Raw genomic sequence first — 69532 nt, 5'->3', positions numbered from 1 at the left:
TAATCATTTATTATAATTTAATGATCTTAATTTATGTATTATATTTTACATTAATTAAATTATGATTATATTTGTAATTATATGTATATATGTATATATAACTACATTATAATTATATGATATTTTATATATTTTATATTTATATAATATTTTATATATTTTATAATTATATAATATAAAATGAGGCCCCAAATCAAGCTCAATAAGAATTAACACTGTGATAAGGAAAATGTGATAAAGCTGCTTTAAGACAGGGCAGCTAGGTGACTCAGTAAAAAGAGTGCTGGCCCTGGAGTCAGGAGGACCTGAGTTCAAATCGGACCTTAGACACTAGCTGTATGACCATGGGCAAGTCACTTATCCCTGTTTGTCTCAGTTTCCTCATCAAATGATCTGGAGAAGGAATTGGCAAACCACTTCAGTTTCTTTGCCAAGAAAACCCCATATGGGGTCATGGAGAGTTGGGCACAACTGAAATGACTCGACAACAGCACTTAAGATAGACCTAGTACTCAGAATCAGGGAGGTGATAATCCTCACTTACTTTGTCCTGGTCATGCCACACCTGGAGTTCAGTTTGAGTGGTACGTTTTATGAGGAACATTGATAAGAGGTTGAGTATTCGGGAATTGTCCCCATAGGGGAAAGGTACAGAATTCATAGCACGCTGTAGGTAGATTGGTTAAAGGAACTGAGAATCTTTAACTAGAGAAGAGAAAACTTGGGGTGGAAGGTAAGGGGGCAGGGGTGAAGAATGGGGTATGATTGCTGTCTTCAGGTCTATAAAGGTTTGTCGTGTGGAAGATTAGCTTTGTTCTGTTTGGAACAATAGATAAAAGTTACAAAGAGGCGAAATAAGACTTGATATAAGGGAAAACTTCCTAACATAAAGCCATCTCAAAATGAAATGGGTTGCCTTGGGAGTTCCTCTCCAGTGAGTCTTAAATTAAAGGATGGATCACTCAGGAAGAGAGAGTGAGGCAGCTAACTTTGCTTCATTTAAATCCATTTCATCTGAGAAGTTGCTGGTCCTCTTCAAAAACTCAGCAGCAGCAGCAGCAGTAATAGTAATAGTAGCAGCAGCAGACTAGCCTAGCCTAGCTGACCAGGGCAACTACGTAGCACTGTGAGTAGAATGCAGGGCTTGAAATTAGGAAGGCCTGGGTTCAAATCCTGACTCAGAAATTAGCTATGTGACCCTGGGCAAGTCTTTTAACCTTTACTTGATACAGTTTCCTCATCTGTAAAATGGGGATAATAATAGCAGCACCTGCCCCCAGAGTTGTGAAAAATCAAACACATGTTGCGACCCTTAAAGCTCTATATAAATACTAATTATTATTTTTATAGGAGATCCTTGTTAGGGAATGGCTTAATCCAGATAGACTCTGAGGTCTGTGCTAAGATCCCATGAGTTTTAGTAATTAATAATAATAGGAGCATATCACCTTTCAAAATTTGCAGTCCTTTATATACATGATTTCATGTGAACTTCACAACAACCCTGTGAGATATACTGGAAATATCATTATCCTCCATTTGACAGATGAGAAAACTGAGGCTTCAAGAAGTATAGTGACTTGTCCATGGCCATACAGCTAGGAAGTGATGAGGCTGAATTTGAACCTAGGTTTTCCAGACTACAGGTCCGCCTCTATCCATTACCCCACACTGCCTTTAATAAGGATGGGAACGCTGAGCTGGGTCATATAACCATAGGCTGTCTAGCTGGACGGGGCTTTAGAGATCTTCTTGCTCTACTCCCTTTACTTTGGTCCCTTTCCTTCTCCCCAAGAGGGTTGATTCTGAGCCTCTCCTGTCCCTGTCCCAGGCACGAGAAAGCTGGCTGCTGAAGATGGAGGGGTTTGAAAGGAGAGAGGTGGGGTTGGTGAGAAGAGTGGCTCTCTTGGTATTTATTTGGCAGGAGTTGGAGGCAATGCAGGAAAACCTACCAAGTTACCTTCGGGACCTGTGCAGTGAAAATTCCAATGTGCTTATATGGAATGCGATGCTCCTCCCGGTGAGTCCCAGATGTGGCACTTCCCAGGAGTGTGATCCTGACCAAGTGGCTCTATTTCCCTCAGCCTCAGTTTCCTTATCTGTAAGATGGAGATACTCATGCTTGTACAACCCGCCTTACAGGCTTGTTATGAGGAAAGTATTCAGTAAAACTTCAGGTGGGTGGTACCAACTTCAGCTACTATTCTTATTCCCACAAACCCCTATTATAGTGTATTAACCAATAATTATTTCCTGAATTCAAATGGACCTGAGATTGGTTATCCCAGATGCACAAGAGGGTGGGTTTGGGTTTCAACTCCTCCCTGTCCCCCAACCTGGTGCAGTGGAAAGATCACTGAATCTGTGAACCTGGGTTTCAGTCCTGGCTGTGCTACTTACCACCTATTTGACTTTGGACCAATCATTCTATGTCCCTTGACCTCAGTTTCCTCATCTGTAAGATGAGGAGGTTAGATTAGATGACTCCTAAATTCTGATTCTCTAAACCTGAACACACTCGGTTACATAGCGTTAATTCCCCAGGAGAGCTATGACCTCTCTCTTCTCTTTTCTCCCAGGACCAAGAGCCCTATAACCTTAGGGCTTTCAAGTTCAGAATCACCTTCCCACGTAACTACCCCTTCAGCCCTCCCCAGCTGACTTTCATAACCAAGATATATCACCCCAATGTGTCTGAGAATGGAGAGGTGTGCCTGCCCATCCTCAATAAGAACTGGACAGCCTGTACCAAAATCTACCAAGGTGGGCTCCAGGACCTGTTTGAACTGTCAAGGACTGAGCTTTCTTTGGGAAGTGACCCACAGGGTAGGATGGGCTTATAGACCATAGGGAGGAGATTGATTAGAACTGGTGGAACTTGAGAAGGCAAGAATCAAACTAGGTATGTTCTAGGGGAAGCCACATTTAGGTTAAAAAAGAATCACAAGATATAGGTCCTGAACTGGGCTGAACTGACCAGTCCGCAAGGATTCCTGGTTAATTCTGGGCTAGTTTTCTTTTTATTTAAAGAAATGTTTCATTGACTTTTTTTGTTTGATTTTCATACTACTACCCTTTTCCAATACTGTCCCACCTCCCACAGTATCCTCTACTACGAGAAAGAAGAACAGTTAACCAAAACAGGCAAACATTGTGGCTGTGACTAACAGCGTACCAAGATTCTGGAACAGTAGTCCACCACCTCTTGATGAAAAGGAGGGAAGGGTGTTTCATTATCAAGCAGTTGGAACCAAATGAGATGCCATATACAATCTTAATTCAGCTCCCTTTTTATGTTGTTTTCAGTATCATTATTGTCATCACTGTGTGAATTGATCTCATGGTTCTGCTTTCTTCACTTGGAATTAGCAGATAAAGTTTTCCCATGTTTCCCCAAGTCCCTCATACTCATTGTTTCTTATGGCACCATTATATATATATATGTATATATATATATACCACAGTTTGTTCAACCATCTCTGCCAGTTGGTGGGTAGCCATTTTGTTCCTAGCTCTTTGCAACTACAGAGAGCTAATTTTTAGTGGGAGGTGTTAAGGACAAGAGTGGCAAGGAAAGTAATTAGGACTTTGGGCGTTGTGATCAAAGAAGCTAGTCTGTGCTGGGATTCAGTGGGTTTGGAGGCACCATATAAGACTGGACTTCTTGGGAGGCATCACTAACTCTACAGCTGGGAGGATGCTCTGGATTTAGAGAGTGCAGTATGGTGGTCTGGTTGCCCCAAGTACTGGGTGGCTAGTGGTTATCCCTTTGCCAATGTCTCTTTCCTCAGCTTTGACTCCTGGCTCTTTCTCAGAGCAAAACATTTCCTCTACCCTCACTTCCCCACATGTATGTCTCCTCCATTAGAATGAAAACTCCTTGAGGGCAGGAACTGTGGAGGTTTTGTATTTGTATCCCCAAGACTTAGCACAGTTAGCACATGGTAAGCATTAATGGACATTTTTTCATTCATTCATTCATTCATTCATTCATTTCTCTCCCCAGTGCTGGAGGCGCTCATCTTACAGTTGAACATACCTAACCAAGAGCTACCGCTCCGGGCAGAGCTTGCTGACATGTTTGTTCAGAACCCAGCACAGTTCATGAAGAATGCCAAGGAATTCACTCTCCAGTTTGGGGAAGATCGGTCTACCAGCCAGTGATCCTGGTTGTCTCCTTACCTTTTCTCTACTTGACTTTTCCACAAAGAACCACTTGTCTGATGAATGGACATGTCCTCCTGGGTAGAGATGGCTCCCTTGATTCTGGTTTCAAGGTCTGGGCCAGCTTAGGAAAATGGCCTACAGGGACCAGAAAGATTTTAAAGGGCAGGCCTGGGTATAATGGGAATAGGGGGAAAGTTTAAAACACTCAGCTGAATTAAGCTATTCTGCTGTTACAGAAGCACTTTTTGGATGCTTCATTTTCTCCCTTTTTTTTTTTTTTTTTACCATTGGGCTAATCAATTCTATAGCTCCAGAAGACTGGCTGATAGTTGAGTTTTCCAATACCACTGCTGCCCTCTTGCCTCCATGTCCTTGCTTATCCCCTGTCTGTAGAGTGGATTCTTCCCATCCCTCTCCTCTTCATCTCTTAAAGTTCTTCCCTTCCTTCGAGGTCCAGCACAGATGGCCTCTCCTCCAGGAAGCCTGCCCTGACTCCTCAGGTGAAAGTGAGCTCTCCTTTCTCCCATTCCTGACAGTGTTTTGTCCATATTTCTGTTCGACTGTCTGTCTGTCTCTCCCTTTTATCACAATGCTTCCTGAATTTGACCCTTCTTCCTCCCCGGGCAGCAGGCTTCAAGAGAACCAGGTACTCCTAGGGTCACAGATTTAGAGATGAAATCAACCTTAGAGGCCATCTTCTTCAAGGCTATCATTTTACAGATGAAGAAATGAAGGCCCGGACAATGTGAAGTGAGCTGCCCACTGTCACACAGATAGGGAGGAAGTGGGAGGAACAAGACTTTTTTGACAGATTTCTGGAAAGACATAGGCGAGAATCACATCAGATAAGAGGGTAGATATAGAGTGGTTGTGAACTCTGGTGGTTGAAGGGAGGAGGCAGAAGGTTCATGAAGCATTAGTCCCACCCCAACCCCCATGTCATATGTATTTTTGTATCACCAGCTCTGGGCCTTGCATCCTGCAGGTGATTAAAACATTTTTTTTTGGAATAAATAACTTCCCTCTGTGTTAAAAGCCCCCTGAGGGCAGGGATGGAAACCTGGCCTTCACCCTGCAAAGTCAGTCTGCTTTAAACTCCCATGGTTCTGTGCTCCTTCTAGGTAAAGGGTCTGTAGAAGGAAGCATTTTGAGCAGACAGGGACCCCAAAGGTAGATCTACAGCTGAGGAAATTGGGATGACCATCTGGGGAAGAGAAGGCTGAAGTTTGAAATATTTATCTTTGAAAATTCTTATTTTCCCACATCACACCTATCAGATTGGCCAACATGACAAAACAGGAAAATGATAAATGTTGGAGGAGATGTGGGAAAATTAGAACACTAATGCATTGTTGGTGGAGTTGTGAAATGATCCAACCATTTTGGAGAGCAATTTGGAACTATGCCCAAAGGGCTATCAAAATGTGCATATCCTTTGGCCCAGCAATAGCACTTCTAGGACTGTATCCCACAGAGATCATACAAATGGGAAAAGGACCCACGTGTACAAAAATATTTATAGCAGTTATTTTTGTTGTGGCAAAGAATTGGAAATTGAGAGGATGCCCATAAATTGGGGAATGGCTGAACAAGCTGTGGTATGTGAATGTAATGGAATACAGTTGTGCTATAAGAAATGATGAACAGGCTGACTTCAGAAAAACCTGGAAAGACTTGAATGGTCTGATGCTGACTGAAGTGAGTAGAACCAAGAGAACATTGTACACAATAACAGCCACATTGTTCGATGACTAATATTGATAGACTTAACCCTTCTCAGCAATGCAAGGATCTAAGACATCTCTAAAGGCCTCATGATGGAAATGCTATCCATAAAGAAGAAAGAACTATGGAGTTTGAATACAGATAGAAGCATACTATTTGCTATTTTTTTCTTCTGCTGTGTTTTGTTTCCTCCTTCTGGGGATTCCTCCTATTGGTTCTAATTCTTACTTACAACATCACTAATGTGAAAATATGTTTAGTAAGAACGTATACGTATAGCCTATATCAGATTTCGAGCCATCTTGGGAAGGGAGGTGGGGAGGGAAGGGGAGAAAAATTTTAAACTGAAAAGCTTATGGAAGTGATTGTTGATAAATCAAAATAAATTGATTTTTAAAAAAAGAAAATACTTATGTTCCTTGAGATATTTTTTCTGACAGGGCTGAGGGGTTAGGCTGAACCAGTTTTGCTTTCCCTCATTCTCCTAACCTAAGTAGGAAGAGAATTCTCACTTAGAGACTTTATTTACATAGTATAAGATGCTCTACGGTAGACAAGGTGTTATCCGTACAGTGTCTTGTGAGGGTCATCTTTCAAGACTCAATTCAAATAAGTGCTATCTTCTCCTCTTCTCCTTTTACAAATAGGGAAATTGAGGCTCAGAGGGGCAAAGTGACTTTTCTAGCTCAATCAGCTAGCATCCAGTGCTGAGAGAGAACTGAAGTCTCCTTCCTCCAAAGTCAGAGCCCTTTTGAGGATACCATTTGACCCCTCTTAATGGGATAGGTGGGACATCCTCTGATGAGAGTGGCAGTGACTTTGGTAGTGCATTTCTCCTAGAACCCAGATCTTAGAGCTGAGAGAGGTTGCAAGACGTTATCTGGCCCAGCTTCTTGCCTTGAAACAAAGAAAAGGTTACTCTCCCCATTTTACAGAGGAGGACACTGAGGCTCTAAGTGGTTAAATGGCTTGGGGTCAGATAGGGAGGAACCTGCAGTTTATCTTTCTCTCTTCCTTTTCTCTCAGGTTCACCCATGACACGCACCTAGACACTCAACTCCAGCGCCTCCCTGTCACCTCTGGGACCACATGCAAATCTTCCGCTTGGCATGCTAAGCCTTTAATAACTCAGTTACAACCTTTCGTAACCCTCACGTCCCCTCAAGCTGCCCGCCCCCTACTTTCTGACACTCCTCAATCCAGTGACACTGACTTCCTGGCTGTTCCATCTCTCTGTGATGGGCATTTTTATTTTTCTGGCTGTCCTCCATGCTTGTAAGGCATCCATTTGTTCCTCCTGGCCTCTTGTCTTTCCTGGCTTCCTTCAAGTACCAACTAAAACCTCACTTTATCCAGGAAGCCTTTCCAAACCCCTCTTAATTCTGGTGCCTTCCCTCTGTTAATTATTTCCTGTTTATCTTGAATAGAGCTCGATTTGTAGCATCCGTTTGCTTCTTGTCTTCCCCGTTAGACTGTGATCACCTCGAAGGCAGGGCCTGTCTTTTGCCTCTTTTTGTATCCCCAGCACTAAGCACAGTGCCTGACACACAGTAAACGTATAGTAAATGCTTGCTGGTTAGCTGACTAGATCTGGTTCCATCACTCCGTTGCTCCGTAATCTTCAGTGGCTTGCTATTGCCCTCCTGGTGAAATCCAAGCTCCTCTGAAGGGTATTTGCAAATTACCCTCCATAAGCAGCTGCCTTCTCTTCCTCTTGTGTTACTCCCTCTTACAGACTCAATGCACCAAGCTAAACAACTCTGGCTCCCGGAAGCATGCTGTAGAGTCCCACTTCTGTGGCCCTGCCTGTGGTCCTTTTCCTTGGGCCTGAAATCCCCTCCCCTTTTCTCTTCTGTTGCCATCTGCCTTTAAAAGCCCTGCTCTGATTGTACCACCTCTGGGGAGCCTTCTGTCTGTAAGACCTTGCCTCCCTCAGACCTCCCATGATGCTGCCCTGCATCTCTCTCATACACTAATCTCTGTAATCTGGGTTATTGTCTTGTCCCTTTCTTTGACTGGAAAGGGCTGTGGCTGTGTCCCTCAGCTTTCTACGTCCCCTAGCACTTAGCGTGATACTTGGCACACGGTAGCACTTAACACATTTTTGGCTGTATTAAGTGACAGAGTCAAATTGACGAGAAGAACCAGATATCTTGCCTCTGAACCTAGTGTCAGAGAATCACGGCTTTGGAGCTGTCCAGGGCCTTGGAAGACGTCTGATCTTACACCTTCATTTTAACTAGGCCATGCTGTTAGGCGGTGAGTGCTGCAGGGCAAATCGGTGGTATAGTGCATAGAGTGCTGGGGCTGGAGTCAGGAACTTCCCAAGTTCAAATCTGGCCTCAGACACTAGCTGCGTGATCCTGGGCAAGTCACTTCACCCTGTTTGCCTCAGTTTCCTCATCTGTAAAATGAGCTGGAGAAGGAAATGGCAAATCATTCCAGTATCTTTGCTAAGAAAACCCCAAATGGGGTCATGGAGAGTCAGAGATGACTGAAGCAGGACTTAACAACAAGCTATAGCAGATAAGTCATTCCACCCTGTAGGATCATAGATTTAGAACTAGAAGAGACCTTAGGTGCTGCTGAGTACAATTCTCTTATTTTACAGATAAAGAAACTGAGGGACAGAGCGGTTAAGAGGCGCAAGTTGAGGTCATCAGTAAGTGGCTGAGGTAGGATTTGCATTCAGGTTCTCCATCATGCTCTCACTATACTATCCTCTCTGCCTCAGTTTCCTGATCTCTAAAATGGGGATACCTAATATCATTGCAAGGTGGTTTAGCAGAAGCATACTGGGCCCATAACTCAGAGGGTGATGGAGTGAAACCATCATCTGCTAGTTAATTATTTTGGAGGCAGCTGATGAGGTGACAGGAGTCCTGGATTTAGAGTCAGAGGACCTGGCTTCTAACGTGGGTTCTTCTACTTCATCTGTATCACTTTGGGCAAGTAACTTAGCCTGTTTAGGCCTCAGTTTCCTCATCTGTTAAAAGAGGGATTTAGATGACTCCCAGCTTTTGACTTTTTATTCTCCTGCGCAAGGTTGCTTTGAAGAATTTTTTTTTGTAACAATTTGGGTGCTAGATTAAAGCGTGAGCTACTATTAGGATTCTGAGTGCCCTGATTGGTAGGTTGAGTGAGAGACCGAAATCCCCTCGGGCACAGCAGCACGGACAGCAGTCCACTGGGTGCTCTAAGTTTTGAGGACGCTGCCAGCAGGATATGGAGAATTTGTACCAATCTTGGAGTTAAGAATCTGGTTTCTAGCCCTGAGATGTCTGGCTGCTGCCTCTTCCCAGGCCTCAGTTTAACCTTCTGGAAAAGAAGAGGGTTGGATCAGATGATCACAAAGGTCCTTTCTACTTCTCAATCCTATGTTAGCTCTGGCTCTGTCCCGTAATTCCCCCCTTTCCAGGCCCCCTGACAAAGATAGGGACAACAGCTGTTCTTGCCCTCGGCCTTCCCAGGGCCTTAGTGAATTCCCCCTCCCAGTCCTGATCGTTTCCTGGAAGAGCCTTTCCCTACCCCTCCCTACCCAGGCCTCCCTTTCAGAAAGGTGGAGGGGGTGGTAGGGGAACTGCACTTGCTGTTGACACTCAGACCTTGGCATTTTCCCCTAGCTACTCCCAGGCTGCCCTCAATGCTCCGGAGATATCCCCTGGGCTCCAGGCACACCCCACCCCAGTATGATGGGGGCTCACTGCTGCACTCCCTCCCCTCCCCCAAGGAATCTCTCCTTGGGTGGAGGCGGCTCAAAGTCACTCCTAATCCCCTCCGAGGAAGGCCTGGGGATCTGTTTTCTCAGCCCCATCCTGTCCCCTTATGGTTACAGAGGAGGCTAAATGGCGATATCTCCCACTGGCATGCCTCTGCCCTTGGGCCCTCTAGAGGCAGCATGATAGAACCATGGAAAGATGGCTGACTTTGAAGTTAGAGGACCTACGATAGAATCCCGGCCCTGTGCCCCGCCCTCCGCAGGACCTCTGTCAGTCATTTCACATCTCTGGGTCTTAGGTTCCTCCTCTCTAAAACGAGAGGGTTTGACTCCATGACCTTGAAATCTTTAAGGCTATGATCTACCTGAGGCTCACCTTCCTGAGTTCAAATTTGGCCTCAGACACTTAGTAGCTAGGTGATCCTGGGCAAGTCACTTCACCCTGTTTACCTCAGTTTCCTCATCTGTCATATGAGCTGGAGAAGGAAATGGCAAACCACTCCAGTATCTTTGCCAAGAAAACCCCAGATGGGGTCATGAAGAGTTGGACATGACTGAAAAACGACTAAACAATAAAAAAAAATCTCCCTACCACCAAAGGCTGGTGAAAGAGATATCAAAGACTATGTCTTAAGATTTCCTCTGATCTCCACAGCACTTAGAATTGTACCCCATTGTACCCTACACTTACTAGACATTCCACAAGGGGCTTGGTTTGATCAGCAAATCTCCCAGGAATAAAAAACTCTTCAACAAAATCAGCTAGGCTTCCGAGAGAGCGGAAGAAGGACCCTGTCTTCTTAACAACCCAGCAAAAGAGGAACTAGTCTGGGTATAGGGCCCTGACAAGGGAGGCATGCTTTAAGAGCAGCCTAGGAAAGCACCAAGATACACAGAATTGAATGGCTCAGTCCTCTGGGAGGAAGGGAGGGCTTCTTGGGTGATAACTCAGTGGGGTCATATCAGAGTGAAGACCAAGGAAACAATACCTGGAGACTTGGACTTGAATACTGCCCCAGCTACTTAGCAGCTGTGCAACACTGACCAAGTCACTGAACATCTCTGGGCTTCCTATTCGTCATCTAGAAAATTAAGGGGTTGCAATAAATTACCTCGAGGGTCACTGGATCTGGAACCAGGAAGACTGGAGTCTAATCAGGCTTCAGACACTTACTAGCTGTGTTTGCCTGAGCTTAACTGCTGTCGGCCTCAGTTTCCTTGCCTGTAAAATGGAGATGATAACAACACATGCCACCCAGGGTTGTTGTGAGGATCCATGTTTGATGATTGTAAATCACTTTGCAAACCTTCAAAGTTAAAGCCCTATACAAGTGGTAGCTATTATTATTGTCTCAGGGTTTTTGTAATTCGAAATCCTTACCACAGGGAGGCCTGGGATGGTCCCCACAGAGATAGGGCTGACTGGGTGAGGAAGGAAGATTTTCTCACCAGGAGAACGGAGACAAAGAAGTTTCTGCCAAGGGCAAGCAGAGAGGAATCTAGAACCTGGAATGTGTCTCTCCGACTCCTGTGTTCTTTCTACCTTGGGAAATGCAGTTTCTGACAACCCAGTGTTGCTGTTGGATACGCCCTTTTTTCTCATAAATATATAACTTTAAAAGTTGAAAGCATGGATGACATTCTTAGATTTGAAAGGAACCTCATAGGCCACATAGCCTAGCCCACATCAAAACAGAAATTTCCTCTACAATCTCTCTCCCAGCTCTCCCCAAATGTTCATCTGCTCTCTCCTTGAAAACCTTCAGGGGGGATAATTACTTCTTCCCCAAAGAGTTCCCAACTTTGGTATAGTTCTAGACATGAGAAATTTTTTTTTCCTTGTATCCAGTGAAATTCTGCCCCTTTTGCCACAATCCACTCCTGATTGTGCCCTCTGAGGCCAAGCAGAAAAAGTCTAAACCTTTTCCTACATATGTGTATGTTTAGCTGCTTTTCAGTCATGCCTGACTCTTTGTGACCCCATTTGGGGTTTTCTTGGCAAAGATACTAGAGTGATTTGCCATTTTCTTCTCCAGTTCTTTTGGCAGATGAGGAAACTGAGGCAGAGTTAAGTGACTTGCCCAGGTTCACACAGCTAGTAATGTCCAAGGTCAGATTTGGATTCAGCTCTTCCCGACCCCAGGCTCAGTGCTCTATCCACTGCACCACCCACCTGCCCCTTTTCCTTCATAAGAGCCCTTTGAATACTTGAAGAGAGATATTAGGTCCCTTATAAGTCTTCTCTTCCCCACATTAACCTCCCCCATTTCCTTCAGCAGATCCTTTCATAAAATGGTCTTCTCCCCACCCTGAGGCCCTCTTCTGGATCCAAGCCAGCTTGTCAATGGCCTTCCCCCAACAGGGTAGCTAAAACTGAGCACAATAGTCCAGCTGTAGGCCGACTAGAGTAGAATACAGGGCGACTGCTGTCTCCCACATTCAGGACCATGTGCTCCCATCACTCCAACATCACATTAGTTTTCTTTGCTGACGAAAAAAACCATGGTTTCATATTGAGTTTGCATTCAGTGGGAACCCTCCATCTTTTCCAGATGACTAGTGAATGAATGGATGATTGGTTGAATGAATGATGAATGAATGAATGGCCAAACTGCCCCAGAAGACATTTGTTAGTGGCCAGAGATATAGCATAAGTTTCAGCATGATGGAAAAGCAGTCATTTTACATCCCACTACTTTTGAAGGGGTTAAGTGACTTGCCCAGGGTCATATAGCTAGTAAGTGTGTGTTTGATTGAACTCAGGTCCTCCTAACTCCAAGACCAGTGCACCCCTACCACACTTCTAACCCCGATCCTCTTGTGAGCATGTGTGGTTTGTTAGCAGTGCCCCGAAGTCTAGCCCCAGCCTGGTTTGTAATGAACATACCGGTGTCTTGTGGCCAAAGTATTGAATATAGAATCACAGGGAATGGGCTCAAACTTCAGCCTTGCTGCTTACTACTCTTGGGCATTACTCGGCTTCTCTGGGGTTGCTCCCCTGGAAAACAGATACTACCTAATACTAAACCAGATTTCTATGCCCCTATCAGGTACGATCCCTATGAGTTCTAACTTCTATGATCTAGGATTCTGTGAAAGAGCAGAAGACCTGGGTTCTTGTTCCAACCCTGCCCCCAAAATGAGCTGCGTGATCTTGGTCAAGTCATTTGAAATGCCCCTTAGGGATGTCCGGTTCCTCCTCTGTAAATTGGGGATAACAATATCCGTCCCACAGACCTCCCATGATTTGTGTAGGATGGACTAGGCTAGAGAGGCGCTTTAAGAAGTTCAGAAGCAGACAGGAAGGAGTGTTCTCAGGAAAGTTTGTTTGGCCTGTTCTGGGGTGGGGGTGGGGTGGGGTGTGCTCGGAGGCTGGGGCATGGACTCTGAGAGGCCCAGGCTGTGGCTCTGCTGCCCCTTCTGCCTCTCTCCTCCCCAATAGCTCAGGGATGCTGAAGAGCCAGAGGAAACCCTCAGCATCAACCAAGGTGTCCTTCTGGGCTGCTCCTGCTGGGGGCGCTCGTGCTCCTTATTTCTTCTTGGTTTTCACCAGTCCCTTTTGCACAAGGCTGCGGTACAGCTCCTGGATGTAGGTGTAGACACATTTGGAGTCAGGGACGCTCAGCCGGACCATGTCATCTACTTCCAGCAGCTGGGCACAGTCAGCCAGATTCCTGAGGACGGGAAGGGGGTGAGGATCAACGGCACGGCGGACGAGAGCTGCCACACAGAAGGCACTGGTCACCGGAGGACTCAGGCTCCGATGCCAGTGCCCCTCCTCATGTGCTGTGTGGCCTTGGGGCTCCTTCTCTGGACCTCAGCCGTCTCCGCTGGAAAATGAGGAGGTTGCACTGAATGGTCTCCGGGTCCTTTCTAGGGCTGAGTCCTATGATAAGGCACTATGCACCATTCAGACTACCTACAGAGTATGTGTGAGGAAGGGAGAGAGAAAAAGAGAGAGAGACAGAGAAAGAGACAGAGACAGAGACAGAGATACAGAGAGACAGACAGACAGACAGAGACAGACAGACACACGCGCGCACACACACACACGCACACACACACACACACACACACACACACACACACACACACACACAGAAGCTCCAAGTATGTTTCCTGTCTTTAAGAGAGTTCAGTTCCTCAGGGTTGTATAACACCTTATTCAATCTCTGGGATATAGATGGGACTCACCAGATGTCAGAGGTGGGAGAGTTGTTCATCCAGCAATTTTAATTATATTTGCCTTCTGAGCAAAATCTAATCAACAAAGTAGTGCTACAAGTCTAAGGGGTTATGTAGGACCTTAGGGAAGGTAGTGCTCATGGGAAAGGGAGGAGAATTGTATTTTTTAATGGACTGCTGGGAGTCCTTCATATGTTTTCTGTGGGGCAAAATACATTGACACATTGTTGACTTGAATGCTTGTACAGGAGCTTTTACCTACATCTATAGAAAGAGAGACAAAAGTTATATTTGAGTTATATTCTGCGATTTCCCAGAGGTAACTGGATTAAGACAATATATTCTGAAGAGAATTTGACTTAGGGTGAGGCAGGTAGCCTCCAAATCCATGTAAGCCCCATTTTGATGTCCTGATGTCTCTTTCATACCCGTTACTCTCAGCAAGTTCTCTCCTTGACTTTCATGCAAAGCCCTTTGGTTACTGTTCCAGAACATTTTGCCCTTGTGACACCATTTGGTGATGAAACAGCACAGTGGGGCGGCCAATTTGGAGCCGGAAGATCACAGTTCAAGTCAGAGCTTTGATACTTTTGAGCTATATGACTTTTCACAAACATTTTACCTCTTTTACCCTCAGCCTTCCCATATGACAATAACTATGACAAAGCTTGTACTATTAATCTTAAGTGGGTGTTGAGCAGATTAAACAAGATAGTGTATATAAGAGGCTTTGTAAAATGGAATGTCTATAGGTATATTTAATCAAATATATGTATACACACATATGATACTATTGTTTTCCCCTCTAAGGAAACTCACCTCTAAGGTCTAAGGGTGTACCTAGGAATGTGACCCAGAGGTTCTGAATCAGGATCCCACATGCCCCAGTGCAGAAGTGAAGAGGAGCACAGCTCGGACATCTTGTCCCGTGGTGTCTAGGTACAGCTCATGGTAATAATGCTAGCTAGTATTTATACAGTGGGACATTCTACTTAGGCTTCAAAGTTTGCAAAGTGCTTTGCATGCATTTTCTCATTTGACCCTTACAACAACCCTGTGAAGTAGCTGCTGTTATAACTGCTCTTAAACAGATGACGAAGCTGAGACTGAAAAATAAAGTGACTTGTCCAGGGTCTCCTAAATATCTGAGGAAGGATCTGAATTCAGACAATTCCTTATCTCTTGGGAGCAGAGATTTCCCAAAGAATCCATCACGCTGTGGAGGGCACCAGACAACATCTCAGTCTTGCCCAAGTGTGGGAGTGGGTAGGACTGATGCCGGGGAGGCAGTGCCTGAACTTTTGTGATTCTTCTAAGGTCATCAGAACTAGCTTGGGAAACTTTTGTATACTTGAGTCAGCACTGGTCTTCTGGCCTTTTCGGGAAAAGGCTTCCGGAAACATATACTATTAGAACTGGAAGGGGCTCTGAGCACATGAATGTTAGAAGTGGAAAGGACCCTGGAACATAGAACACAGAATGTTAGAACTGGAAGAGGCATTAGAACGTGGGGGTCAGCCCTGGAAGGGCCATCATTACACAGAATACTAGGGCTGCAAGGGACCTTAGAACCCAGAATGCAGAATGTTAGAGGTGCAGAGGACCCCGGAACATAGAACACAGAATGTTTGAGTTAGAAGGGATCTTAGCACACAATGCTACAGCTGGCTAAGTCTTGACATACCCCAGTACAGTGACCTCATCGCACAGGGCCCTACGATAACTGATATTTATAGAGTACTTTCCGTAGTACACACACTTCTCATCTGAGCCTCACAGTAAGCCTGCTGCATGGGCATCACAGATATTGTTACCCCCATTTTACAAAAAAGGAAACTAAGCTTCAGAAAGGTTGACTCCCTTACCCAAGGTCACCCAGCTAGTAACTCTCAGAGGTGTGACTTGAATCCAGTTCTTTCTGGGTCCAAATCCTACACTCTGTCCACTGAACCATGCTTTCCTCAGACGAGGAAACTGAGGTCCGGGGGTGCCCGTCAGGCGTTGCCTTAGCATTCCCCCCACCCTCCCTGTGCAGTTCTCTGACTCACTCAGCCGTAGAGAAAGCCAGGGTGAAGTTCTCCCGGCGCTTCTTGGGATCAAGTGAAGCATAATCGAAGCGTCGGGGAAGAATTTGTGGATGAGAGCACAGAAGGCCATTCCGCTGCTCCAGCTGGAGGAGAAGTTCTGAATGTCCACGTGCTGAGGAACGGAAGAGTGGGCTCACGGTGCACCTCTTGTTCGAGGCCCTTCGTCCCGCTCGGAGGGGAAGGGCTGGACAAAGACTGCTTCTGGGCTGCCCTGCCCTCCTCTGCTAGGTCGTTCTCCCAGCCTTTGGCTTTCCACTGCACGTGCAGAAGCCATCCTGGAGCAGGGGCTCCCTGGTCCTCCCCCCAGGAGCCGCAGGCCCCCCCCTCTCCCCTGTACCTGCTGCAGCTCCCACCTCATACTTCCGGGTCATGGCTCGACACCACTCAAGCAGCATGTTCCTGACGCCGCCCACGGCTGCCCCTGCTGCCTTGGCGTTCCGGAACAGGGGGGCAGGGCCAGTTGCTGCCCTGTTTGGAAGAGAGGAGAATTGAGGGCAAAGAAGGGATTAAAGAACGGAGACCCGTCAAACTGGAAGGGACCTTAGACACCATCCTAGGCACACAGGACCACAGGCTTTAGAAGCGTCCCTAGGGAGGCAGCTAGGTGGCGCTGCAGGGCACAGAGTGCCAGGCCTGGAGTCAGGAAGACTCATCTCGTGGAGTTCGAAGCTGGCCTCAGATACAAAGATGGTGCTGAGACCTAAACCGGGAGGAGTCAGAACAGAGAAAGAAAAGTGTAGACCATTTCCCCTACTGAATATAGATGCAAAAATTTTAAATAAACAAAGCCGCCCTTGGAACTTCTTAGCTGTGTAACTCTAGGCAGGCCACTTAACCCAATTGGCCTCAGTTTCTCATCTGTAAAATGTATTTTTGCCAAGAAAACCCCAAAATGGGGTCGTGGAGAGTCGGACACAATGGAACAACAATAACTAGGGAGGCCACCCACTCGTTCCCATTTTACAGATGAACAAAAAGAGGCCCAGAGAAGTAACATGATTTCCCCAAGATTCCACAGGGAGTAATAATAATACCAATTACATAAGTACTTTGAGGTTTGCAAAAGGACTTTATGTATGTTATCTCATTTGAGCTTCACAATAACCCTATCTCCATTTTATACCCGAAGAAACTGAGGCTGAGAGGTTAAGGGACTTTCCCGTGGTCACACAGCTACCAAATAGCTGAGGCAAGATTTGAACTCGGATCCTGACTCCAACCTCAACATTCTTTTCACTGTGTTAGTAACACAGCTGCCCGAGCAGGCGTGGAACTGGGATTCCAGAGCACGGTTTCTGATTCCAAATCATGGCTATTTTTCTTTTAACACGTTGTTTTTATAGAGGAGGAAACTGAGGCATAGGGAAAGAGGATAGCTTGCCCCAGATCTCACAGTGGTGGAGTGGGGACCAGAACCCATCTCTCTCCATTATTTGTATCAGGGAGCTTCCAGCTGTCAGTCTTTCAGCCTGGACCCCATTTTCCCTTTCATCAGTCCAATTCTGGCCCAGCTTTTGGAGGCCCCTGAAAGGAGATGTTCTGGAAGGCTCACTCTTTACCTTGGCCTCACCCAGCCTCAATGCCTCCTGTAAGCCAGCTTCTTACCCCCCAAACTTGTCCATGATGGCTTTTCGGTTCTGAGCCCTGGGACCTCGGGGTCGGGTTGGAGCAGAGACTCTGCGTTCTGACGGCTTCTCAGTCCTCTCCTCTGAGGGAGCGGGGCCTGTGGGACTCTGGGGCACATCACTGGGGGACGAGTCACTACAGACAGAAGGAAGTCAAGAGAGAGGTCCAGAGGGACCCTGCAAGCTGGGGGGATGCAACAGGTCTCTGAGGTTAGAACATAGGCTCTGGGTGGGTTTGAAGGGAGAGGTGCCTTAAAAATCAATCAATCAACAAACATTTCTTAAACACCTCCTATGTGCCAGGCATGGTGCTTGGTCCTGGGGATACAAAGACAGATGTGAAACAGCACCTGGACTCAGGGAGCTTGGATTCTAGTGGAACACCCTTGACACTCTATCAAGCTGTCCCTGCTGTTCCCTAAACTCCACATTGCATACTCTGCCTCAAGGAGAGGGACTATCTTTGCCTCCTTTGGCATTCCCAGCACTTAGCACGATGCCTGCTGCATACTAGGTGCCTAATAAATGTTGATCGATTAATTGATTGCTCCCTTCCAGTCTCCTGCAGTGGGAATGCTCTCCCTTCTAATCTTTGTCTCTTAGAATCCCTGCTTCCCTTCAAGACTCAACTCAAAGTTCAGATGCTCTCTCAACTCCTCCTCCTTAAACTATCATATCTTAGCATATCTTAGCATAAACTTCTCTGTTCCCTCAGTTTTGCTCCCCCACCCCCACCCCAATAGAATGCAAGCTCATTGAAGGCAGGGACTAGCTTGGGTTTATCTTTGTATCCTCAAGGGCCCAGAAGAAAATACTTGAGGAACAATGAGTATCAGAGGAATGGTTGTTGGATTTGACTGGGACTTCAGAGCCTCCTTTAAAAGATGCCTTTGTATCTAAGTGGAGTGGAGTCTAAGTTGTACTCTAAAAAAGGGCAGAAGGGTTATGCGTCACCAGGGATTCAGGAATGTTATATGATTGTCAGTGGAGGAACACCGAGGCACGCAGCCTTGGCGTGGAGGATGTGTGACTGAAGAGGCACCGTGGACTTAGACCAGAGGAGATGGAAAGCCCACTTATAAAAGGTGAAAGTGAGCTGGAGCTTGGGGATTGGAGCCCCAAGACCCATCTTACCTGGTTGTTGGGCTCTCTGGACCAGTAGTATCTGAAGAGAAATGAAAGGAGGCATCTGTGGCTGCTGGTGCTCTCTTTCCCTCTTCTTTCTATCATTACATTCCCTCCCCCAACTTTGCCCTCCTCTACAGCTACACTTACCTGGGCTGAGGTGCTGTCCTTCTCCTGTGGGACTCTCTGGCCACTCCTCTGGTGAGCTAGGAGTTGCTTCTGAGCTTCCTCTTTGCTCCTTCTCAGCTCCATTGCCTGGCTCTCCATCTGTACCACTTACCTCCTGGGAGGACACAGGCCCCTGTGGGTCCTGGGCATGCACATGCATGGGTGTAGCCAATTCCCAGGAGCCCACCTACTGCATTGTCCTGTAGCCCCTTGGACCAGATCACACCTCTCTCTTTGCTGCTTTGAGTATGTGTGGAGGGAGGAGATACTGAGAGACCCCCAACAGGGGAAAACTGGGCTTCCCTACCTGGGTGACCTGAGTGTCAGAAATGGTTTCTGCCTCCAACTCTGAGCAGGAAGTCTCATTATTTTCTTTCTCTGACTCCTTTGTCGCCTCCTCTGTTGAGTCACATTTGATTTCTTCTCTATCATCCCCTTTTTTGGGTTCAGACTTGGCCTCTTCTTTCCCATCAGCCTCTTCTTTGGCTTCAGACTTGGCCTCCTGTTTCTCATCAGCCTCTTCTTTGGCTTCAGACTTGGCCTCCTCTTTCCCATGAGCCTCTTCTTTGGCTTCGGACTTGGCCTCTTCTTTCCCATGAGCCTCTTCTTTGGCTTCAGACTTGGCCTTCTCTTTCCCATGAGCCTCTTCTTTGGCTTCGGACTTGGCCTCTTCTTTCCCATGAGCCTCTTCTTTGGCTTCAGACTTGGCCTCCTCTTTTCCATCAGACTCTTTTTTGGGTTCGGACTTGGCCTCCTTTTTCCCCTTAGCCTCTTTTTTCAATTCAGACTCAGCCTCTTTTCCCCCCTCTGCCTCTCCTTGGGGTACAGGTTTGCTCTCCTCTTTTTCATCAACCTCCTTCTTGGGATCAGATTTGGCTTCCTCATCATTCTCTGTCTTGGCCTTGGACTGGGCCTCCTCTACTCTATTTTCATTGTCAGCCCCTCCCACTTCTTCAGATTCCTTGTCACACATCTTCTGGGCCATGTCTTTGGCTAACTCTTCCTCGTTGGCACATCCATTCGCCACAGTCCCAGAAGTGTCTGCTGTCTGGGTTGGGACAGAGGGAGTGGTCCCTTCCTGAAGGGGCTTCTCATTTTCCTGTTCCATCTCTAGAAGGAAACAACACACATCAGGATTTGGCTACCCCTGCCACAGAGCAAGGAGAACAAATATCTATTCTTTTTTTTTTCCCCTAAGACAGTTGGGGTTAAGTGACTTGCCCAGGGTCACACAGCTAGTAGGTGTCAAGTGTTTGGTCTGAGGCCGTATTTGAACTCAGGTCCTCCTGACTTCAGGGCTGGTGCTCTATCCAGGCAGAAAGGGAGAGGGAAGTGGGGTAGTGAGAAGAAGGCTAGATCTAGAGTCCCAGGTCCTGAGTTTGAGTGTTGGCTGTCTACTTGCTGTCCAGAGCAAGTCACTCGACCCCTATGGGGCTCAGTTTTCTCTTCTATAACAGGAAGCGATTGGATCAGGAGGTTGACCTTTGAGGTACCTTTCAGTACAAGATCTGTGAATCTATGAAGACATTCCAGCCATAGAGAACAGTTTGAGCAGAGGCCCTGGGAGTGGCAGGAAAGCACAGAGGGTAGTCAGGGGATCAAAGGATTTGAAGCTGGAAGGGACGTCAAAGACCATCTAATCCCAGCCTCTAAATTGTGTAGATGAGGAAATGCTGTGTGCGGCTTGGTGTATTGGGAGGGAGGAGGACATGAGATCCACTGGAAAGGCAGGCTAGTGCCTAGGTGTTTGCACAGGTCATGTAGGCCAGGTGTGACTGGGGCTTGGAACTGAAGCACATGTGAACCTATGGCCCACTGTGTCATGCATCTATGTTGGAGTTAAGGTTAAAAGGTTTCGTTTCTTCCGTTTCTTTGTGGAGTAAAAAATAATGTCCTTTACAAAGAGATTTCCAGCAAATGGCCCCCTTGAATTTGAAGGTTGCCAAGAGCTTTACATAACAATTTTTGTTGTTCTGCCGTTTCATTCATGTCTGACTCTTTGTGACTCTGTTTGGGGTTTTCTTGGAGAAGATACTGGAGTGAGTTGCCATTTTCTTCTCCAGCTCATTTTACAGATGAGGAAACTGAGGCAGACAGGGTTAAATGACTTTGCCCAAGTTCACAAAGTTAGTAAGTGTCTGAGGTGGGATCTGAATGTAGGTTTTCCTGATTCTAGGTCTGGTGTTCTATCCATATAGTAAGCTCTATATAACTGTTTATTACCTTCTCTTCCCTTGTGAGAATCAAGTGGCATAATATATATAAAGTGTTGGATAAACCTTAAAGTTATATACAATAATCCCCTCTACATCTTGACTTTCCTCAGAGAGGTTTTGGTACATCAAAGGTTGGCAAAAGAAATTAAATGGGAATTTGGGGGGAGTTTTGTGGTAGCTGCAGGTGACACAGAAAAAGTTTAGAAACTCAGAAATGTGTAAAGCATATGTATAGTATCATATAACATCAACATATTTTATCTTTTAAGACCTAATAATTCAGACTCCTTCTCTGGTATGAATGGAGGACCAAAAAATTTTACAAGGATTTTCCAGATCGATGGGACGCCCCGCCCTGACTCCCTCGATGTGAAAGGGATAACTGCATAATGATGACACTAATTAACATTTGCGTGGCACTTACCATGTGCTAGGCGCTGTGCTAAGCACCTCACAATAATTAAATCCTCACAATGACCCTGGGAGGTAGGAGCAACTATTATCCCCATTTTACAGTTGAGGAAACTGAGACAAATGGGTTTAGTGACTTGCCCAGAGTCATATAGCTAGTGTTAGAGGCCAGATTTGAACTCAAAATACATATACATATATATATACTTACATGTATATATGTGTATGTGTGTATATGTATATACATGTGTACACACATACACATGCATACATACCTATTATTCTAGCTCTGTCCAGCTTCCAGTGTGCTGACCAGTGCTAATGAAAATCCCTTAATTAGACTTGCTGGATGCAGTGGGTTGGGGGAATCGGATTTCCTGTGAGAAAGACACAAGTTTTCTTCCCTCAAGGTCTCCAGGCCTCACCCTTGCTGTGGGGTTAGGACAGAACATGACAAGGTAAGGAATGCATACAATTAAGCTCTATCCTATTTACTCATGATGCCCTTAACATATACTTACTGTGCTATCTATGCCTGGATGGATGCCGGGGACAGTTTCTCCATTCCCTTGCCCCTCTCGGGGGTCATGTTTCAAAGAAAACAACTCTCAAATAGGGTCCCTAGTGGTGACTCAGGCAGAAGGAGGGGCAGGCTATCTGTCACTGTTTAAAAATACTCCTTGACCTTTGCAAAGCTATCTTCTGAGCTGACAGCATGCTGGGCACCTGGATGTATGTGTGGGCATGGGAAACAGGAGAGAGGCAGACAGGGGACCAAGGAATAGTCTCCACTGACTACTCTGGTCCTTGTTGCATGGAGAATCACAGGAGCAAAGACGTAGGGCTGGAAAGGCCTTTAGAGGCCAGCTAGCTGAACCCTCTAATTTTACAGATGAGAAAACAGACTCAGGAAGATGATTTTTTTTTTTTTTGCATTTAGGTGAGGCAATGGGGGTTAAGTGTCTTGCCCAGGGTCACACAGCTAGTGAGTGTCAAGTGTCTGAGGTTGGATCTGAACTCAGGTCTTCCTGACTGCTAGGCCAGAGCTCTGTCCACTGCGCCACCTAGCCGCCCCGACATGAATTAATTTGCCAAGGTCATCTAATGGGAGAACTGGGATTTGAAACCAGGTCTTCTCTTCTGAATCCAGCCCTGTTCCTGCTTACCTCTCTCCCACGTAAGGATGAGACCCATTACTTTTAGTACCTTAGTAGCCAGAGGTGTTTCCAATCTTCTTGAAGGAGGCTCTGTGGGCCAGGTTGTGTTCTGTCTCTCTCTAGGTGATATACCTTGTCCCTCTGCTCTCTAGACCTCTATGGTTTACTCCACACTCCTTGCTCATAGCCTACTGCCTGCTTCTTCCTCCTTTTCTGAGATGGGGGTTGCCCAATCTAGAAAGAGCACTGAATGGGAGTGAGGAAATCTGAACACCAGATCCATCATTGGTATTAGTTAGTGATGAAGCATTGGCCAGTTCATTTCCCCTACCTGAGCCTCTTTTTTCTCATCTGTAAAATGACAAGTTGAACTTGATTACTTCTAACTCCAGAGTTTTTAACCTTGGATTCATGGTCCCTTATCTCCCAAAGGGGACCATGGATAGATTTCACAGATCTGTGAAATTGAATGGGAAAAAAAATTACGTCTTTATTTTACTAATCCTTGAACCAAAACAAGCATTTCCTTGAATTGTAAATGTAACCAAGAAATCATTATCCTGAGAAAAGGTCCCTAGGCTTCTCCAGACTGACAAAAGGGTCCATGATGCAAAAAATGTAGTTAAGAATCCCTGTTCTAACCCCCTTATCCAGGGATAATATGTTCTCATGGCTCACCTAGCTCTGATATTCTATATTTAAAGTTCCCTCCAGCTGTGCCATTCTATGTTCTAAACTCTCTCAAGGCTCAGCCATTCTCTCTTCTTAGGGTTCTCCTAGCTCTGACATTCTATGTTCTAAGGTTCCTTCCAGGTATGGAATGCTAAGCTTTTACTTAGGGAGACACTACTATGTTCTAGGCATCACAGGGGCATATAGAAAAATGTATGACAGGTTCTGCCCTCAAGGAGCTCACAGTCCAGGTGGAAGATAAGATATATATATATATATATATATATATATATATATATATATATATATATATATATATATATATATATATATACATACATATATATATATATGTATATATATATATATATATACATACATATATATATATATGTATATATATATATATATATGTATATGAAGCATTAAAGATAACATTCATTGATAAGAATAATTGCATGCCATCAGTAAGAAATCCGTGGCTGGCATTTTTCCAGGGTACACCTGTTTGGTGCATTTGCTCTTTTCTAATCCATCCATCTGTTCAACTCAGCCACACTTGCCCTTCCAATCACTACATGCGTGCCTACGTATTCACTGCATACTCACATATACTCATCCATTTCCACCAATGATCTTCTGGAATGTCTCTGATGGAGGATACCCTGGGTTCTCTAAGCCTCTGCCAGTGGACCTCTCAAGCTCTAGTAGGTTCACAGAACTATAGAATCTAAGTGTTAGAAAGGAGCAGCCCATACCTGGTCAGGAATCCCCTTCTGCAATATCCCCAAGGTTTTCTTGAAGACCTCCAGTGGTAGGAAACTCACCACATGCCCTTTTCCTTTGAGACAGCTCTAAATGGCAGGAGGTTTTTTTGTACATGAAGCCAAAGTCTGCTTTTCCATGATTTCTACCCACTGAACTATTTCTGCTCTACCAGGACCAAGCAGAGCAAGTTGAATCCTTCTTCCATGGGACAGCCCTTCCAATACTTAAAGATGGCAATTATGTCCCTATTGAACCGTCTCTTCTCTAAGCCAAACCTGCCCGTCCTTGTTGATATGTTGCAATCTTCAATGGCCAGATCTCCAGTTCCCTCACCATCCTGGTGGCCCTTCTCTGGAGGCACTACAGCTGGTCAATTACTTCTTAAAATGTGGTACCCACAATTGAACACACCATTCTATATGTGGTTGAACTGGGGTAGATGACGACAGGAGTTCCGTGTTCTGGACATTAGGTCTCTCTTAATGCAGCCTAAGATTGCATTATCTATTCTTGGCCGCCATATTGCAGTGTTGACTCATATTTAGTCTGAATGTATCGTCTATTTTGTATTAACCCCTGACCAGCCACACCTCCCCCATCTTCAACAGATGGAGCTAATCTTTAAAATCCGAGTGTAGAACTTGGTACTTATCTCAATTAAATTTTATCTTATTAAATTCAGCTCATTATTCTAGTTCATCAAGGCGTTTATTTTTCATCTTGACCCCATCATCCAATATAGTGGTTTGGACCTGGTAATAAATCGGTCAATCCACAAATATTTATTAAGCACTTACTATACGCTAGGCATTTTACTAGACACTGCAGATATAAGTTCAAAGAATGAAGCAATCTTGACTTACAAAAGGCTTACATTCTGATGAAGGTGATAAAAAGTCCATATATGAATGTATATGGCATAAATATAAAGTTAATAAATATAAATATCAACAAAGTAATTGAATACGAGGTAATTAGAGAGGGGCAGCTAAGCAATGCAATGGGTAGCGTGTTGGGCCTAGACTCATTTTCATGAGTTCAAATCTAGCCTCAGACACTTACTAGCTATGTGATCCCGGGCAAGTCACTTAACTCTGTTTGCCTCAGTTTCCTCATCTGTCAAAAGAGCTGGAGAAAGAAATGGCAAATCATTCTAGTATCTTTGCCAAGAAGACCCCAAGCGGGGTGACAAAGAGTCGGACACAACTGAAACAAGTCAACAACAAAATCATCCATTAGAGAGGGAGAGGCTCTGTATGTCTGCTCTCTGGGGACCATTCTAGCTAAGAATAAAGAGGATCATCACCAGATTGGCTATAGGTTAATTGATTTTTGACCACTAAAATTCTCAAAGATCACCTTGCCAGTCATGGAAGGCCACAAGCTAAGCTCCTCTAGAGAAGGGAGTATTCACAGGGATGAAACTGGAAATCCTTGGAGGCGCTGAAGTAGTACACACACATGATGAGATACAGTACACCAACACCCATACATCCTTCTCCATGCACATTCACAGGCCCACATTTAGTGAACTTCCTTCCTCTTCCTTCCCAGCTCTGCCCACAGACTGACAACAGATTATGAGGTAGCCCAAGACTGCAGGACGTACTGGGGATACCTGGACAAAGCAGTGACAGGCAATGGTGAGGATCTAATGCCCCCTTGTGCTCCCCCCTTCCCTGTAACCTCAATCCCCTGAACCCCTTCCACCTCCCCAGCCTAGGATAAGATATGGGGTTGGCATCTGGGCCTAGATTTAGGAATAAAGGGCTAGAGATGACTTCCTATCTTCTTTCCTTCCCTGGGTCCTTTGTACTCCAGCTAAACACATCCTCTCATTCCATCTTAGCTTCCTTGGAAGAACACAGGAGGAATGAAAGAATTGCAAGGATGTCTGGCTTTCCCAATTCAAAGTAGAACAGGCCATCCCTAAGGACGCCAAACATCTGGTTGGGGTGCAAACTCTCCATTCAACTGATGACGCCTTCCAGCTGGAGGCTATCTTGGCCATAGATACTCTTCTTGACTGACCCACAGATGAGTTCTCTTCATGGATTTTCAATGGGCCTTTGAGTGGGACTTAGGGGCTTTCTGCTTAACTGCTAGGTCCTCTAGATGGCTAGCCCTTAGGGAACACCACTGTCTCTAGACCACTGAATCTAGAGCCTGATGGAAGGGGTATTGCTAGTCCCAGCCCTGTCAATGATTAGGCAAGTGACTTTGGGACATTCACTTCCTCTCCATAGCCCTCAGTCTCCCCTGCTGTAAAATGGGAGACTCAGACTAGATGATCTCTGAGGTCCTTTCCATGAATCTATGATCCTATGACTAAGTCTGCTCTGTTCCCAGATTGAACCTCTGGACCTTGGAAGATGAAAAGAGATTGGAGTGGAGGAAGCAGGAAGAGAAGGGTAGAGTTGGGGGGTGGGGTGCCTCCTACCTGCTGCTGCCCTAGTATGTGCCTCTGTCTGCTTCTTCCTTTCTCCTGCTGTACTGCCTCATGCCCTTCTCTTTAAGTCCATGCTGTCTCTTGCTCTTAACTGTGGCCGAGGAGCCCACCTCCTTACTCCTCTGTCATCCTACCCCCAGGACTCCAGCCAGCCAGTGCTCATTGTTTATGGCTCGGTTGGTACAACACCCGTCTGGGCTTAGAGGCTCATATTTCCAACGAGAGACTGACAGGTGGCATCTCTCAATCTCCCCTCCCCCTTCTTCAGGCAGCCCCTGCCCTCAACTCACCTTTCCACCAGTTCCTCTAGCCTAGCGCCTCTTACTCCATCCCACCCCCTGGGATGTCAAACCCTGACCCATCCCTCCAGTAGGTAAACAGAACCAGAGGGGCAGCTGCTTTGGATTCTGCAGGGAAGCCGTTCTGTAGGATCTCGCCCATCCGGAGAGACTCCTGGCATCTCTTCCCTTTCCAGACACTTTCCAAGTTTCCCCAATCTATCCATTTCTCCTCTCCAGAGAGAGGCAGCTGCACGAGGGTAGATTAGGGAAGGGAGTGAGAAGCAGGAACATTGCTGCCAGCTTCAGGGATCACGTTCTGGGAAATGATGGATGATATTAATAATAGTAACTGACATTTACATAATGTTTGTGCCTTATGAAATTACATATACATATAATTATATATATATATATATATATTATATATATATATATTCCCTGATTTGATCCTCACAATCATCCTTTTAGGTAGGTATAACAGGGATTGGTATCCTCACTTTACAGATGGGGAAACTGAGGTTCAGTAAGGTATAAATAACTTCATAAAAACACAGAAGCTCAGAATTGAAAGGGACATTAGAAGGCCTTCTTGTACAATCCATACCTGGTCCCATTGCCATTAGGGTTAGGGCTCCTAATTGTCAGATTCCTAACAATTCTTTTGTTTGGCATGTAAAGTCCTTTACAATCTGGGTCCAGTCTATCCAGAATTATTACATATTACTCTCTCTCATACACTCTACACTCCAGCCAGACTGGCCTGCTTTAATGTTCATCTCTTACCTCTGTGCCTTTGTATAGGTTATTACCCCTGCCTGGAATGCCCTTCCTTTTCATTTTTTACCTCTTAGATCAAGTGCCCTTCAAGGCTCAGCTCAAGTGCCATCCCCATCAGGAGACCATTCCAGGACACCCCTGCCAAGCGTTATCATCATTTATTTTTAATATGTCCTGTATTTACTTATCAGTGAAACTGTAATCTCCTTAAGGTCAGGGACTATCTTGATTTTGTCTACATATTCTCAATGCCTCTCACAATGCCTGCCTGGCACATAGTAGGTGCTGAAGAAATTATTGATTGATTGGCTGTATGAAAGTCCTTTCTAAAACATCCCTAATAATTGTTCTTCCAGTCTCTTCTTCTTCTTCTTTTTTTTTTTTTAACTTTTAGGCAATTGGGGTTAAGTGATTTGCCCAGGGTCACACAGCTAGTAAGTGTCAAGCGTTTGGTCTGAGGCCGCATTTGAACTCAGGTCCTCCTGACTTCAGGGCCAGTGCTCTATCCACTGCACCACCTAGCTGCCCCTCTTCCAGTCTCTTCTTGACTATCTCCAGTGATGAGGAGCTCACTATTTCATGGGGCTTCCCAATCCACTTCTAGACAAATCTTTTATTAGAAAGTTTTTCCTTATTTTTAGCTGAAACTTCTGTTTCACCTTCGACTCCTCTTCCCAGCTCTGCCCTCTGTGGGTCAATCAGAACAAATCTAACCTCTATATTAGCCATTCAGTATACTCAAAGAAAGCTTTCATGTCCCTCCTAAGTCTTTTCTTTTTCAAGTTGTTGTTTAATTGTTTTTTCAGCCATGCCCTACTCTTCAAGATCTCATTTGCGGTTTTCTTGGTAAAGATACTGGAGTGATTTGCCGTTTCCTTCTCCAGCTCATTGTACAGATGAGGAATTGAGGCTATAACAGGGTTAAATGACTTGCCCAGGGTCACACAGCTAGTAAGTATCTAAGGCAGGATTTGAACTCAGAAATCAGTCTTCTTGACTCCAAGCCCCACCTTCTACCCACTTTACCACCTACCTGCCCTAACTAACCTAGCTTTTTCAGGTTAAATCTCCCCAGTCCTTTTAATGGACATGCTTTATGCCTCCAGAAGAAAGTTAGCTCTTTGGGGGCAGATTCTCCTTTTTATGTTGTTGTATCTGCATTGCCTAACACAATGCCTTGCACACAGTAGGTACTTTAAAATTCCTGTGAAATGGAATTGTTGAAAGCCATCTTAGCATCTTGGTCATCCTCCAACTTGGAAAAAATCCTCCCTAAAATGGCCCTTGCCCAAGGCTACATAGCTAGGGAATGGGGGAGCCAAGATCCAAGCTCAGGTCTTCTTTGTGAAGAAATCCAGTAGGCTCCCTCCTGCTGCATCAGAGAGGGGAAAAAGGATGGGGGAGGAAGAGAAGGCAAGTTGTTAGCTTGTAAGTTGACTTCCCCTTGCCAGCTCGGCTGACGTCCAGCTCTACAATTCAAGAAGACTAGATATTTATCCATGCCCTTGTCCCCACTACAAAGATCATCATTTGCATTTTATAGAGGAGGAAGAGAGGTGTTACGGCAGAGTAAGTCACGTGTTGGACTAGGAGTCAAAAGCCTTGGTTCAAACCCTGCTTCTGACATTCATCCGCTGGACGACCAGGTAAATGCCATTCCACCTCTCCACCTCAAGTTAACTCTCCCACATGGTGAATTACAGATGAGTTGTAATCTGGGTAGGTGGAGGGCATTCCCACAGTTCTGTGGTATATTGACAGCTGAGGAAACTGAGGCTCCGAGAGGTTAAGCAATTTGCCTGGGGTCACACAATTGATAAGTGTCTGAGCTGGGGTTTGCAGTGAAGCCTCCTGCTCCCAAGTCCTTGTTCTCTCGATTCTGCCTCGCTCCCAGACAGAAAGCTCTTCTATATGTCCCAAACTCACCTGCTGCCATTTAATCCCATTCCCTCTTGTTCTGTCCTCATTGGAGAGGGAAAGCATCTGGTCACCATCTTCCCTTCTAAACACTAATGATATCCACTTATTAAATCTGCCATGTGCTTTCTCATCTTCTGGCTAAATACAACAGTTCCTTTTGAGTCTGATTCCTCAATCTTTTCATCACCTTAGTGGAGCTTTTTCTAAATCTTCTTCAATTTCGCCCTATGCTCTATAAAATCCAGGGAGCCTGTGAGGGTTGGATAAATGTCTTGGGGAGTGCTCTTAACAGTGTTCCTTGGATCTTGGATGGCTGTGTCCAGGCTCCTTTTCTATCTTGTGCCTGGGTTTTCTCCATCTAGGAGAGAACAATACTGACCCCTGGTGAAATACAATGATAAAACTCCCTTCCATGAAGGAAGGAGAGAAGATGGGAGAAACTTCGGCATGGCCAGCTTGGGAAAATGGGGTGGGTAGAATCTGGACAAAGCACAGGAGCCTAGGGGGAGTGTCTGGGGTTGGAAACTGGAGAATGAGGAGGGAAGAGCATGGGGTTCATAACTGGAGGACATTAGTTTTTCGACCTCTGTCTGGCAAGTCTCCTACTGTCTCTGAGTATTGATTTCCTCCTCTGTAAAATTAGGGGATTGGGCTAAATCATTTCCGAGGTCTCCTCTTTCCCCTCCTCCTCCCCCTCCTCTATGAATTCCATCAGTGAAATAAGAGCTGCTGGGGGACAATACGTTCCCACTTAAAAAAGACAGGAGAGAGATGGAAGGAGGATGTTTGGGGAAAACATATCATTTCCTCTGTGAGCCTTTCAGCAGCAGGACAGGGTCAGTAAGCCTAGCCTGATTCTATGAATTCAGTCTTCTAAGACATCCAAACTGGCTATTAGCCTACTGGAACTGTGGGATTTTAAACTTGAAGGGACCTGAAGTGATTGTCTGGTCCAACCTGTTGATTTTACATGTGATGAAACTGAGGCCTAAAGAGGTAAAATGATTTGTCCAAGACCACACTACAGATCGATAGCTGAACTAGAACAAGAACTCAGGTGTAACCTTGTGGCTGAGAGTCAACAAGAAAGCCATGGTGGGGAGGAAGTAATGGCTTTAAAATAGCTTCCCTATGTACTGGGAGAAGGGGAAAAGGAGAGGTGGAAGGGGGCAAACTATCTCACATAAAAGGCAAGAAAAAGCTTCCACAGGGGAGAGGAAGAGGGGGAGGTGAAGGGGAGTGAGTAAACCTTACTCTCATCAGACAGAATTGGCTCAAAGTTGGAATAATCTACACACTCAATTGGGTATAGGAAGCTATCTTACCTTACAGGAAAGTAGGAAGGGAAAGAAATAAGAGGTGGGGGACAAACAGAAGGGAGGGCAGATTGGGGGAGTGGTTAATCAGAAGCAAAACACTTTTGAGGAGGGACAGGGTGAAGGAAAAGAGAAAATAAACGAGGAGGGAATAGGATGGAGGGAAATATAGTTAGTCTTTCACAACACGACTGTTATGGAAGTATTTTGCATGACTACACCTGTATAACCTATATCGAATTGCTTGCCTTCTCAATGAGGGGGGTGGAGTGGGGAGGGAGGAAGGGAGAGAATTTGGAACTTAAAGTTTTACAAATAAATGTTAAAATTATTTTTTACATATAATTGGGAAAATTAAAATACTAAACAAAAAATAAAAAAAACCTCTAAAAAATTAGCTTCCCTTCCCTCCCTTTCTTCCCTTCCCCCATTTATCCATCCACCAAAAAGCATTTATGAAGGACCTACTGAGTACCAAGAACTGTGCTAGGTCCCAGAAAGACGAAGGCAACAGTTCCTGCGCTCAAGGAGCTTCCATCGTATCAGGGAAGACACTTTCCACATGCACACATCCAAGTGTAGAATTCTAGCCCTCTGCCTCCTCTTTGGGGAAACTAACACATGGACTGCCTTCTTTATTAGGTGGCTGTAAGTAAGGCACGTGCGGTGCTATGGTTAGCAGCTCTTAATGTTCACCATCTCACAGTCGGTTTAGTGAGTCAGTTTCCCCTATGTGGTAAAGTCTATGTAGGGGCAGTAAAATGGCCCTGGAGATAAGGTAGTACGCTCTAATGGACAGAGCAATGGCTTTTGTCAGAGGATCTGGGCTTGAATGCTAGCTGAGAAGTAACACAATTACAGAAACTCAGAGCTGGAGGCCATGCAATCCAACAGGAACCAGATCCTTCTGACAACCTCTCTGAAGAGCGGTCCAGCTTTTGTTTTGTCTGAAGACCTCCTGTGAGGGGAAGCCTCCTATCACCCCAGCCAGTCAGTCAATAAGCATTTATTAAGTACCTACTACGTGCCAGGCTAGATGGCTCAGTGGATAGAGCCCTGGAGTCAGGGATACCTGAGATCAAATCTCACCTCAACTACTCACTAACTGTGTGATCTTGGACAAGTCATTTAACCTCTGTTTGCCTTAATCCACCTGAAGAAGGAAATGGCAAGTGACTCTGGTATCTTTGCCAAGAAAACCTCGAGTCATGAGGAATCAGACAGGACTAAACAAACAAAAAAACCATGCCAGGTGCTGCAATCTATTCCTCTGCTGGTCGGTTGGAACTGATACTAAATGTTTATTTACATTGTTTAAATCTGCTTCTGCAACGGGGGGTCTTCTGCTCCCAGGTTTGTGTTCTGTGGACAAACAGAATAAGCCCAATGCTTTTTGTGCTTCTGGACCTATTTCCTCTTGGGTAAAGTGAGACAGGTGGATACGATGCTTTGGGGGGGGGCATTCTTTTTCCGCTTTTCCCGGAGGGTCTATTTCTATCAATAGTCCAGTCCGCTCCTGCTTGATCGATCTTCTATCTAGCGCTGCAAGGGAACTTGGAGAAGGCCTTTCCCATCGAGGGGTTCCCCTCCCCCATTTTAGAGGTGAGGAAATCCAGATCCAGAGAGAAGCGAACTGTCCAAAGCGACCCAGGGGAGTAGACAATAGGGCTAGGATTTGAACCCGGGGCCACTGCCTCTTTCTTTCTTTTTTTCCTTTTTGATAGGCAATTGGGGTTAAGTGACTTGCCCGGGGTCACACAGGTAGTAAGTGCCAAGTGTTTGGTCTGAGGCCGCATTTGAACTCAGGTCCTCCTGACTTCAGGGCCAGCACTCTATCCAGTGAGCCACCTAGCTGCCCCGCCACGGCCTCTTTCACTGGAGTAAGCCGCCTCTTCATCAAAAGGCAGTGCAGTTCACGTTGCTGACCCTCAACTATACAAAAATGATGGCCAAACGTGGGCACATACCCCCTTGCTTTGGTTGGGCTTGCCCACCGTGCCGTTTCACGGGGGAAGGGGTGGGGGTGGCCGTCGGCCTTTTCTTTCGGGGGTGGTCTGTAATGTCTGGACACCACCCTGGATGGTGTCTGCGTGAGGAGGCCGAGAAGGGCCCTGCATGTGGAGTCCGGAGATGGGAGCTGTGGGCTCTGCCTGCGACCCCAGGCAAGCCTCTTCACCGCCTCCAGCTTCTGCCTCTGTAAAATGGGTCTCAGGACGCGGCGCTTCCCAGCCGACGTTAGCTCTTCAAGGGCTGAGGTTGTCTTCTGCCTTTCCTTGTAAACCCAGCGCTTAGCCTGACACCCAGTAGGAGGTTAATAAATGTTTGTGTGGCAGAGGGAGGGTGGCGACCGCTGCGGCGCGAATGACTGCCCTGGGTCGTGCCCCACCCCGTGCCGGCCTCCTAGCACGGCCGGCTTCTGGGCCCGTGCCCCCCCGCCCACGTGGAGCTTAGCCTGGGCAGAGCAGCGGGAGCCCCGCCCCCGTCAGGCCCTCCGTGACGTCACAAAGGGCTCTGCACCTCGCCTCTCCCGCCTCTGGTCCCCATCTCCTCTCCTTCCGCCCGCCTTCCGTCTCTATGGTCGCGGCCCCTGACTTCCTAGAGCGGACGCGGGCCCCGCCCGCCGCCCGCCCCCCGCCCGGGGCAGGACTTCCGGTTTCCTCGGAAGTGGCCCGAGACTCTGGCCGCCGGGGTCCCACGCTTCGCCTAAGTGAGTCCGTGTTGTTACCGGGGCGCCTGTGGATCCCGGGCCGGGAGTGTATGGGGGTAACCCGAACGTTTGGGTCTCCTGTGTGTGCCCTTCTTCCCCAAACGGCCCCTTCGCTGGGGGGGCGGGTACGGGAGGAGGCAGCAATGTCATGACACCTGCCGTGACCCCTGACCCACTGCCAGCGTAATCTCTGACCCTTGACCCTCCTTCCTCGACCAACCGTTTGGTCAGCACCTCATGGTGAGCCTCCGCTCCGCAAGCAGCTCCTGATCGTAACCCTTGACCTCCGTTCACCTCCGACCCTGCCCCCGAGGCGAAGATCCAAGCGACGCCCCTTCTGAAGTTGTTTGACCTCCCTGTTTGTTCTTAGGATCGCGAGTCTGCGGCCGGAAGGGACCTCAGAGGCCATCGGCTACAGAGGAGGAAACTGAGGCTCACCGAGGCTGAGTGACGTGCCCAAGAACGGCCGAATTTGAATCCAGGACTTCGGCTCGGAGATCCAGCCCTCTGGGCAAGCAGCCTTGATAGCAGGAGAGGGCCAGAGCTGGTAGGGACTCCAGACACTGTCCCGTCCGACCCTTTTCTTTCGCAGGTGAGCAGACTGAGGCCCAGAGAGCGGAAGTGTCTCTACTGGGCCTCAGCAATACAGCTTGTATTGACAGGTATTCTTGACCAGGGGTATACGAATTTGTTTTTCGAAAATGTTTTGATAACTGCCCATTATAATTGATTTCTTTGGTAAACCTGTGTTTACTATGCGTTACTATGCAAACTATGCGTTTGCAAACACTCTGAGCATTGGCTTCACCAAACTGACTCCCCCCGGGGTCCATGATACCAAACAGGTATGGTGAATCCAAAGCTGGCATAGGGACTGGGAAGTCCTGCCTCAGACAAATACTTTGAGACCCTGGGCAAGTCCCTTAATTTTTTAGTGTTCTAGGCCAGTGGTGTCAAACTCAAATAGGGATTGCTGTTTTACACTGATTGACTTAGAAAACTGCAAATTAACATTATCTGTGTTGTATTTTTATTTATCTTGTTAAACATTTCCCCAATTACATTTTAATCTGCTTCAGGGCATAAGTTTGACACCTAAGCTCTAGAAAGTTCTCTAAGATTATATATTATAAAGAAAATGCTGTGGACTGGTAGGGGGTGGGGGTAGGGTCCCTCATGTAGAAATTCCATGTCACAGCAGTAAAATCACTGTTCTTTAACTTGACACTACCTCTCTGCTGCACAGGGTGGTGATGAGGTTCCAATGAGATAATGGGTATGAGATGCATTAGAAATTGAACCCAGTAAGCATTTATGAAGTTCCAGCCCCTGGAAAGCAAGCTTCCCAAATGTCAGCTCTTGCTATTGCTGTCTAAGGTCACACAGCCCTTTAATGGGAAAGTCTGTGTTCCTTGGATTTTTAAGGCACGCAGGGATGGACTCATGGAAGGAAGGAGCTCAGGCCTTTGCTGTGCAGGACCGTCGTGCTAGAGTTCTTCAGGTTTGCAGTCTTGGTCAGAAATGCTAGCACTAAATCATCAAACAGAAAACGGCCAGGTCTCAGCCAGTCAGCAAAGTATTAGAAGTGCAAGGAACCAACACATGTAGTCCAGCCCCTTTATGTTATCGATGAAAAACTGAGGCCTGGAGAGAAGTGAGACTGACTGTTCCACCTAATCCCCAGGATACTTAACAACAACCCCCCACGTCTGTACTCAGTGGCGCTGGTCTTCTTGCTGTGGCTTCTTCACCGTTCTCCATCACCTCCCATTTCTGGGCCTTTTAGTTGCCCATGTCTATAATGCTTCCTCCTCCATCCCCATCCCTACCTCCATCTCCATCCTCTGGTTTCTCTGGCTTCCTTCAAGACTCAGATTCCTGCTTTTTAGAGACCTGTCATGATCCCCCTCACCCCTCCAGCTGCTTCCCTCCGAGATTATCTCCAGTTTATCCCGTAAATACCTCGTCTTCACATAATCGTTTGCGTATTGTCTCCCTCATTAGATGGTGAGGTCCTCAAGAGCCGGAACCATTCTTTTGTTTTTCTCTGTGCACGTAGCACAGTGCCTGGCAGGTAGTAACTGCTTAATAAATGTTTGGTGACTTCACTTGATAGCACCTCTTAGAGCTTGTGCTGTACTGGTACGTCTTTGAGAACTCGAGCGTCTCAGTGCCCAAAGGCACTGAAGGAAGACTTCAGGTCTCCAAGAAATCATTCACCAAGTAGTCGTAGGAACCCAGTGACAGGCTGCCTGGGGAGGACAGGACCGGTCCTGCTAAATGAGAATGGCTTGTTCCTCTGTTGACCGTGGAATGATGGCCTTTTCAGCTATAGCTGAAGATTATCTCCTGTGGCATGAAGGGACTGAATAGAGTTGGTGGAGGGAATTCGTCAGTGAAATACCAAATTCCTTCTTGCTGCTGTGTGGCAGTGGTGTCAGTTACATTGTAATCTGGGTCCTGTGGGAGTTGGGCCCTTGTTTCTCACAGCCCGTGCTAGAGAATTATAGGCTCTGGTGGGTCCCTTCAGTTTGGAACATGGGCTTGTGTCAGTCGGTCTGCTTGTTGATTAACTTGTCAGAAGGCAGCCTCGTTAGGTTGATGATGGTCATCACTGAAGGTTGGCCAGAATTTTTCTAGAGGTGGCACCTTGTGAAGCCATCTACTTAAGGCAAGAAGTTAATCAGATCTGCCTGGTTAGGATAGTACCCATATGGATGAAATTATGGCTCTGTTAACTAATAGTAGTAATAATTACACAATAGCTCCCCTTTTTTGTAGCATTTGACCATTTATAAAGATGTTCCCTTTTTAGAGCCTGGTTACAAGCATGGCCTGAAGAGGTTAAATTATATACCAGGAAGGACCAAGGTCGTGATTAGAACCCAGGGCCTTCGACACTGAGTGAACATACTTTTCATGTTGCATCAATTCCTAGCTGGCTTTAAACTGGGGTAGAAGATGGAGGGAAATGGGTCAAAGATCACCATCAAATCTTGGGGTGAGATCCCCTAAAGGGTAAATGGTTGCTGACAAGTTCTCTTTGCCTTCCTTCCACCACCCCAGGACCAAGGAAGCCAGGCACCACTGTGGTGTGAGGGACTGTGATGGATCCAGTTAGGGCCCAACAGCTGGCAGCTGAGCTGGAGGTAGAGATGATGGCCGACATGTACAACAGGTACTGAGAGAGATTCCCCACCCACCCACCCTGCCCCACCCTGCCCAAACCTGGCTCACCTGGCTCATATTTGCTAGACTGCAGGAACAAACCATGGTATTGCCTTGTGTGCTCCCATAAGGAGAAAGAAGCCTGTCTGTTGTGTGGTCTGAAGAGAGGCAGATGGTTCATTGCATCTCAGTGACCCAGTCTGTGGGGAGGGTCCCCTTCTCCCTTCTACTTCTGTATCTGCTTACGGGCTGTTTTAACTTCAGTGTGAATAAAGCCAATCCTAGTTGGAATAAACACACAAAATCTGAATGAAATCCCCCAAAATACAATTGGAAATTTATTCAGAATAAAAGCTTTGCAAATCAGTAGAAGTATACACAATTGGGTATATATGCAGGTGGGTTAGCGTTTTTTAAGTCCCAGTTGGTTGAAAACATCAGACTGTAAGCATTTCTTAGCGTCTAAGGTAGTGCCACAGTGTTGGGTTTGGGCAGAAGGGAAGGAAAGAATGGGATAGAATTCAGGGTGTGTGTGGCCGGGGGGGGGATTGGGCGAGTAATGACTGTTGATTTTTGTTTGGGGGGAAAGGAGGTGAAAAGAGGGTTCAGGGTTGAAACTTTGCACCATTGAGTGGGTTGTACTTACCGTGCGCCTGCCAGAGGCTATGATGGAATTGTTGGTGGGGCCACCACCAAGTGGAGTTGGGGTTCCTGAAGGTGTTGCAGAATGTTGAATGGACTGTGACTTTTCCCAGGATGACCAGTGCATGCCACCGGAAGTGTGTCCCTCCCCATTACAAGGAAGCCGAACTTTCCAAGGGTGAATCTGTGTGTCTGGATCGATGTGTCTCCAAGTACTTGGACATCCATGAGCGAATGGGCAAAAAACTGACAGAGCTGTCCATGCAGGATGAAGAGCTGATGAAGAGGATGCAGCAGGGCTCAGGGCCAGTATGAAGGCCCCCAGAGACAGTGAGCACCCAGCCCTGGACTGCAACCCTAACCCTTTTGCACTTGTCAATAAAAATATTGATGATTATATGTTCTGTTGGTGAGGAATGGGTTATTTCTACTATCCTTAGAGAGGACCCTGGAGCCTGGGGTTCGTTGGGAACTTGGTGTTGTTGATCTGTCCTGCTGTGACATGATCTCTTATAGGATATTGGCCAGGGACAGAATGTGTTTGAGAGCATGGAGGGGCCTCAGCATCCGTCTTTGTATCATTGTGTTGAGGCATCTAGGTACAGTGAAATGTCTGTGGAATGTGATCACCAGGTAATTGTGGGGTCAATAAAATGGAAGAGCTGATTTGGAGAGAGTGTGTAGAGTTTAGATTTCAAGGGTTTCCTGTGCATTCCATTTCTTTTTCCACTGTAATGGGTGGGAGGAGGCACTGGGGTACAGGTTCTGTCAGCAGATGGCGCTGTCAGCTCATCCAGAGCTTGGGCTTCTTTAGGCCTGGGAGAAGTGGGAGAATGGATATATTCCTCCCAGGATCATTGAGGTTTTAAAGCTCTAACTAGCTTCTCTGCTTAACCTAAGATGGTGAAGTGATATGTCTTTCCACTAGGTTGGTTCCTTATGTGATCTCTCGGGCAATTAATACATTTAAATGTTCTGATTTACATATTCTGGATTGGATACAAAAATGAATAAGGTTCATAGGATTAGGACTTCCAGGGACTTACTCTGTTCAAATCTGCCCATTATAGAGATATAGTTTAGGTCTACAAAGGGGAAGTGACTTGTCCCAGGTTACACTGGAAGTAAGTGGCCGAGAACCAGGATGAAAACCTGTAAATCTTTAACTCCGAATGGACAGCACCAGTTATCCCTGAGACCACAAGCTCTTGCCCTCAGGGAGCTTAGACTCTGGTAGAGGAGGAAAAGCTAAGAAGCAATTGTACTGAAATGGTCTGTGGATACTGCCCTGAGTGACAGAAACAAAATGACGTTGCAGTGGAGAAGAGTGAGCCACCCCAAATGTTACACGGTTTTCCCTCATGGTGGTCCAAGTTGGCCCTCAGCACTGTTTTTGAAGGGGTGCTTTGGAATATGACTCACCTGGAAGAGTGAAGAGTAATAATAATAGCCCATGGGTCATATATAGATATCTGTTCTGGCATGGCCAACTTCTGAGTTGACCCCAGGGAAGTTCCTGTTTTAGAAAGGTGAAAGAAAGAAACTTTCTGTGGTTGATGGTGTGAGAAAAGATCTGTTTGCTTTGCACCAGTAACCCTAACCTAGCACCTAACACTGGCAGGCATCATGTGATACTTCCAATATTAATTATATTGAAAAGTTTAAGGGATGTTGGGAAGGAAAGAGATTCAAGGGCTGAAAATGATATTTCCTTGGTTCATGGGAGGAGAGGAGTGTCCCCTCACCCCCAACAATTCCTGCATGAGGGCCATCTTCCCCACCTGAGGCCACTTTATTTTGCAAATGGGTGGAGCAGACTATTGACTTTTTTCTTGGGGGCCCAGAATTTAGGCTTCTACTGGGGTGTGCCCTGAATGGGTGAACGGTTTGGAGCTAGAGGGAAGGTCACGTGGCAGTGAAAGTGAACTGAGAAGGCAGAGAAGCATCTGAATGACTAATGAGCTCCCAGTCTCCTGGGGTAGGCTGGGAGGGCTCTGTGTGTGTGTGTGTGTGTGTGTGTGTGTGTGTGTACTCAGTGTCAATTCTCTAAGGTCCGATTGGTCAAATGTGGGGGATTGGGGACGGGTCCGGTCTCCCTGACATCGTTTTCAGAGGTGGGCTCCCATCGGCGTGTTGACTGCCTCTTAGCCCTGCTTGGACAGGATCTTTAAAAAGACAAGGTAGTTCTGCTGGCCTCCTCAGGGAGGGACAGCCTGGCTGGGGAACGGAGGCAGAGCGCAAGGAGACGAACAAGGGGGCGTTGGAGGCAGGACTCCAACTTTGGAACAACCCGACTGAAAAGAAGTGACGGGAAGGTGAGTGCCGGGACTCAGTGCGGGGAGTCGGGGTGGGCTGCCGGGCGGCTCCCGATGTGTACGACCCCCGCCCACCAGGCTGCAGGTCGACCCCGCCTTCTTTCTCTTTGCCCTGCGGGGTGGTCGGTCTCACCTCCCTTTGTCCTGTAGTTAACCTTATTTGTCTCGCACTGGAAAGCCAGGAGATCTGGGTTCGAATCCCATTTTGTCTGCTGCTTCTGAGCTGTGTGACTTTGGGCAAGGCCTTGTCCCTCTCTGGGTTTGGTTGCTCGATGTGACCTGGGGGGGGTAGGGTAGGGGGTGGGAGCCTTCCACCATCGGCTGCAGCCTCTTTTCTCTCATTTCTTCACCTTCCCTCTCCTCTCCCACCTCTGCCCTTTTAACCCTCCCTGGGCTGCTGTGTCCTCTCACCCGGCCTGTCCTGCCTGGTCAGCTCTATCCCAGGCCAGCCTCCTGCTGCTCCCCTCCCCACCCCCGTCCCCGCCCCGCACCGCCCCATAGTGTCCTGTCCCTCCCGCCCCACACTGGTGGCCCAGACTGGGGGAGTTTTCCTTTTCTGCTCGATTTCTCCGCCTTGCAAACACACACACACACACACACACACACACACACACACACACACGCACGCACGTCTTGTCTTTCTCGCCCTTATAAATTCAGTGGCTGACAGACTTCTGCCCTAGCCCCAAGCCCACCCCCCCCCCCACAGCGGCGTGGGGTGCCAGACCACGCAGGGGAGTCCACAGAGGGGTGAGTGGGGTTGAGGGGGGTGAGGAGAGCTGGGATGGGGGGAGGAAAGCTAGAGTAGGGGAGGAGGAGACAAGGAGCCCAAGTCGGGTCCCCATCCACGTGGCAGCTGCAGACTTAGCCGGGAAACGGAACTGTTGGGACACGGGTCTCAGAGGGGAGAGCAAGGGAGAGTTCCCTGGGTGGAGTGGGGGCTGTGGGGGGTGGGGAGAGGAAGGCGCTTGTAGTAGGGGAGGGGCACACGGGTGGGGACAGCTGACCTGGGCATCAGGGAACACACTTGGAGGAAGGTGCTGTAGCGAAGAGACAACAGGAAGAGGGGGCTGGGACCCTTCCACACTTTCCTTTCCTCTTTGTACTTGTCTTTTAGGGGTGCTTTTGGGAGAGGGAGTTGGAAGGCAGGGATGTGGGTGGTCCTAGCCCTCTCTCTGTCCCCTGTTGACCCTTGTGGACACTAGGCTGTTCATCCCACAAGGGGGGGTCAGCTGGTTTTCAAGGATTTGGGGAGATCTTACCATTCCTAGGGGGAGGAGGGTGGCAAGTTTCCAGAGGCCTGGGGAGACCCCATCATTCCTGAGGGGTGGGGAATGGCCGAGTGCCAGAAGCAGGCACGCAGGACTGCCTTTATCTCAGAAGGAGTCCCAAAGAGTTCCTTGTGGAGCCCTGACAGTGCCAATTCACCCCTGTCCTTACACTGGCACTGTCGGAGAGTCCTAGGACCAGAGTAAAAGCTCTTGAGGGTACCCATGTAGCCTCTGACTCTTTATCAGAAAGGAGGAAGGAAGCTCAGGCTGTCATCCGGGGTACTTACAGCCTGATCTCAGAGTTCCCCGTACTCACTGCCCTGTTCCTTGGCAGTCTAGAAACCAGCATGGCCCCCACACTCGCCCAGGCCTACCGGCGGCGATGGTGGATGGCCTGCACAGCCATGGTGGAGAACCTCTTCTTCTCTGCTGTACTGTTTGGCTGGGGCTCCCTGCTCATCATGCTTCAGAAGGAAGGCTTCTATTCCCACTTTTGCCCAGGTAAGTGGTGTGTTACCGCTGTTACCACAGTGACCAGATGGCTGGATTTAGAGTCAAGGGTCCTGGGTTCAAATGCCTACTCTCCTACTAATTTCCTGTGTAACCTTGGACAAGTCATTTAGCTAGATAGCTTCCAAGGTTCCTTCCAGCTCAAAATCTATAATCCTCTGATCTCCTTTAATCTTCATAAGATGACATTCCTCAGGAGCTGAGGGCAGGGAGGCTGAAGGGAAATGGGGACAAGTAAGGAGAGAAGTAGCATGATGGAGAGAGGAAGTGCTGGATTTAGAATCCTGAAGAGCTGAAGCCAAACCCTGCCTGAGAAATTTACCAAATGTGTGACCCTGGACAAATCACTTCACTACTCGTGGCCCCAGTTTCCTCATATGTAAAATGAGGGCTTTATGGCCTCTGAAGTCTCCTTTGGTTCTAAATCCATGATCCAACGAAGGGATCAGGAAGGAGGGCGTTGTAATAGGTCAGGGGTCTGGAGGCTGGAGGGCTAGTCTGGGCTTTGCTGGGTAAGTCACTTATTCTCTGAGCCCTCCCAAAAGAAGGTAAAGTGGCACAGTAGAGTCAGGTGGACCTGAGTTTGACTCTGGCCTCAGACACTTCCTAGCTGTGTGACCCTGGAAAAGTCATTTAACCCTGTTTGCCTCACTTTCTTCATCTGTCAGATGAGCTGGAGGAGGAAACAGCAAACCGCTCCATTATCTTTGCCAAGAAAGCCCCAAGTGGGGGGAAAAAAAAACCAAATGGGGTCACAAAGAGTCAGACACGACTAATGGAGTAAACCACAATAATATCTAGCTAGCATACCTTTATGGGGTGGTTGTGAGGGCCAATGCAGTTAGATATGGGACCGTGCTTTTGAAAAGCAATTCTGTTTGATTCAGATGTTAAGCCACTAGAACCAATCCCCCTTAGAGAAATAGATTTTATGTTTCTGTAAGACATATCAAGAAAACTAGACAGCCTTAGCTCCACCCCCCCCATTTCTAGCTGTGTGACCTTGTCCAAGTGACTTTTTTAGCTCTCTGAAATACCTCATGAAATGCCTCATGAAAAATGCAGCTAATAATATTGTACTACCTACCTCTTCTAATGCCTGAATGGCAGATTCATGGTAAATCTTACCAATTTTGGATTCAGTGCCCAAACATAGGAGCTCAGAGTATCTCACTGTAGCTTCAGGAGCAGGGGAAAATCTCAGTCTGGAAGTTTGATGTATTTCAGTTGCTCAGTTGAGAAGCTCAGGTAGGGACTGTGAATTTCAACACTTGTTAGGATGGGGCATTTGGACACCTGTCTTCTCAGTCACCCAGAGGATAAGGACTAGGCTAGGATCTAGGTGGGGTTGGTGGGTCGTGAAGCCTGATGATACTCTTAATAGTCTAGGAAGGGGAAGCATGTCCCCAGCAAAGAAGGGACTTTGGATACAGAGGAGCTGTGCTCTGAAAATCCACATGGACCAGCTAAGCTTATTAGGCCTGGCCCATCAGTCTCTCTCTCACTTTGCCCCTTCCCATGCTGGGACCACTTAGCAAGATACAGGAAAATGGACTTAGAGTGAAAAGACCTTGGCTCAGATCCCAGCTCTGACATTTATGAACTAAGTTACTTCCCTTCTCTGTGTGTCTGTTCCCTTATCTGTAGGATGACGGGGTTATACTAGGTGATCTCCAAGGTTCCATAGACTCTGACGGTCTATGCTCTAAAGGCCCTTTCAACTTTAAATCCTATGTTCATTTACATAGGCACCCTTTAGCTAGCTCTTCAATGGCTTCACATAATCATAGATTTAGATCTGGAAGGAAAGAACCTCAGAGACTGTCAAATCTAATTCCATTTTACATATGAGGAAACTGAGGTCTAGAGTCTTTAAGGCACTTGCCCTAGGTCATCCAGGTAGTAATAATGCAAGGGGGGATTTGAATCCAGATTCCCTGAGTCTGGAACCACATTACTTAGTACTGAACCTCTTCAGTCCAGGTCTGCTATAGTAGGGACCCTGCCCCTTGGATGTTGGGAAAAATAACTCCCTCTTCTCCCCCTGTTCCAAAGCCCCTGGAGAGAGAGGGGTGTGTGTGTGTGTGTGTGTGTGTGTGTGTGTGTGTGTGTGTGTATGTGTATGATAATCTTAATCTTAATCTTCCTCCTTTTAAGACTTCAACAGTACCCACCCTACGCCCTGGGAGTTCTGATTGTATTGCCCAAGCACTTTCTGGGGTTACAGGAGGAAAGAGCAGGTGGGAAAGGGGTGGAGACTTGCCTCTGACTCCCAGCACTAATTGCAGGGTGATAAGGGAAGAAGGAGGGATAGAGATTAGCACTGGCTGCCTGCCTGCAATGTTACTGCCAACTAGGGCCAGTGAGAGAGGGCAGATTGGGCAGGAGGGCTGGGTCTTGGGCTGTAGTGATAGGGGCCTAGGGAAAAATTTGGGCAGCTGGGAGTGTATATGGGCTGCAGGGCGTGTGTGTGTGTGTGTGTGTGTGTGTGTGTTGGGGAAAGGGGTAATGAGGAGAGAGTTTAGGAGAAGGGGGTAGAAGTGCCAGGGGTCCATTCCCCAGAGCAAAGTATGAGAATGTGTTCCCATGTCCCTGGTCCAAAGACACAGCTGCTGGGCTCTTTATAGCTCTCCTCACCTGATGCCTGATGTTCAGACACTCAGGCTCACCCCTTCTTCTGGTGCTCCTCTTCCTCATTCTTAAGACATTTGAGGATCCCCAGCCATGGGACAGAGGATGGAGCCACACTACTGCATGGAATGGAGCATGGGGACATTAGGAGGTGTAGTGCACCTCAGAGTGCCATGATCTGCTAGCGAGAGTATTTTTCCAGGTGCCAAGAGTTCTTGCTTTCCAGCTTTCTGACAAATTCCCTGTGTGACTTTGGGCACACTCATCCTCCTCTCCATGTCTATTTTTTATGTGTAGAATCTCCCTATCCTAACTCACACTGAGTGGAGAAAAGGAGATATGTTAAGAAGTAGAAAGCAGCATGGTCACAGAATTATGGGACGGTACCCGAGAGGTCATCTGGTCAGAGCCCCTCATTTTACAGATGAGGAAACGGAGACCCCAAGAAGGGAAGTGACTTGTCCAAAGCCATGAGGTCTTGAGAGGTGAGGGATGACATTCAAACCCGGGTCCTCTGACTCAGAACCTAGAATTTTTCCACCACGTCTTGCAGCTTCCCCAATAACACCGTAGGATGTTAGGTATCATTATTAGAGTCCCTTTTGTTCCTTTTCTTTTTAAAAAATATAATGGGTGCGATCAGGGGAACCCTGGTCTTGTTGTCTATCACTAGAATACACGCTATGGAGCTTACTTAGAAGGGCCTAGATCTGGGCAAGGTCCGTGGGCGTTCTCTAATCAGAGCTGATGTGATGATTATATTATATTCAGAAATGTATATAAACATCACTTCCTAATGACCCCCCAGCTTCCCCAATTTAGTCCTTCCTTGTTATTCTCCCGCCCTATCCGCCATCTTCATTTTTTGGAATGGCGCTTTCTCCCTGGGGCAATGCCATCACCCCAGAATTGGGGTCCGAGGCAGAAGGTGACTCTGTTACTCCGAATTTGGGGGAGGACGGGCGTGGTAGCATCCAAAATATAAGTCACCAACTCTTTATTAAGCACATGTGTGCCCAGCACTTTACTAGGTGGTAGAATGATACAGAAGGGATTAGGCTAGTGCTGCTTGACCTCAGGGCAGCTAGGTGGCAAAGTGCCTTGAGTTTTATCTTCATGAGTCCAAATCCAGCCTCAAAAACTTGCCAGCCGTGTGACCTTGGGCAAGTCACTTAATCCTGTTTGCCTCAGTTCCTCATCTGTAAAATGAGCCGGAAGGGCAACTAGATGGTTCACGAAGAGTCGGACATGACTGAAACTACTTAACAACAACAACATGAGCTGGAGAAGGAAATGGCAAACCACTCCGGTATCTTTGCCAAGAAAACCCCAGATGGGGTCACGAAGAGTGGAAGGCCACTGAAAAGCGATCAGACAAGTTTGCCCTCAGCAGGCCACACTGGAGGAACGGTGAGTGGAAGGCCAAAGCTGTAGATTTCAGCTTGACGGACGAAAGGTAAAAAACAGGGCAAGGAATCAGAACTGGCCCCAAGTGGAAGGCGTTGCCACTCGAAGCCTCCCTTCGTGAAAGCTCCTCAGTCTCAGCCTTAGCGAAGAAGGCACCCCTTCTTCAGATGGGCCCCGTGGGGGTTGCGCTCCGGGCCCTTCTGAGATCCCTTTGAGCTCGGAGATTCTGAAGTTCTGAGCTTGGTCTAGGTGGAATGATAAGGCAGGTAGCCACTCAAAAAAAAAAACACCAAAAAACAAACTTTAAGAACGCTTGTAGTGTAGGCATGCGTGCGTGTGTGTGTGTGTGTGTGTGTGGTGTGTGTGTGTGTGTGTGTGTGTGTGTGTGTTCCTGAGTGAGTGCTTCCAGGTGCATAAATATGGAGGGAGGGATCTGCTAGAGAGATGCCTGGCTGGAAGACAGGAGATTCAGATCAGCTGTCTTGCCTTTTCTGGGCCCCAATATGACTTCTTGCTCAGTCAGGTCAGATTCTTTGTGACCCCATTTAAGGTTTTCTTGGCAAAGATACTGGAGTGGTTTGCCATTTCCTTCTCCGGCTCATTTTTACAGATGAGGACACTGAAGCAAACAGAGTTAAGTGACTTGCCCAGGGTCACACAGCTAGGAAGTGTCTGAGGCCAGACAGATTGGCACTCTATCCACTTTGACCTAGCAATTTCCTTATCCTGCAAAGTGTGTGTGTGTGTGTGTGTGTGTGTGTGTGCGCGCGCGCGTACGCATGCACGTATGTGTGAAATCACACTTGAATGTTCTCTTCAGTTGCAATTAACATGAGCAGAGGTCTAAAAGTGGTTTCTAGCCCTCATGGTTTGGTTGCAACTCGCTTTGCTTGGCAGCGTTCAAACTCAGGAGCCTTATGCCTTAGTTTATGTCTCTTGGGCACTGGGGGTAGGGGGGTAGCAGGGTGGAGGAGGGAGATGTGGAATAATCCAAACTGAGCTGGTAAGAGCCAGTGTTTAAGTTCATGAAAAATATAACTGCCATTCAGACAGGAGAATCCTCATCTCTGCTGGTCAGAGCATTTTCTCCTCCACAGGAGCGCTGAGCCAAACTGACATCAGAGTCGTCTCGTATTTCCTTCTCTGTATATGCATGGTTCTCTCCAGAAGAAAGTCAGCTCTTTGGGGGCAGGGACTCTTTTCATTTTTGTCTTTGTGCCCTCAGTGCCGAGCACATAGTCAGTGCTTTAATGTTTCTTAAGTCTCCGAATGCCTCTTCATGTCTTCCCCAGAGAAGAATGGCACCAACAGTAGTGAGGGCCAGCATTCAGTCGAGCATCAGTGGCCCACCTGTGAGAGTCAGGAGGAAATGTTGAACCTGGGCTTCACCATCGGCTCCTTTGTTCTGAGCGCCACCACCTTGCCCCTGGGCATCCTCATGGACCGATTTGGGCCCCGACCTCTTCGCCTGGTTGGCAGGTAAAGAAGGGGAATGGCCACCACAGTCCAGGGGAGGGGGTCCTGGAGAGGACCTGGGAACAGAGACTCGTCCAAAGCTGTTCACAGAAGGCAGTGTGCTAAGCGTTGAGCACTTGGTCAGAAGGCCTGGATTTGAGCCTTTTCTCTACATAGGGTATGTGATGGTGAACAAGTCACTCACTCCACCTTTGTGTAGGGGTGTTCTTTCTTCTCTCTGAGCCTCAGTTATCTCAGCTGCAAAGTGGGATTAGTAATACCCATGCCTAATGTATGGGCTTCAGATATAGGCACAGTGATTGTGTCTGGGTTGATGACTGGACTGATATATTTCAAGGATGTTTGTCAACAGAAGGTTGGCTACCAGATGATTCTATTCAATTTAGCAAACATTTATTAACCTATTGTTGTCCTTAAGGACTTTATAATCTCTTAGGCAGGGTGAGGCATATACATAGATAACCCCTAAGTTGGAAAATGACACAAGGCAAAGGAAAGGTCAAAGAGAATTGCCGGACAGAAAGAGACAGGGAGGGAGCAATGAATTTTTGGCTTCTGTGATTCATGAAACTCTCTCTGAAGGCATGAAAGAGTTCCCACTGTCTTGGGGACAACTGATGAAATTAGTTATCTTTTCAAGCAGTACTTACCACAATGAACAATTAAGGATTTCTCAAGCCCTGCTACATGGAATACTCTGTTCTAGATGCTAGAGACAGAGAGAAGGAACTTCCTACTTTCAAGGTGCCTATAATTTAATAGAAGGGAATACAACATGTCCATGTTATAAATCCAGTCTGAGGAAGGGAGTTAGTTAAGTAGATAGAATCCTGGCTTGGGCACTTACTAACTGGGTGGTCCTGGGCAAGTCCTCATTTCTATAAAATTGGGATAATAATAACATTGTGTTGTTGTGAGGATCAAATGAGATAATATATGTAAAGTACTTTGTAAACCTTAAAGAGATACATAAATGCTATCCATCGATGATGGTGGTGGTGATGACAATAATGACAATGAAAAGAAAGGAGAGAGCAGACAAATGCTCCGTTTGAGGAGGGAGAGAATCCTTCCAACCTAACTTTAGGCAGGCAGTGGGTACAGTGGCTAGATAAGTTCAAATTGGGCCTCAGATACTTACTAGCTGTGTGATCCTGGGCAAGTCTCTTAACTCTGTTTGCCGCAGTTTCCTCATCTGCCAAAAGAGCCGGAGAAGGAAATGGCAAACCACTCCAGTATCTTTGCCAAGAAAATCCCAAATGGGATCAAGAAGAGTCAGACAAGACTGAACAACAACAAAGAGTCAGAGGACCAGAGTTCGAGTTCTGATTCTATCATTTACTACCTGCATGACATTGAGAAAGACATTTGGCTTCCTCAGGCCTCAGTCTCTCATCTGTTAAATAAAAGGATTGGACTAGAAAGGTCCCTTCTGACTCTAAATCCATGATCTTATGATCTCTCTGGCCCTTAGGTTCCTGTAAAATGGGAGGGAAGTTGGTCTGGATGATCTCCACTATCCCTTCCACCTCTAAAGAGAATGATCAAGTCAATTCACAAGCATTTATTAAGCACCTACTATAAGGTGCCATGCTTGGCACTGGGGTTACAAAGACAAAAATGAAATGGTCCCCGCTCTCAAGGAGCTTACATTCTATTAGTGGGAAGAAGAAAAAAACCAAATATATACACAGATAAGTCATCAGGGAGGGTCCTAGCAGCTGGGGGGGGGGGAAGGTAGCCCCTGAGCTGAACCTTAAAGAGGTTCTGAGGGGTTCCTAGGAAAAAAGAAGTAAGGAGAGAAAGCATTTCAGACATTGGGGAGAGTCTCTACAAAGTCATAGAGTGGGAGATGGAATGCCACATATAGTGAAGAACAGGCAGGTCAGCTGGAGTGTGAAATTCCTGAGGTAATGTGCAGTAAGGTGGTCTGCAGTCAGATGGGCTTGAAATGCCAGATAGAGAAGTTTGTATTTTATCCTAGGGGCACAAGGGGGCCACTTGGAGCTTCTTAAGTGGGGGAAGGGCAGTGACATGGTCAGACCTTTAGGAATATCACTGTGGCAGATGGATCAAATATAGGTGAGACTTGATTTGGGTGGATGGGGGGACAATTAGAAGACTAATGCCTTCCAATGGCAGAGTGACAAGTGATGACAACCTTAGGGACTCAATTTCAGTAAGGCGGGGTCACATGCTAGAAATATGTGAAGGCAGAATCACCCAGACTTGGCCTGATTGGGTATGTGGTGCTATGGAGAGTTGAAGACCAGACGCTGAGGTTTACAAGGTTTCGAGGGATGGGATCCTCAACAGAAACAGATAGTTAAGAAGCTACTTCAGGAGTGAGGTGTGAGGAGAATAAGTTATTTTGGTTGTGTGGTTTTGTTTTGTTTTGTTTTTAGGCTTTTGAGGTTAAATGACTTGCCCAGGATCACACAGCTAGTAAGTGTTCTTTGAGGCAGGATTTTAACTCAGGTCCCCGACTCCAGGGCTGGTGCTCTGTCCACTGCGCCACCTAGCTGCCCTAGTCGTCGTTGTTGTTGTTTTTTAAAGGCATGGGAATGGAATAGCAGAATTTATCTCTGTGATTCTCTTGGTATCCTTTCTTCCAAAACAAACCATCGTATTGATAGCATTTGTCTTGACATCACTTGCATTTCTAAGCATTCCGTCGCACCCACTTCCATCCGGAGAACCATCCCTTGTAACAGAGAAAAAGAAAGAAGAGAAAATAGAGAAGTAAGTCTGCTTTGGACAGCTAGTGATGGAGATGACCAGTAAGCATGTGGTAATGGGGGACTAGAGCGAAGGAGAAGGACTGTGGGTCTAGATTGATTTGTTAAAGCGGAAGAGTTGTATTGAGGAAAGCTTTTAGCAAACTGTAAACCATGATATAAGAATGAGGCTATCATCATCATCCAGGATTATTATCCCTCTCCACCATCTTTTACCACCCCGTTGTCTCCACAGCTCCAGCTTCGCAGCCTCCTGTGCACTGATGGCTCTGGCCTCTCAGAATCCCTTAGGTGAGATCCCTCTGAGGTCAGCCCTTCCCTATTCCTTTTCCCCAGGGCACAGTCCCACTTTTCCCCTTGCTATGGCCCCCCACCCTGGGAACCTAATATTGCAGATATCTGGAGGGAAAGCAGCCTAGGGGCTCTTGGGGTTGGGATGGCAAGCAGCACCTGTCCCACCCTCTCCACGTGCTGCCCCGACTTTGCTCTCACACCTAGCTCTCTCTGTATCCGGCCTCTAGTTTTGTCTCCGCTCATCTTTCTGGCCTTGTCTCTGAATGGCTTCGGTGGCATCTGTCTGACCTTCACTTCGCTCACTGTGAGTTCTGGGCACTCGCCGGGAGCTGCCGGCGGTGATGGGGTACAGCTTAGAAGGGGAGTCAAGGGCAGAGTGCAGTTGCGCCTAGGTGTGGTGGGGGACGAGAGCCCGAGGGAGCAGACCTTTGACGTGTGTCTGCCCAGATGTGGTGGTGATGTGTGGGGGAGGGTTGGGGGACGGGAGGAGTGGCGGTGGTACCGTGTGCTGGGTCGAGGGGGGGTGTCTGTGGGGGTCAGCGAGGCAGCGCTCAGGCTGAGGGGGCTCAGCCTAGGCCATGTTTATCTGTGTGGTTTTGGCTCTTCCGGGTGCTTTGGGCGGACTCTCTCCCACCCCGAAGGGGTAGCGTTTCACTCCTGCCCCGGGACATTGCACAACTCCCAGGAATGAGAAATGCCGCCTCCCTTTCGCTCCCTGGGCGTGAGGGGCATGAAGCCAAAGGCACCCAGACTGGCCTTTTCGTGCGCCTTCGTCTCCGTCCCTTCTTAGCTCCTACTCCCCTCTGCCTCCCGGGCACAAGATTGGGTGCTTTCCTCCTTCCCTCCTTTCCCTCTTCCCACCTTTCTTCCTTCCCTTTTTCTTTACTTTTTCACCCCCCACCCCCACCTTACTGCTCTCTGGCTCCTTCCTCTCCCGGTCCACATCCTCTCCCCTCCCCCTTTCTCTTCTCAATCCCTGTTCCTTCCCCCAGGTCCCGACTCTAGGGGTCCAGCGCAATCCCAGTATCCTCCCCTGAGGGCAGGAGGAGGAAGCCCTTATCCTGGGCCAGGAAACTCTGCCTGATAACTGGCTCCTGCATCAGGCCCCCTGTGGCTCACCCCCCCCCCCGCTCCCCCGGCCCCCCATCGCGGTGAGCCGCTGACCAATGGAAGGACTGGACAGCCCTCCCTGCTGCTGCCGGGCCCCGCCCCCGTCTCCCCTCCCTCCTCCACCACTCCTCCCTCTCCCTCCCTTGCACCCGCCGCGGTTTCGGGTGTGTTGAGACAGCTTGTGCCTCCCGACCCACTGTTTGCTAAAGTCCGTAAGCCAACTGGAAGCCAGGACTGGCCCTCCCTCCCCCTCTGGGGAAGCCTCAAGCTGGCCATCCCCTTATGCTGAGAGACATGGGTCCTCCTTTTTGGGACTTTGGCACCCTTCCTTGATACCCCTGGCAGCTGGCCTCTCAGATACAGGGAACAAGGGGACATTTGCCCCAGAGTGAGTAGCCAGTTTACCACCATTTCCTTTCCCAAGGCCCTGGAGCTCCCAGGTCTTTAGCTTTTAGGCTAGACCACCCTCTCCCAGCCTTTTTCATGGAAAGGCCCCCAGAGCCTGATCTAGGGGAGAAGGGAAGGAGGGAGAGAGAGCAGGTTGAAAAGACACCGTGATTTTGTTCTCCGCTTCCCCCCGGGGCCTGGCTGGACTTGAATTGAGCGAAACACGTCATTAATTATTTCTTTGGTGGTGAACCTGCCCTAAGGTCCTTCTCCCATTCATTGCCTGTTGGCGGCTTGGAGGTGACCCTGAGTTGTTTCAGGCGGTACCATGGTGCCCATGGGGTGCAAGCTCTGGGAGGGGTGGGGAGAGGTGTTGAGATCTGCAGGAACAGAGGGAGTATCATCAGAAGTGCTTAAACTCTGGGTTAGGTTTCTAGCCTGAGCACCTCCATCAGAGTCCTAGCCTCCTTTTCCTGGGCCTGGGTAAGGGACTCACTCACTCCCTAAGGGCAGAACCAGTGTCAAAGTGGCCGTTTTGGATTCTATGTCAGGACAAGCTTCCTAATAAACGGGGCTATCAAAATGCTTTTTGGGGAGCTCACACTGCACCCCACCCCCTTCAGCTCTTCAGGCAGAGGCTGGCTGGCCACTTTTTGTTTTTTTTAGGTGTGGGGAGTGGGATATTGTAGAGGGATTGTCATTCAGGTATGGTTTGTGCTCTGTGACCCCCCAGGCCCCTTCCAACTTTGAGATTCTGTGAATTTCTCACCTTTTCCTAGACTTTACAAAGACCACTCCCTCCTTCATTCTGGCATACCCACGTTTCCAGTAATTTCACTGATCCCACATTAGTTACATTTATATTCATGTCTCCCTGATAAGGTTTGAGAGATGACCCAGGCTCCTTGGGATTTGGGAGAGCTGGCTTCCTTTTATCACCAATATATTGGGAAGGCTCACCTTACCTGATTCTATGTGAATTCCTGTTAATCCAATCAGCCTGACCTAACCTGGTGTGCTGGGTACGGAAGAGTACGCAGCAGCTTCTCCTTTTTCCTCCCACTCTGTCTCATGGTGCTATGATGCTATAAATTCCCCTTCTTGCCTTCCCATCCCTTCCTGGGCCCTTTCACTGTCCCTTCTGTCAGGTCTGTGCAGAAGGTTTGGCAGGTGGGAGACTTCCCCTCCAGGCTGGGCTCCCTATAGCAGCAGGTGGGATTGCTGGTTTGTGTGTATATGTATGTGCATTGGGTGTTGGCCTGGTAATAGTGTTAGGGCCCGAATCTTGGAATCTCTGAGTTGGAAAGGACCCTTAAGACTGCTTGGTTTGGCCCAGCCCAAGAGTCTTGTCATAGGCTCAGGAATACTAAGTCAACCCTCCACTGGCCCTTCGATGCTGAGATGACATGTGTAGAGGCCTTAGGGATAAAGGAAGCTAGAAACCAGGTAGAGCATCACTGAGGGATGGCAGAACTGGGAGTCGGGAGACATGGGATTCCATCTCATCTCTGTTGTCCTTCAGCTGGTGCCATTCAGCAAATGATTGTATTTCTCTGGGTCTCATTTGTCAAGTGAAAGAGGTACCCTCAATGACCTTTCAGGTCCTTTCTATTTCGGAATCCTGGGATGGTCATGAATGTCTGAGATTGCCTCCAGCTCTCAGGATTTGTGATTCTCCTCATGGAGGGAGCCTCTAATAACCTGCTTCATCTATGCATTTTTTCCCCTCAGTTGCCCAACATATTTGGAAACCTTCAATCCACAATCATGTCCCTAATGATCGGCTCCTATGCTTCATCTGCCATCACATTCCCTGGAATTAAGGTACAGTCAGCCCCCTCCAGCAGGCTGGGGTGGGGTGGGATGAGCTGTGCCTGTTATTCCTGCCCTCAGGGAAGAGCTGGGATAGGGGCTGCTATCTCTGTTTACAGGACTTCTAGGGTTCAAAGATCAGAGGCCCCCTCCACACACCATTTAGAGAGACTGTGGTTTGATGGGGAAAAAAAAGAGTATTGGACTAGAAACCAAGCAACATAGGGTAGTGGAAAAAGCACTCAGCTTGAAGACTTGAATGTGAATCCCAGTTGGGATTCACTGGGCAAGTCACAGCCATTAGCAGTATCGTTTTTCTTCATCCCTCAAATCTGGACACTATGTGCAGTGACTGTGATACTGACACTGGGTAGTTGAGAGGGAAGTACTTTGACAGCCTCATCATTTTCTTAGTCTCTAACTCCTTTGTTGCTCTTTCTTCTGTCTTCTGACTCTGGTGTCTCATGCTGCAGCTGATCTATGATGCTGGGGTGTCCTTTGTGGTCATCATGTTCACCTGGTCTGCCCTGGCCTGTCTCATTTTCATCAACTGTGCCCTCAACTGGCCCAGTGAAGGCTTCCCTGCCCCAGAGGAGGCCAATTACATGTAAGAGTGTGTGTGTGAATGTGTGTGTGTGTGTGTGTGTGTGTGTGTGTGTGTGTGTGTGTGTGTGTGTATGGCTGGCTACAGCTGGGAAGAGAAGAACAAAGCCTGTTCTTTCTCCCTGTCCTGGAAAGAAGGTTGGGAGGAAGACTCACTGGGTTTGAGAGGCAGTGATTGGGCCCTGGATTCACTGCACTCCACTGGACATCAGGATGGAAGTACTGGTTCTGTCACTTGCTGGTAGTGTGACTTTGGGCAAGTCACTTCCTCTTTCCAAGCCTCAGTTTCTCCAACTCTAAATTGAAGGGATTGGACTAGAAGAGCTTCAGGGTCCTGTCCAAATAGAAATCCCCTGATCCCTGTGGAAGGGAAGACAGGTTTCTCTTTCTGAAAGGCCAGCCAAGCATAAACATATAAAAACCACTTCAGTTCCTAATGTGCTCTCTGCAGAATCCCTGAGTACCAAGTATAGGCATCTGAATTGGGAGTAGTGGGCTTAGTTGGACTGCAAACTCATATGAGTTATCAGTGTGCTTGGTGTAAGCTCTTTGAGGACAGGGGCTATTTCTTTTTTACCGCCACATCCATAGTGCCTGGCACAGAGTGGGAGTTTAATGAATACTTGTTCAGTGAACAAATGCATATGGCAGCCTCCCAAGAGCTAATGTGATCTCGGGCTACATTAGGAAAGGCGAAGTTTCTAGGAATTCGAAGGTGATGTATGCCTCTGAATGACTCCCTGGTCAGACTGCATCAGCAGGGTTATGTTTAGTTCTGGGTACCACATCTTAGGAAGGACATTGATGAGATGGCCATGATTGAGGAAGGCGATCAGCTAATGAAGGGTCTTGAGTCCATACCATATGATGGACAGTTCAAGGAACTGGGGATATTTAGACATGAGAAGAGGAGATTTAGTGGGAAAATGATAGCTGTCCTTAAGTATTTGAAAAGTGGTAGAAATGGAGGAGCTAGATGGTGTTGTGGGTAGAGCACCAGTCCTGGAGTCAGAAGGACCTGAGGTCAAATCCAGCCTCAGATACTTACTAGCTGTGACCCTGGACAAGTCACTTAACCCTGATTGCCTCATAAAAAGGAAAGAAATGGAAGAGGGATTGGAAGTGTTCTCTTTGCCCTCTAAATGTGAAATCAGGAGCAATTGGTAGGAGGTACTGAGGCAAATTTATTCTCTCTTTAAAGAAAAAAACTTCCTAACTAGTAATACTGCCCCAAACTGAAAGAAATGGCTGCCTAGGGCTAGGAAGATCTGGGTTCAAGGCCTGTCTGCTGGCTATGTGATCCTTCGCCAATCACTTAAATGTCTCAGGGTCCTAGACAGTGAATGCTCTAAGATAGGAAGCTACAGGGGTGCCGATCTGCACTGGCACAAGGAGGTCCATAGTACAGTGAAATCATAGGTGCAGTCTCTGCCCCCCATTGCAGACTGGAGTGGACAGCCTTGACAGTTGGTGGGTTCCCCTTCTCTGGAGGTCTTCAAGCAGAGATTGGATGGCCACTTGTGGAAATGTTATGGTGGTAATTCCTTGGTCGGCATGGGTTTGATCAACTGGCCTTGTAGCTGCTGAGTTCCCTTACAGCTGTGTGATATTCTGTGTGAATCTGGAATGAGGGACAGCTTCTTAGAGGAAGAAGGTTCCAGATGCCACAGGCTCGAATCTCCCATGTTCTCTGTCCCTTGTTCCCTCCAGGAAAAAGATCAAGGTGAATGGGCTGGCCTTAGACCACAAGGTGACTGGTGATCGTCCTCATGTCCACGTCACTACCACGAGTCAGCAACTGAGCCAGAAGACCCCAGATGTACAGGAAGAAAAGGAGTTCTTTTCATTATCTCAAGAGGTGGAAGGCCCCGTGGCTGCCACTCCTGAGAGTGAGTGTCAGACCCCCCCCACCCCTCCCCAGGTCATATCCAAGAGCTGAGTCCCTGGAGATTCAGGCTGCAGGGACCCGCTGTTGGATTACAGGATTGTGCATGGATGCTGGGAAGGGGTTGGGTGGGTGGGGTCTCCCAGACACTGAGACAAAGCCTTTGGGCGTCGTCAGTATAGCTCTTGGCAGCTGCCACTTTCCCCAGCCCCCTGCAATCCCAGGGCCTCTTGCATCACTGGACTCTGGTCACAGTCTCTGGGAGTGGGCACCTTAGCGCCTAGCTTGATGGGTCCCTCTGCTGGTGGACAGTAGGAGCTGCACTCGTGCCACTGCCCTTGTTTCTGGGCTAGAGTAAGATGGGAAAAGGGAAAAGCCAAAATGCTAGAGGAATAGCAGGAGGGAGAAAACACTTCCACCTTGGGGAGAGGGAAGAGTGATGGAGGAAGGAAGAGAAAGGAGAGGCTTCGTGATAGAGGCGGACCTGGAAGGACAAGCAGGGTTGGCATTCCAGACATGAGGACCTGGCTGCACGGATATCAGGTGGGAGGAATTGCCTCAAAGACAAATTGTCCAAGGACCACCAGGGAGGTGTCCAGATGCTTCTTTTTGGCCTGTGTGTAGGACTTACACGCGCTAAGGCAGGAGGCAGGGAAAGGAAGAGATGGAAGATCAGGACTTGAAGGCAGGTGGGGGGCGGAGATCCTGCCATCTGGGTTCAGGGAGGGGCTCCCCTCTTCTTGTTGCAGAATCTGTCCCCTTTCGGAAAAGCCTCTTTTCCCCCCTATTTCTCTGGAGTCTCCTTACCATGGGTATGACCCAACTTCGGGTGATCTTCTACATGGCCTCCATGAACAAGATGCTGGAGTTCTTGATAACTGGTGGCCAAAAGCTGGGTAAGGATTTCTTCTGGGAAGGAGGGAGGATATAGGAAAAGACACGCTGGGTGAGGGGAAGGGGTGCTCATCCCTCTGTTCAATACTCTGTGTTTATGTCTCTCTTTCTGTCTTCTCCCCATTCCCAACTGTCCACAGAGACAGAGAAGGAGGAATATGATATGAAGGAGCAAGGTATGTGGTCTCCAGTGGGGTAAGAGGACATGGGGCTATCAGAATCTTATATGTCCATGAAGCCACAGCTGTCAGAGCTAGAGGAGATTCTTAGACCCTAGAAAGTCAGAGCTAGAGGGAATCTTAGAACCTCAAATATCAGAGCGAGACAGGGCCTTGGAAGGTAAAAGGGCAGAGACAGAAGGTCTCCTGCCAACCATCTTGGACAGCTCTTACATTTTACAGAAGACAGTGTTGAGCTTACTCCGTGTATCAGCTGCATCGGCTCTCCCACCCAGTTCTAAGGATAGCCTCCTAGCCTTAGAAGTACCTTGAGATCCTTGAGGATTTGGGCGTCTCAGTCAGATCAGGGAAAGGGCCTTTCAGAGATTTCTTGCTCCTCTCCTTTGCCCTGCCAGGGGAGAGTCGCCTCAGGCAGAGCAGACAGTGCCTGCCGGAGCGCATCCTCATTGACATCTCCTCATCTCACTTTTCCTCTTGCCGGCGCCAGTTGGGTTCTACTCCTCCGTCTTTGGTGCCATGCAGCTGCTGTGTCTCCTCACCTGTCCTTTAATTGGCTACATCATGGACTGGCGAATCAAGGAATGTGTTGACGCCCCTAGTGAGGCCCGCATCCCAGAAGTCGCCAGGTAACCCCGGAGAAGGGCAGTCTTATCTGGAGTTGGGGTGGGATGGATTTGACTGCTGGAGAGCTCCCATGGATAACTCTGCTAGCAAAGAGATTATGTCCTTTATCCCTGGACCACTCTTGCAAAGGATTGGTCAGGCAGGAGGCCCAACAGGAACAGCCCAAAAGGCCAGTTGGAGCTGGCCCTTTGCCAACTTTGCCCAGGGCTAATGAAGTCTTTATCCTGTGCTTCTCTTGCTGGTGGGGTCCCATTTTGTCCAGGGCTTCTTGTTTTCACCCCACTCCCACTTCCTTCTTTGTGTGGGATCCTCCCATCCTGGGCTTTATCTGGACAAGGCCTAGGATGGAGGAGTAAGGAGCCAGCTCTAGGGCACTTCTGCCTGCCAGGCTGGGTCAGTGGCAGATAACCTGATGAGCTTCCTTGGTTCCGTCATGGCAGCCCAGAGGAAAGAATGGGTAGGCCATTGCTATGCCTATCCAACCCCTAGTCAGAGAAGTAGGTGGATCTCCAGAGCCCAGGGTGACTCTTTGATCTTGACAGGGATGGTATTGCTAAGCAGGGGACTAGAATTCGTTATGGAAAGATCCAGAAGCTCACCAATGCTATCTACGCCTTTCTTTTGACCAACACTCTGCTTGTGGTCTTTGGGATCACCTGCCTCATTCACAGCTTACACTTGCAGGTAACCTTATCTACTACCCTTACCCTGCCCCATCCCTGGACTGTTACCTACCTTTACTTCCTGCCTTCTTCATGGAATGCTATGGGCCAACTCCTTACAGTTCCTTTTCTAGCACTCAGCCTGGGTGTGAGCAGGCATGGGGGATCCTGAAAAAGACCCGATGCAGGGAAAGTAGGGTTGGAAGGCCTGGGTTTGAATCCTGGCTTTCTTACTTGTTGCTTTTGTGACCAAGGGCGAGTCACTTCAGCAGTATGGGCCTCCCATTCCTTATCTGATAAATGAGGGGCATAGATTTATGATAACAGCAGCAACAACAATAATTATAAACACAAACCTGGAATAGGGGATCTAAATCACATGGGGACAAGATGAGGTACTCAAAGGAGTTGGCTGGCTCCCCACTAGCCAGGGAAGAAATGTATCCAGGACACACTTTCACGGTTAATTTACATGACTAACATTTCCTCCTTCACTTTCTTAAGTCTAAACAATCAACAAAACAAATAAACCAAAGCCTAATTTGTAATGTTTGTCCTTTTTTTTTTTTTTAAAGTGAGGCAACTGGGGTTAAGTGACTTGCCCAGAGTCACACAGCTAGAAAGTATGATGTGTCTGAGGCCGTAATTTGAACTCGGTCTTCCTGACTCCAGGGCTGGTGCTCTGTCCACTGCCTCCACCTAGCAGCCCCCAAGGTGTAAACGCTCACTTTGAAAATTTAGCAATTGGCTCTGAGATCTGGCACACCCCTTGGGTACAAATCATCCCCATCAACCTACCTGCTCCTAGAGTGTACCAAAGATGCTTTCAGTGAGCTTACAGAGGATGAGTTTACATCCTAATAACTTTTAATCTCCTGCAAAAAAAGGACAAATTGACTTTCGTGTCCTTATCACTTCCCTCCAGGACTCTTTCCACTGTCCATCCCCCTTAGCTGCCTTTGATTGACAGATTTCCACCTCGTTACTTTGGGGGCCCCGTGGGGCATGGACCAGAGAGGGCCAAGCAGCCGGAGCAATAATCGGAGTTAGCACTTCTTTGGTGCTCCAAGGTGTGCAAAGCGATTTACATAGAGTAACTCATTGAATTTGCTTAGGAAATCATTGCTAGAGTTCAGGTGGGAGGTGCTGAAGACCAGAACGAGTGGGAGCTACTTCAGCTCCCTGGCTGAGTCACTTTAAGACTGGAGGTATCACCCGCTTTCCCTTCCCAATGGGGAGGTTTCTTTACATCCTCATCATGGGGCATGTCAGTTCCAAGGGGAATGTCTCTTTTGGACTTGTTTGGGCTAGGAGTGCACAGGCAGAGTGCCACCATTGCCACCAGTTTCCCTCCCCAAGAATCTCAGCTTTAACACAACTTTGTTAAACGAAACAAACCAAACCAAACCTATCTCTCTTCTTCTCCATTTCTTGTTGCCAGCTTTTATCCTTCATCCTACACACAGTGATTCGAGGCTTCTTCCACTCTGCCTGTGGGGGACTCTATGCTGCTGTGTAAGTCTCTGGGGCTGAACCCCTGGGGTAGAATACAGAGAAGAGTGGCTTTGGGGATCTGGATTTGGCTCCAACCCCTGTTCTTTACCACCTTTATGTTACTAGGCTGCTGTCTTCAGCTTCCTGGGCCTCAGTTTCCTTATCTGTAAAGTGGACCAGAAGAGCTTTCTGGTCTCCTTTAATGTTCATCATCTCATGAGCTGGGGTATATTCCACTAATCCCTGTTCCCCCTGCAGGTAGAATTTTAGCTCATAGAATTTCAGAGTTTTGCTGATCTAAATAGAACTCCCAGTTCAGGATTCAGAACGTTTGGTGGGTGTCGTGGGACCCCTTAGAGACATTACTTTTGTGGCCATGTGAAGCATCCATCGGAGAGGGGAAAAACTTATAGCAGGTAGAACACCTCTTATCTTAGAAGCTTGAGGACTCACTCTCAGAATAATATTTTTAAATGGATAAAATATAATGCACAAGATGACAAAGGAAGCCAATTTTATTCAAATATATGTGGCAAAATATTAAAAACCAAGTACATTGAGTCCCTAGGTTAAGAGCCTACCTCCTAATTCAGGAATGGTTTTACCTCTGCTAGTCTTTGCTAGTCATGGGAAGCTCAGGACCTCTTTTCACATCCCTTGCTCAATAGCTAGAGTTGATCCCTAGGTCCTATGCTGAGCTAAATGCCTATGCTGAGATACAATTTTGCATCCTGCTTGTTCTCCTGTTATGGGCCACGGTTCTGCCTTTTGGAGGAACATTGAACAAAGTCTTCTGTACAACAGACAATCCTTCATATATTAGAAGACCACTGCCTCCCGTTAACTTCTCTTCTCCAGATTAAATATTGCTGTTCGGTTATTTCAGATTCTTCTTGACTCCGTTTGGATTCCTTTTTTTTTTTTTAAGGCAATTGGGGTTAAGTGACTTGCTCATGGTCACACAGCTAGTATCTGTCAAGTGTTTGGTCTGAGGTAGGATTTGAACTCAGGTCCTCCTGACTTCAGGGCCGGTGCTGTATTCACTGGGTCACCTAGCTGCCCCATTTGGGGTTTTCTTGACAAAGATAATGAATGGAGTGGTTGGCATTTCCTTCTCCAGACTATTTTACAGATGAGGAAACTGAGGCAAATAGGGCTAAGTGACTTGCCCAGGGTCACTCATCTAGTGGATGTCTGAGGCCATATTTGAACTCAAGTTGCCCTAAACATTCCTACCTCCTTCAAATGACCATAATTTAGCTGTCACTGTCTTGCTGTTCTCCATAATGTTGGGGTATGTGTGTGTCTCTGTTGTACTGTAAGAGAGAATGCGTCATGAATCTGGGGCTTTGGGCCCCTTTAATCGACAGGTTTCCTTCTAATCACTTTGGGACCCTGACTGGCTTGCAGTCCACCATCAGTGCTATATTTGCTCTTTTGCAACAGCCCCTTTTCATGGTGATGTTGGGACCTTTACACGGAGACCCTTTCTGGGTAAGAGTGGGCATTGGGCCCCTGGTGGGGAGCGGGCTGATGAAGGAGGGGAGGGCTGAAGAGTTGAAGGAAGGGCTGTAGCCTTTCACCCCCTCTGGCCCTCCTCCTCAGGGGCTGAGGGAGAGGTTCAGGTATTGCTGGGTTTGATGACAGAGTGGAAAGAGTTCTGGATCTGAAGAGTCTGAAGACTTGAGTTCCACTGCCACAGCTTGCTTTTTATGAAGCCTTGGGGAAATTGTTTCTCTTCTTTTCCACTTGTACTAAAAATACGTTTGGATTGGGCGGCCTTTAAGACTTGCCAATTGTCAACTAGTCCAACCGCTACTTCGTTGTTCAGATGGAAAAACTGAGGTCCAGGGAAAGGAAGTGAACTGTCCAAGGTCACACAAAGAAACAGGAGCAGAGCTGGGTTTTGAATCCAGGCCTTCTTCAGTCAAGTCTGGCAGACTTGCCGCCGTATCATGCTGTATCTCTGCCTGATGAATGCCCCCTCTTTCCCTTCCCTCAGGTGAATTTGGGTCTGCTCTTCTTCTCCCTCCTGGGATACCTGCTGCCCTCCTACCTCTTCTTCTATCGAGCGAAGCTGAAGAAAAGGTTCCACTCCTGGAAGGCTTCGGAGGTGTACCGTTTTCAGGAAACAGTTGCCTAGTTGGGGGAAAGAATGCCCCCACTCGGTATTCCCAGGGAGAACAGGAGGAACTGCCCCAGCTTGGAGTTTCTACCTGCAACATATGCACGTAGCCACGGGACATGGATTTATAAATACATGAGTTCTATTTTTGTAGGAACTTGCAAAAAAGTCAAAACCAAAAAAGAAAAAACCCAAAAAACTCAAACCAAAAAAAAAACCCCAAAAAACCAAAGCACCCCACAACCACCAAAAGGAAAAAAAAAACCCACACAGAAATGCTCTGCTGATGGAGGCCAGGCTAGAGGGCTTCATTAGCAGATCCAAGGGGGAAAGACTTGTTTTCTTTTTCTCTTGAAACCACATGGCCGCCTAAGGCTAGGGATAGCTGTTGCTCTATGTGGATAGAGGAGGCAGCCTGGTGACAGACATTTCTGGGGACGAGAGCCATAGGGTGGCCTCCCGCCCCCTGCACAGGGACAGTAGGGTTGCGTCCAGAATGGGCATCTGGGCCAGAGCCTAGAAGGGGAGCCTGACTTTGATGGTGGGAGGGCAGGTTCCCTCCTTGTCGCCACTGCTGTGGCTGCTGCCACCGTGGTTGGCACGCTGGAAATAAAAAGGGAAGCGAGAGATGCTTGCGTATGTACGTGCCTCAGGGCAGAGCTGCTACGTGGGAACTTTCCACGCACAGTCATTCCCCCCTTTTTCCCACCGCTCTCACTCCCCCCCAAACTCTTTGGCATTAAATGGGACACAGTCCCAGCTGAGCCCTGAACTCAAGAGTGTACAAATGCCTTGGGTGCCAGCCTGTGCCCCTCAGGGCTCTGTCTGGCTCCTCCTCGCCTTGTTCTCTCCCCATCACTCACTGTGATAGGGACAGCTTGGAAAATTGTTCAGATCCTGAGCCTTTCCCTCTCAAGCAGGAAGTATTGCATCCCAGGCTTGGGAGGTTTCCTTATGTAAAGTCATGGAGTTAGGAAGGGAATAATCACACAGAGGCCAGGTTGACCGGATCGTAGAGTCGTGAAAGACAGGGATGTATAATAAGAGAGGTGGGCTGGACCTTTAAATGCCAAGGCCTAAGAGGTTTGCATTTTATCCGAGATCCAAGATGGAGCCACTGAAGCTTCTCGGTCAGGAGAGAAACATGATCTGATCTGTGGTTTGGCAGCTCTGTAGGAGCTAGATTTGAAAGGGGAAGGGCTTGAAGTAGGTACATCATTTTGGAGGTTATTGCAAGAGTTCAAACTGCAGGTGATGAAGGTCTGAAACAGGATGGTGTCCAAGTCAGTGGAGATACAGGGAGGAATGGGAGAGGTATTAGTGAGGGAGAATGGCAAGACTTGGCAATTGATTGGGGGAAGGAAGAGCCCCTTCCCTCACAAATTTTAGATTCTACTGAAAGGTCTGGCATGGTGGATAGAGCATGGGGCTTGGAGTCAGGAAGACCTGGGTTTACATCCTACCTCAGACACTAGCTTTGTGCCCTAGGACAAGTTACTTAACTTTTCTGTGCCTCAGTTTCCTCATCTGTAAAATGAGGGAACTGGACTTTATGACCTCTAAGTTTCCTTTCAGATCTAAATCTTTAAGCCTGTGGATGAATAAGTGTGTGTATATATATATGTGTGTGTATATATATGTGTGTATATATATGTGTGTATATATGTGTATATATATATATACACACACACACACATATACATACATATATATTATGAGGATGTACATATAATATATACATCTGATCTTCATGATATATGTACATACAGTTTTAGGGTGGAGAGATCACCAACCATAAAGGAGTACAAATAAAGACTTCCTGTAGGAGGTGGTACATGAGCTGAGCCTTGAAGGAAGCTAACTATTCTAAGAGGATGAAGTGAGGAATCATGTCTTCCAGGCAAGGACCATAGCCTATGCCAAGGTATGGAGCTGGGGTATGGTTAAAAACCAACTAGCCTAGTTTAGTTCAGCTGAAATTACAGCATGTAAAGGGGGTGGGGCAATGTGTAGCAAGTCTGGAAAGGTAAGCAGGAGCCAAGTTGTGAAGGGTGTCAAAGGCCAAGCTCAGATGGTTATTTTTTAAATCTTTTTTGCTTTTTTGGCAAGGCAATCGGGGTTAAGTGACTTACCCAGGGTCACACAGCTAGTAAGTGTCAAGTGTCTGAGGCCAAATTTGAACTCAGGTCCTCCTGACTCCAAGGCCAGAGCTCTATCCACTGTACCACCTAGCTGTGCCTTATTTTTTGTTAATCTTAAAAGCAGTAGGGACCTCTTCCTGCCCCCCCCAAAAAGGTGACAGTAGGTCTCTGGGAGGCAGAGGTGGGACAAGGATTTGAGACAGGTTCCAGGGGTGGGGAACCTACAGCCTCAAGGCTACATGTGGCCCTATAGGTCCTCAAGTGCAGCCCTTTGAACTCAAGTTTGGATTCAGTGGCCTCGAGGCTGCGGGTTCCCTTCCTCTGGTTAGACATTTCATTCTCTGTGCATCACTGCTCAGCTGTCAGCAAATGCTGCTACTGCTGCTAATAAGAATGAATAAATATAGCCCTTTGAGGCTTGCAAAGTGCTTTACATAGCTTCTCACTGGATCCTCACGATGACCCTAAGAGTGAAGTGCTATTATTATCTTCATTTTACCGATGAGGGAACAGAAAGAGCTTAAGTGACTTGCCCAGTGTCAGTCAGTCGATACACATTTATGAAGGACTGTATGTCAGGCACTGTGTTAAGCACGAAGGATACAAAAAGAGGCAAAAGACAGTCCCTGCCCTCAAGAAGCTCACAGTCCAAGTATACAATTGTTATTTGTCCTTCGTTCTTGAAGAGGGCCATGACATCAGGGAAGTGATGCCATGACATTCAAGTGAATTGGATTTAAATGAGGGAGGGCTATGCAAAGTCACTGGCTCACAGGATAAATTGGAAATAGACAAAGGCACTAGAAGTAAAAGGGGTTTCAAAAGGCTTTCTGTTGAAGTCAATATTTTATTTGGGACAATGAAGGAAGCTAGGGAAGCCAGTAGGTGAAGATGAGGAGGGAAAGCATTCCAAGCATGAAGGACAGCCAGAGAAAATCAAGAGATGGAGTGTGGGTCACAGCTAAAACGTATTTGAGACAGAATTTGAACTCAGGTCTTCCTATCTCCAATTCCAGCACCACTTGCATTACATCTAGCTACTGCAAATGAAGAGATTGGATTCATCATGGCATAAGTACTTATGGGTAATAAAAATGGAATATTCTGTCACTAAAATATGCAAGTTTACCCCCACATCACATTTAAAAGCTCTGCCTTTAGAGTGGTGTCACCTAGGAAGCCCCTTTCCTTGACAACCCCTCTTGCCTGCTCAGGTTAAAGGTTCTGCTACTTTTTATTTATCTGTTTATTCATTCATTAGTTTGTTTATTCGTTTATTCATTCACTTACTTATTGGCTAGCATTTATATAGCACTTTAAGGTTTGCAAAGCACTTTACATGTATTATCTCATTTGATTCCATCAACAAACCCCTGAAGCTGGGGCTATTATTCCCATTTCACAAATAAGGAAACCGAAGAAATGAGAAGTTGTGACTCCTTTTCTTATGACCTTGGGCAAGTGGTTTCCCGGCTCAGGGTCTCAGATGCCTCTTCTGACAGAAGTTGGAGTAGATGAGATGGATTCTAAACGCCCTTTCAGCTCAGAACTGGACAGCCTTGATCAAACAGGCTGGTCCCATCCCTTGAATACCAGCTCCGCGGTCACAATGGCCAGAGGGTAAGCACTCTTCACCTTCCCTTCCTCAGAGCGCGCGCACACACACATACACACACATGCACGCAAATGCCTTTCTGGCATTTTCACTTGCATGTGGCGTAGTCTAATCTAGGCTTACGGAGGATACTGAGGCAGAGCTGTTGAGGTGATGGAGAGTAGGGGCAAGGGCGGGGATGGGGATGTCTAAGATTACGTGCAGACTTCTCCCTCTGGGGTCGGGTTCCCAGATAAATGTGTGTGTGTCTCGGAGGAGGGGGTGGTCCTGGGAGCTGCTACCTCCCTTCTCAGCCAGAGGAAGAATGTGACTATGAGAAGATCTTAGGGCTGTGCTTGGAGGCAGGATACAACCCGCTCCTGGGATCTTTTGGCACCTCCTGACAGCTCCAATCTTTTAGGGCTGGAGGCTGAGGAGGGACTATGGACAGCGGCCTGGAAGCCGCGCCCTACTGAGGGACTCTGTGTGCCCAGCAGGCGGCGCTGTGGAGCCGCGGAGGAGCTCACTCTTCAGCCTTTCCGCGACTCTCGGGACCCACTCCTGGGGCTCACTTCTGCATAGTCCTTGCCTGAGGGACTAGTCTAGCCCGAGAGAATGAAAAAGGGACTCACTCAGCCCTTCCCTCTTCATCAGCCCTCGGGAAGGAAGGGCATTTAGAGAGGAAGTACGGAAGTGAAAGGAGGCAACCCTCTCGGGAGGGTCTCCCTCCCAACGCTCAGGCCTGTTGGAGTTTGGGGAGGGGGCTGAGCAGGGGCGGGATGGAGCGAGAGCCGTGTTTGTCGCTGCGGAAAGGAACAGATGGCTGAGAAGGGGAAACTGTGCGTGGGGAAGGGGAGGGAATGCGGGGGCTGGAAAACGAGGAACACGGAATTTCGACGCCCAGCGTCTCCCAGGAGAAGCCCCCTCCTCCATCTCCACCCTCCCTGAAAAGATGAGTGGGTCGGGCCGGCTAGCATCCTCCTAGGAAACATCTCTAAGCCCCACTCCTGCCCCCACCTTTTGGGATCCCCCTACCCTACCCACACTCTCTGACTGACTCCTTTGAGAAACAAGCTTGTTATCTGAGTAAAGGTTTCACAATTATACGACCTAGCTTCGAAGTTTAACTCCGTGTGGGCTTGGGCAAGTCATTTCCCTTCCTCTAGGCCTCAGTTTCCTCTTGTAAACTGTGGGGGTTGGACCAGATAATTTTCGAGTTCCTTTCTACCTCTAAACCCTAGGATCCCATTACGCTCTAGGCGGGCGCCTGGTCAGCGAAGCCAGCAGCGAGTTCAAAGACCCAGGACCCTAAGGGTTAATGGGGCCGGCTGGGAGGTGGGGGCTGTGGGTGGGAAGCTGGCTTACTGAAGCTGGGAACCAGCTCAGGGATCGCAAATAGCAAAAGGAAAACGTGTTAATTGGAACTTTATGCAGATGAATTGGAGCTAAGAGCTGGGGGGGGGGGCTGCGGGGGGAGAGAAGGCAGAGAAAAGATGGGGGTGGGGGAGAGGTCATATGGGAGGAGGAAGGGGCATGTGAAGGGGGCTTGTATCTCTCCCCAGGAGAAGTGAGTCTAAAGGTAGGCAGGAATTTTCTGTCCAGGGGAATATGTGTGTGTGTGTGTGTGTGTGTACCGTTTTTGAGTCTATAGACACATAGGCATGTAGCTGGGGACGTGTGATACCATACATATACATAGTAAATGAGATTATGGGAAAGCGGTTTGTAAACTGTAATGTGTTATACAAATGCAAATTAACGTTCTGTGTACATAGTGTGACCATATATGATCTGGACGAGAATATGTATATGGGTGTGAGGGCTGATTCGGACACCACTGCTCCTTACTTGCTGTGAGCCGTCTGTGCAGGGGCACCTCTCCTGCCCCAAGGCTCAGTGACTGAATGCTAGGCTTGTTCTTCCAAATCTGATTCAGCTGGCAGCACCCCATCCCTTCCCCACCCCTCTCTGGCTCTTTCTTCTGTCTGCCACCATGTTTCTCTTTGCTTCCTCTCAGCCTCTTTCTCTTCTCTCCATCATTTCCCTACTTTTACCTCCTTCTCCTGAGTCTTTATTTCATAACCCAACCCCTCTCCCCCAAGGACTCCACCTCTTTTCACTCCAATATTAATAGTCCCTTTATTCTTTTCAGTCGTGTCCAGCCCGTTACCCCATTCGGGGTTTTCTTGGCAAATATACTGGATCAGTTTGCTATTTCCTTCTGTAGCTCATTTTACAGATGAGGAAACTGAGGCAAATGGGTTAAGTGGCTTGCCCAGAGTTACATAGCTAGGAAGTGTCTGAATCCAGATTTGAACTCAGGAAAAGTCTTCCTAATTCCAAACCTAGCTGCCCCCTAGCAGTCCTTAGGAAGTTGCAAATAGGAAACCAGAAACATCTTCCCCAATTTGTTTTCTCTGATTCCCCATTGCCCCCAGAGGCCATCCCACCTTTGAGAATGTGGAGACAATCAGCCTACGCTTTCCCAGTTATCCATATATTGAGATCTGGAAGGGATCCATCCCATGCCCAATAGCACAGTATCATAAATTCAAAGTTCAAAGGCACCAAAGAGATCATATAATTTGGCTCTCTCCAAAAAGGTTTAAGTCACTTGCAAAAAGTCATGCAGGTAGTAGTAAGTGACAGAGCTGGGATTCCAACCCTGGTTCTTGCCTCTTTGCTCCTGGCCTTTGCTAGCATCCTCCTTTCCCTGGTTCCTTCCATCCTCTGCCTGCTGGTGACGGTCTCTGTCTGCTTTTTGGTGTGTCTGTCTGTCCCTGGTTCTCTGTTCTTTGCCATCTGTCTCCATGGGCCTTCCCCCCCCTTTCTTGCTTTCTTTTTACTCTTCAAGCTCCCCTCCCCTGCATCTCTTTTTCTTTCTCTCATTGCCACTCTTTCCTATCTTTCCCTAGTTTCTCCTTTCTCCTACTCCAACTTTCCTCCTCGTGAATCGCAGAGCAAAAGAGGGGTCACGCTCTGAGCTGCATACTTAACCCCTGGGGTATCTTTTGGGGTCACCTCACCTCCCTTCTCTCTGCCAGAGGCCACCTTTAAAGAAGGGAGGCAGGCAGGGCTTGAGCAGGAAATAATTAGAACCGCAGAGATTATACAGTACTCTAGAACTGAGAGAGAGTGGGGGAGAAGAGGAGGAGGGGAAGGAATGTGGAGGGCAGCTGCTCTAGTCAGATCCAAAGCAGGCCTCCTGAAACTCCTTAATTTTAGGTCACTAGGTAATTCTCAAGGTCAATTCTGCTCCCACCCCCTTTTCTCTGCCTCCTCCTCCTCTAAAAAAATACCCCCCTCCAAAAGTAAAAGTTACCCAGCATGCCCCTGCGCAGATGTCCTCTTGTCCTTAGGGGCTCTTCCCTCCCCCTACCCCACCCCCAAAGGTCATACCTGTACAAAGACACAGAACTGGGCTCAGGTTTCTGGAACATCTGACAGGTCTGGGTGGAAGTATGAAACATTTATGTGGAAAGATAACCCCGGCCTAGCCCCAGGGCCGCCACCTGTGCTGTTCCTAAACTAGTGTCTCCTTTCACAGCAGAAGGCTGAACTTTTCTCCATTGACAATCTGGGAGCCCCCAGCCTTTCCTGCTGTCTTTGGGTTTCTGAGTAGGGAAGGGACTTCTGTATGTGTGTGTGTGTGGTGGGGGGTTTCTTTATGATGTGTGGCCCTCAGCAACTCATTTCTATTCTCTCAGACTTCACTTTTCTGTAGAATGGGCAATAATACTATTTAAATTGTGAAACTTGCAGACTTGAGAAGTGTTGGGCATTTATCTGGTTTCTGGGAGTAAGAATCCCAGGAAACAGCCTAAAGCAGGCCCTCCTCTCTCTGTGAATATCTAATAGCCTTATGGGTTTAAGAGCTCTACCCCATAAGCTGGTTTATCTCTCTCAGTCCTGACTTCTTTCACCCTGGGTGCCTCTAACAGATGCTCACCCTCAGCCTTAGAGTGTCTGTGTAGGGGACAGGGGTTTGGATTCTTTTCTTGGGGCTGCAGTGAGGAAGTTAGGAAATACTGCTCTGGGGTGTGTGTGAGGGCCTTCTTTGTGCAGGTTTGAAGTCCAGGGTCATTTTTGAGAATTG

The 69532-nt window shown here is 47.6% G+C and overlaps 4 protein-coding genes and 1 long non-coding RNA gene across 11 annotated transcripts in view; 3 read left to right on the top strand and 2 right to left on the bottom strand.

Moving 5' to 3' along the window:
• The window catches only part of UBE2L6 (ubiquitin conjugating enzyme E2 L6), a 13247-nt gene extending 6988 nt beyond the window's left edge, over positions 1–6259 (top strand). For both annotated transcript variants that reach the window (XM_020974549.2, XM_020974548.2), the window contains exons 2-4: positions 1925–2020; positions 2580–2763; positions 4007–6259. In XM_020974549.2, coding sequence (XP_020830208.1) covers positions 1937–2020; positions 2580–2763; positions 4007–4164 — 426 coding nt within the window. In that variant the 5' untranslated portion in view covers positions 1925–1936 and the 3' untranslated portion in view covers positions 4165–6259. The remainder of the gene's footprint in view (positions 1–1924; positions 2021–2579; positions 2764–4006) is intronic.
• Positions 6260–12956: 6697 nt separating this feature from the next.
• On the bottom strand, positions 12957–19908 carry SMTNL1 (smoothelin like 1). Its single transcript, XM_020974460.2, is given in 8 exon segments — positions 12957–13284; positions 15844–15913; positions 15916–15994; positions 16236–16350; positions 17488–17643; positions 18642–18672; positions 18783–18915; positions 19108–19908. Coding segments are annotated over 8 exon segments (1530 nt in total). The 3' UTR covers positions 12957–13139.
• Positions 19909–33364: 13456 nt separating this feature from the next.
• TIMM10 (translocase of inner mitochondrial membrane 10) lies at positions 33365–37683 on the top strand. Of its 3 annotated transcripts, none has more exons than XM_020974540.2 (4): positions 33365–33474; positions 33845–34066; positions 36541–36652; positions 37398–37683. In XM_020974540.2, the coding sequence occupies exons 3-4, from the start codon at positions 36582–36584 to the stop codon at positions 37597–37599; spliced, it is 273 nt and encodes a 90-aa protein (XP_020830199.1). In that variant the 5' UTR covers positions 33365–33474; positions 33845–34066; positions 36541–36581; the 3' UTR covers positions 37600–37683. The 3 variants fall into 3 exon arrangements, with proteins under 3 accessions (XP_020830199.1, XP_020830201.1, XP_020830200.1); XM_020974542.2 differs by lacking the exon at positions 33365–33474 and adding an exon at positions 33507–33530; XM_020974541.2 differs by lacking the exon at positions 33365–33474 and adding an exon at positions 33537–33714.
• On the bottom strand, positions 36676–41102 carry LOC144455409 (uncharacterized). The gene is made up of 3 exons (XR_013484153.1): positions 40862–41102; positions 37289–39878; positions 36676–36923 (listed from the first exon to the last, which is right to left on the bottom strand). It is a non-coding gene; the product is annotated as an uncharacterized LOC144455409 (long non-coding RNA).
• SLC43A1 (solute carrier family 43 member 1) lies at positions 39511–62473 on the top strand. 4 transcript variants are annotated; one of them, XM_020974512.2, is made up of 15 exons: positions 39511–39599; positions 41205–41371; positions 46711–46897; positions 49868–49923; positions 50154–50230; positions 53155–53247; positions 53709–53842; positions 55549–55727; positions 56473–56619; positions 56758–56793; positions 57284–57422; positions 57963–58104; positions 59524–59597; positions 60947–61070; positions 61579–62473. In XM_020974512.2, the coding sequence occupies exons 2-15, from the start codon at positions 41218–41220 to the stop codon at positions 61717–61719; spliced, it is 1683 nt and encodes a 560-aa protein (XP_020830171.1). In that variant the 5' UTR covers positions 39511–39599; positions 41205–41217; the 3' UTR covers positions 61720–62473. The 4 variants fall into 4 exon arrangements, with proteins under 4 accessions (XP_020830171.1, XP_078004895.1, XP_020830168.1 ...); XM_020974509.2 differs by lacking the exon at positions 39511–39599 and adding an exon at positions 40115–40349; XM_078148768.1 differs by lacking the exon at positions 39511–39599 and having other exon boundaries at positions 41133–41371.
• Positions 62474–69532: the final 7059 nt, after the last annotated feature.

This window comes from Phascolarctos cinereus, unplaced genomic scaffold (genome assembly GCF_003287225.1).
Source record: "Phascolarctos cinereus isolate Bilbo 61053 unplaced genomic scaffold, phaCin_HiC Scaffold_9;HRSCAF=440, whole genome shotgun sequence".
Lineage (NCBI taxonomy): Eukaryota > Metazoa > Chordata > Mammalia > Diprotodontia > Phascolarctidae > Phascolarctos > Phascolarctos cinereus.
This window is presented reverse-complemented; position numbering and strand designations above follow the sequence as displayed.

Bases quoted from the DNA above. Each gene is read 5' to 3' on its own strand.
- TIMM10 (XM_020974540.2), top strand. From the start codon at position 36,582: ATGGATCCAGTTAGGGCCCAACAGCTGGCAGCTGAGCTGGAGGTAGAG. The intron at 36,653-37,397 runs GTACTGAGAGAG...GACTTTTCCCAG, and splicing joins ATGGCCGACATGTACAACAG to GATGACCAGTGCATGCCACC.
- SLC43A1 (XM_020974512.2), top strand. From the start codon at position 41,218: ATGGCCCCCACACTCGCCCAGGCCTACCGGCGGCGATGGTGGATGGCC. The intron at 59,598-60,946 runs GTAAGTCTCTGG...TTTAATCGACAG, and splicing joins GGGGGACTCTATGCTGCTGT to GTTTCCTTCTAATCACTTTG. The intron at 61,071-61,578 runs GTAAGAGTGGGC...CCCTTCCCTCAG, and splicing joins TACACGGAGACCCTTTCTGG to GTGAATTTGGGTCTGCTCTT.